This window comes from Cryptomeria japonica, chromosome 8 (genome assembly GCF_030272615.1).
Source record: "Cryptomeria japonica chromosome 8, Sugi_1.0, whole genome shotgun sequence".
Lineage (NCBI taxonomy): Eukaryota > Viridiplantae > Streptophyta > Pinopsida > Cupressales > Cupressaceae > Cryptomeria > Cryptomeria japonica.
This window is the reverse complement of record NC_081412.1, coordinates 348,547,405-348,619,493: the sequence shown is the minus strand read 5'-3', so window position 1 is coordinate 348,619,493 and position 72,089 is coordinate 348,547,405. Positions and strand designations below refer to the sequence as shown.

At 34.3% G+C, this 72,089-nt stretch overlaps 1 long non-coding RNA gene across 2 annotated transcripts; it reads left to right on the top strand.

Moving 5' to 3' along the window:
- The first annotated feature begins 40,034 nt into the window (after nt 1-40,034).
- Nucleotides 40,035-44,038, top strand: LOC131045357 (uncharacterized). Of its 2 annotated transcripts, none has more exons than XR_009105803.2 (2): nt 40,035-40,252; nt 43,768-44,038. It is a non-coding gene; the product is annotated as an uncharacterized LOC131045357 (long non-coding RNA). The 2 variants fall into 2 exon arrangements; XR_009105804.2 differs by having other exon boundaries at nt 40,035-40,257.
- Nucleotides 44,039-72,089: the final 28,051 nt, after the last annotated feature.

Here is a 72,089-nt window from a genome sequence, read left to right as displayed (position 1 = left end):
CTTGATAAAAGAACCAATCAAGGAGGAACCTACTCAAAGAAGGTCATTGTTCAGAATTAAGTGCAAAATCATGGGAAATGTATGCAAGGTGGTCATAGATTCTGGATCCATAGATAACATAATCTCAAAAGAAGCAGTTGGTAAACTCAAACTTGAGAGATTCCCACACACACATCCCTATAGAGTCACATGGTTGAATAGGGAGAAACATGTCCTTGTAAATGAACAAACACGGGTAGAATTCACCATAGGAGGGTATCAAGATAAGATCCTATGTGGCATTCTTCCAATGGATGCTTGCCATCTACTTCTTGGTAGACCTTGGCAATTTGATAGGAAAGCCATCCACAATGGGGAAAAGAACTCCTACTCATTTAAGAAGAATGGAGTTACATACAAAATTCAGTCCATAAATGATGAGAAAGAGGGCAGGAAGTCAACAAAACACAATGTTTTAATTGTGAATGAGAAAGAGTTTATAAGTACGCTTGAAGAAGGTGAAGGAGTGGGATTTGCACTCATAGTGAAACCCAAGGAAGAAAAGATAGCAAAGCAAGTTGAGATACCATATGAGGTGCAACAGATCCTTGATAACTTCAAAGAAATAATCAGTGATGGTACACCTATAGCCTTACCACCTCCTAGAGCCATTAGCCATTAGATTGATTTCATACCTGGAGCCTCTTTACCCAATAAGGCAGCCAATAAGATGACCCCTGAACAAAATGAAGAAGTAGCAAGACAAATACAAGATCTCTTAGACCAAGGGCTAATTAGGAAGAGCATTAGTCCTTGTGCAGTACCTACAATGTTGGCACCTAAGAAGGGTGGAACATGGAGACTTTGCACAGATTCTAGAGCCATAAACAAGATCACCATTAGATACAGATTTCCCATACCCAGGGTAGAGGATTTGATGGATTGCTTGGGGGGTGCACAGTATTTCAGTATTATTGACTTGAAGAGTGGTTACCATCAGATAAGAATCAAGGAGGGTGATTGAGATACCATATGAGGTGCAACAGATCCTTGATAACTTCAAAGAAATAATCAGTGATGGTACACCTATAGCCTTACCACCTTCTAGAGCCATTAGCCATCAGATTGATTTCATACCTGGAGCCACTTTACCCAATAAGGCAGCCAATAAGATGACCCCTGAACAAAATGAAGAAGTAGCAAGACAAATACAAGATCTCTTAGACCAAGGGCTAATTAGGAAGAGCATTAGTCCTTGTGCAGTACCTACAATGTTGGCACCTAAGAAGGGTGGAACATGGAGACTTTGCACAGATTCTAGAGCCATAAACAAGATCACCATTAGATACAGATTTCCCATACCCAGGGTAGAGGATTTGATGGATTGCTTGGGGGGTGCACAGTATTTCAGTATTATTGACTTGAAGAGTGGTTACCATCAGATAAGAATCAAGGAGGGTGATGAATGGAAGACAATTTTCAAAATGAATGAGGGTCTCTATGAGTGGCTTGTTATGCCATTTGGACTCTCTAATGCTCGCAGCACATTCATGAGACTCATGAATGAAGTTTTACATGATTTCATTGGCAAGTTTGTTGTAGTGTATTTAGATGATATTCTTATTTTCAGTAAAACGAAGGAAGAGCATTTGAAGCTTTTAGCTAATGTTTTGAGAAAGTTATCTGATGAACAGCTAACCATTAATCTAGCAAAGTGTGATTTCTTGAAGCAAGAATTGGTCTATCTTGGTTTTGTTGTATCAGGAGGCAATCTGAAAATGGATCAATCTAAAGTTGCAATAATAACCAGTTGGCAAACTCCTAAAACAACCGGTGATGTCAGAAGCTTTCATGGTTTAGCACAATTTTACAGGAAATTCATGAGGGGATTTAGTGAGATTTGTGCCCCTATGTTAGACACAGTCAAAGGGGGTGTAAAGGTAAAGTTTCAGTGGACAGATGTAGCCAATAAGGGGTTTGAATTATTGAAAACTAAAGTAGCTTCTCAACCAGTGCTCATTTTACCTAGTTTTGATAAAAAATTTACTATTGAATGTGATGCTAGCAATATTGTTGTAGGAGCTGTTTTAAGTCAGGACAATAGACCAGTTACATCCTTTAGTGAGAAGTTAAATGATGCCAAGAAAAATTACTCTTCCTATGATTTAGAACTTTATGCATTAGTCCGGGCACTTAGGAAATGGAGACATTATCTTCTTCCTAAAGAGTTTGTTGTATACACAGATAATTAGGCATTAAGTTTCTTGAACTCACAGGATAAACTGAATCATAGGCATGTTAAATGGGTAGAGTACTTGCAAGCTTACACTTTTACTCTTAAGCATAAGAAGGGTCAGTTGAATAAAGTAGAAGATGCTTTGAGTAGGAGGTTGTTAACTGTTCATGAGATTCAAGTACAGAGCATTGGTATTGATATTTTTAAAGATATGTATCCTACTGATGATGATTTTGTTGAAGCTTATAAAGTTTGTCAAGATTTTGAGAATCATTTCCATGGTGCATATGCTGATTTTACTTTGTAGGATGGTTTGTTATTCAGGGGTGGACAGTTATGTGTTCCAAAAGGTTCTATGTGAGAGAACCTCATTCAGGAGACGCACAATGGGTGCTTAAGTGGACATTTTGGTCTCAACAAGACCTTGGAGTTGGTTCAAAGATTATACTATTGGCCCAAGATGCAAAGACATCAGGAGGTATGTTGAGTAGTGTTTGGTATGTCAGAAAGCAAAAGGTAATTCCTCCAATGCTGGTTTATATCAGCCTCTTCCACATAGGCCTTGGGATTGCATTAGTATGGATTTTGTGGTAGGATTACCTAGAACTCAAGCAGGATTTGATAACATCTTTGTAGTAGTTGACAGATTTAGCAAGATGGCTCATTTTATTCCTTGTAAGACAACACATGCTGCAATTCATATTGCTTACTTGTTTTTCAAAGAAGTTGTTAGAATACATGGTTTGCCTACTAGCATTGTTTCAGATAGAGATGTGAAATTTCTTGGTCATTTCTGGAAAACATTGTGGAAGAGACTGGGTACTAATCTCTCTTTTGGTTTAGCTTATCATCCACAAACTGATGGCCAAACTGAGGTTGTGAATAGGTCCCTTGGAAACTTGCTTAGGTGCTTGACAAAGGAATTTGGACAGAGTTGGGATCAACTCATTCATCAAGCAAAATATGCCTACAATGATAGTGTCAACCGGTCTACAGGTAAAAGCCCTTTTGAAGTTGTTTATGGTATGCATCCAAGGGGTATAATGGAGTTGAGAGATATAACTAACCTGCAGCCTAAGAGTGGAACAATAGATGACATGGCTCAATCCATGAAGGAGGTTCATGAGCAAGTGAGAAAGGCTCTTCAGGGTACCTCCCAAAAAGTCAAGGCAAGAGTGGATGCTACAAAGAGAGATGTTCAGTTTTATTTAGGAGATTATGTGATGGTTAATTTGAACAAGGCAAGGCTACAAAAATGAGTTCCAAGCAAACTTTAGATGAGGAGAATAGGCCCTTGCAAAGTCTTGGCTAAGTATGGGTCTAATGCTTACAAAGTTGATTTGCCTACTGATATTTATTTGTCTCCAATTTTTAATGTTGTAGATTTGATTGCTTTCAAGAGGCAGCCACCTAAGGAGATTCAAATATTTTCAAATGTTACACAATCCCTTTCTGATCTTTCTTTACCTCCTCTCTCTATTCCTCAAGCAGAATAGGTTCTAGACTCGAGGGTTCTCAAGAAGACAAGGAATCACACCTATATGGAGCACCTAGTCAAATGGAAGGATAAGCCTATCTTAGAGGCCACATGGATACCTAAATATGACTTTTAGAAAGCTGGAATACCTTCTTCTTTTCTGCCTCAAGGAGTCACATGACTTCTTTGTCTTTGGGGGACTATGGTGCAAAAGCACCTAGTTGAGTAAAAACTCTCCCTTTTGTGTATTTCATGCTTTCATGTTTGTAATGTCTTGTGTTAGGTTTATGATGTTGTTTTAGGTTTCTATGTGGCTTTTCAAGTGGTTTTGATCTCATTTTGTGCTCAAGAGTTCAAGTTTTGCCTTTCAGGATTTGTGTTGACAATTTTGGGTTTCTAGGCCAAAAAGGGCAAAAATGTGTAAAATTGCCTAAAAGGTCTAGAAATGCTTTCCAAAGTATTGAAGCATGTTTTATAAGTGTTTTTAAGCATTTATTAGGTGTTTATATAAGTTGATGAGGTTAGGTTGTCAAAAATGTATTTTGGAGAAAAAAATGTTGTCATTTGGGCTTGTAAAAGTTGTCATTTTTGGACTTTTCTAGTACAATGAAGTCGTGGAAGCCTCATGTCTATAATGGGCTTGATAAATAACTTTAAATACTATAAAAGTTCCTCCCTTTTCCTTGAAAAAGGTTTGTGATTGTATTGACTAAGGTTTTCTAATATAAAAAAGATGAAATTCTGGCTTTTACTATGTTTTCCTCTCTTTTAGAGTAGCAGTCCATACTGTAGCAAATCTGGTCCATACTGCACCTTTTGGGGAGTTCTCATCTTTGTTTCCCAATTATCTTCAAGTGATCATTGTATTGGTTTACCATTTTCAATTTGGTTAAACAAAATTCTTTCATTTTGGTGTGTTCACTGCCCTGTCAAGGGTTTGGGGTTTCAAAATGCAGCAACTTGACTAATCTAGGCCTGGGCTCCCACCAAATGGACTTGGTCAAGTTGGTATGCATGTATATATTGTATATATGTTCATTTTTATTCCAGAGTTGTGTTTGGAAGGGAAATTTGAGCACTTATTAGGCAAGTTGTCTAACCTGGGCTAATATTCTTCCTTAAGGCTCAAAATTTGGGTTCTAAGCATCAAATGTTGAAACAAAACATGGATAGAGGTCTGCACCTGTCCTAGAAGAATTTTGAAATAATTGGAGCTCCAAAATGTACTCTTTTCGCATTGTAAAATGTCACTGTTTTGAATGACAACAAATTCCCTATTTTGGGAAATAAAGTGGTTTTTGGCATCAAAATTGTCTTTGAGACTTTCCAAGCATGGAGACTTAGCCATATTTGTTCAATCCAGAGTTAAATTGTTGTTTGAAGGTTTATTCATGCTATGGTGCAAATTTTTTGGTAGTCCTAACCCTTTGCTATGCAGCAAAGATAGTGGAAAACAGTGAAAACAGTGAAAATGATTGTTTTTGTCACCTTCTACAGCTAGTATGCTAAGTGTTTGGAAAAATGACAATTGGTAATTTTTTGAACAATGTTCTCCAAGGTGTGGCAAGGTCTATCAGTCAGTCTAGAGCCTTTTTTTGTGAAGGAGTTGAGTTTCTAATATTGCAAGCTTGGAAACCCTCTTGAAACCCTACAAAAGTGCCATAAAAGGTGGACAGTCCTCATTTTGCATTGACAATGGACTAAACCATGAAAATAAATTAGTTTGGAGGTTTTTTGAATGTCCCAAGTCAACTTTCATGGTGGGGTAAAGCATTGTTGCCTCCTACAAGCAATTTTCATCCAATTAGCCCTCCACGAGCTAGTAGACCTTTTTAGGCCTCACACACACAAAACAAGGAACCCGATTACCTTGAGCTCTTTGGGTTTGGAGAGATCTTTAAAGGATAGTTCAAAATAGTGAAGAAACCTTAAGTAACCTCTATGACATCCTTGTGAAGCAATTTTGAGTTTAAGACTTAGGAAGTTGGGTTTGAGCAAGTGAATCTAGGAAGCCAAAACAACAAAATGAAGCAAGCTTTTGAACAAAACCTTCACCTAGTTTCCTAAACCATTTGGAGGAGCTTATAATGTCAGAGAACAGTCAGAATAATGCCCAAAGGACAAAGGAATGTGTTGGAAAGAATGTAATTGTTGGACATAATCAATAGTGGATGAGTAAGGGAATGAGCTTACTCAAAAAGGGAGTTTGTTTGGGAAGCTATGCATGTGATGCTTAGCATTAAAACCTCAAATTGAATTACAAACATATGTGTCAGTCACAAACAAGTATTTTGTAAACCAATTGAACCATTAGACCTAATTCACCTTGTGGAGTACTTCTCTAGCAATCTCCCTATTAGGGGGGAACTGAATGGTGGAAACCTAAGGAAGGTTGGATAAAAGTAATTTTTGATGAGGTGTTGTTGTGAAATTCGGGACCTTCTAGTGTTGGACTCATTGCACGAGATTGGTGAGGAGATATTCTGGCTATTGGGGCAAGGAGATTATTGGATAGCATGAATAATTAAGTAGAGGCACAAGTGACATTGCTGGGTGTGATGATGGTGCACGATTGTCGATACCTTATTTGTATTTGGAGGGTGACACACAAATAATAATTAATTATATTCTTAAAAGAGAGGTTGTTTCCTAGAAAATCAACAAGTTTATTAAAATGATTAAATTTGAATTAGAAACCTTCCAGACATTTCAATCCACTCATGTATTGAGGGAAGGAAATGATATAGCCGATGTACTTTCCAAGGCTATTATGTTATTGCAGGAGATGTGCGGTGAAGCAGCGTGGGAAGATTTTCAAGATGTTGAGTTGGATGTCATGTGAGTCGTACACCACCAAAGGAGGAAGTTTTAATGATTCTTAAATGATGATTTTACAAGGGTGTCTTTGTTATTATTAAATCACAAGTGTGTGTGGGGAGCTTTATTCTCTAGGCTGGGTGTAGAGAAAATGACAAAAGGTGGTGTTTGGGGTGAAGGGAAAGAGCTAGAATGGAGGCCAATTTTTCGCTTCATTCGACAAAACAACAACTTGCTTTTTTTGGCAAGGTATTAAAGAAAAGACTTGTGGGGTTGTTTCAATTCGAAGACCCCATCTTTCTTCAAATTTTGGATGTGTTGCTTGGTGAAGATTACATGAAATCACAGTTCTACTATAGAACAAATGTGGACATTGTATACATGTTGGTTGCATGGGGGATGGATCTTGGCACTAAGGAGGAAGTTTTGTGGTTTGTGAGGGCTCGTGTTCTAAAGCAATACATGTTTAGAATGACATCCATTCTCGCAAGAGCTGAAGCGGGCAGAGGGTTGTGGGACTATTTTGGAGAGGGCATGATGCAAGATGGGGAAGACTCATAATTTAGACCTTTCATCCTATGCAATGATGGTGCATACCGAGCCACTTGAACGAAGGAGGTGTGTGTGGATAGGGAGGTGTTGAATTAAATTGTTCAAAAAAAGGAAGTGAAGTAGAGGATGGCAAGGGAGGAGAAGAAAAAAGATGTTGAAAAAAATGAAATTTGAACTTGAAGACTTTTGGGTTAACACACTGGGTAAAAAGAAGTTGTAAATTTGGTTATGTTTGTGTTCATCCTGCTGGTTAAAAGACTTAGGGCCTATTTTTCGGATGGATTTTTGAAGAAGTTGAGAAATACAACTTCAAAGATCCCAAGAACACCTGTAGACAAAATACTTGTCACAAGAGAAGAATGGAGGCAAAAATCAATAATGGCTCTGAAGAATAAGATTATCATTCAAAGAGGGAATCAATCAAAAGGTACAATACAATCCTTATAAAAGGATATTATCAACCCTAAAGGTGTGCAACCCTAAAGAAACCCTAAAGGGATAAAGTGTATAATAATTAGAATAATTATTAAATACCTACAATATTATTTGTATACACCTAAAAATGGTCTGAAGATAATTAATTAAATAAGCAGTTATTTAATTAATCTGCCTTGCCAATTTAATTGAATTCACTAAGCAATTTGATTAAATTCCCCCTTTCAGCTACTTATTAATAAATCTAAGGATTTATTTAATAGGTTCATTTTCATAATCCCCTTTAATTAATTAATTTTCTCCATCAAATTCATCATCAACTTCATTTCTTCTAATTAATTAAAACAAATAAATTTATGAGTTGTTGAGAATAATTAGCCTTTTCCTATTATTTGAATTTTTAAATTCAAATTCTCCTAACTTCTAACCACCTAACCTAACCCCTTCTAAACCTAACTCATTCCATCTAACCCCGGGTTTAACTAACCCCATCCTAACTTGCACATCCTAACCACCATGTCCCCTTTCCTTAGACACTTGCTCTCTCATGAGCAAAGCCTCTTGACACTTGACACCATAGAGATGGCAAATGTTCCCTTTCATCCAACCTCTTCTAGAATCTCCTTGACACTTCTCACCATAGATATGGCAAATGTTCCCTTTCATCCAACCTCTTTTCCAACCTCCTCCTATTTCACCATTGATATCTTTAGACTTAATCTTGACTGTTGATTCCTGCCACCTCACCCCTGGCCTTGGAAATCCTATAAATAGACCCCATTTTGGAGCAATAAGGATTCCATCTCATTTGCATCTTAGGCATTGTTACTATAGGCATATGCAAATTTAGTTTATCATTTGAGCATTGTTATCATAGCTTAATTGCATCATCTAGCTTATATTCTAGCATAATCATGGAATCATGTAGCTTAATCATTATCATTGCTAGCTTAAATGCATCATTTATCATTTAAATCCTCCATTTAAGTGTAGTTAAGTCACTGGAATTTGCATGACCAGATCTGAGAGCAAAATTCATACTCGCATTTACTAGGAGGCGATAGATCGATTAGCTATGGTTTATCTTTCTTTGCTTTATTTGCTAACCATGCTTATAATGATTTATTGGGTGTTTTGTGTTGCAGGAACATGTATACACTTCACAGGTATGACATTATTAAATGCCTAAGTTTAGCTTAAGCGTAGAGGATAATAGACTAATAATTAAATAAATAATTATTATCTAATACATGATAACTCTAACACCCCCCCTTAAGATGAACTTAGGGAGTAGCCAAAAAACTATAAGCATAAAGCAAAAAATGTAAGTATATGATGAAGGCAAATTTGGGTCGCAAAAACTAGGCGATGAGGTACCCAAGTACAAAAGATCTCTGTAAAGTGGAGAAATAGAGAAAACCAAGTGGGAAAAAACTCTACTCCAAAAAGAGATGAAATACAAGTGAAGGAATAAAGAAGCCTCCAAACAAGAATGTTCCAAAATATAGGAACAACAGAAGAGTAGAAGAATCACTGAAGCATGAAGAGCCTATAAACACTGTCAAAGAATAATTGTCGATTTGAAGAACCTCCACTGAAAATAGAAGATGACTAGGTAGAGAAGACTTTGATCTGCATGAGTGCCCTCAAATAACATTACTCAAATCAGATGGCAAACAAAGGCAAACAACTGAACTCGAAGATACAAATGGAAAAAAACACCAAAGTTTGAAGAGATGATCAATTGAAGATGGAAGATTGCCTCCAAAAATAGGAATGAAAGAGTGTCCATATGGTACATGATCCATATCACTGAAATGCATAGGTAACCAGCCACTGCATCCGCCTAGTACAAAGGAACAAATACTGAATACATATCTCACTCCAATGAACCAATGAAACATTAGAACCAACAACCAATAGGAGAAACCCCCCCATAATGCTGACAAGGGAGAGGTAACAGGTACACTGAAACTGAATCCTAAGAAAAACCGCATGATGAAGAACTAGGAACATTGAGAGTGCAGCAGAAAGTACAAACACATATAAAGGCTAGTGTCGTGGAAGGAACACTCACTTAACACACACCATGAGGCCAATGTCATGGAAGGAACACTCACGTGACAAAGGTAGATGGAAAACATCAAACCCTCCCCATGGCACTTTATAATGGAGTGTGAGTACAATAAGGCACAAGACGTGCAAGATCCCAAGTATGCAAGGCATAGCGACACTGTTAGAGTTATCTTGTATTAGCTAATAATTATTTATTTAATTATTAGTCTATTAAACTCTACGCTTAAGCTAAACTTAGGCATTTAATAAATATTGTAGGTATTTAATAATTATTCTAATTATTAAATACACATTATCCCTTTAGGGTTTCTTTAGGGTTGCATATCTTTAGGGTTTCTATTATCCTTTTATAAGGATTGTATTGTACTTGTTCATTAAATTGATTCCCTTTCTGAATGATAATTTTCTTCTTTAGAGCATTTATGATTTTTTGCTTGATGTGCCTCCATTCTTCTCTTGTGATAGGTATTTGCATGCAGGTATTCTTGAGATCTCTGAAGTTGTATTTCCTCAACTTCTTCATGGTATCAGAGCTTGCATCTGATGCTGCTTGTTCCTGATTTTTTAGAAGATTTTTTGGAGGAGGGTTTCAAGTTTTTTCAGAGTTTTTTATTGGATATGGGGTAGCTGTTTTGTTTTTGATCATTTTGGGCTCAAACGGACCTCACCATTGAGCTCAGAATGCCCCAAAACCCCCATTCCATATAAAATTTGTCAAATTTTGACAAATTTGGGTTCTGAATTTTTTTCTTTGGTTTTGCCTTTTTTTGGTAAAAAAATCATTAAAAAAACAAAATTTAGAGCAGTTTGGGCAAAAAAAGACCTCATTGTTGGCTTCCGAAGGGCGTTTCCAGTCATTTTAATATATAATTCAACCTATTTCGGTGACAAGGGCATCTAGGCCATGGATTTTTCATTGGAACGCTTTACAAGGCACAAAAATTTACACGGCTGTACTTGCAAATGCGTCAGAAAATTTTCGTCAAAAAAAAAATAAAATAATTATTATTTTATTTTAATTTTTTTTTTTTTACCCTTTTTATGCTCTAAAAAATGCTTTTTTTCTTTTGGTCGTAACTTGGTCATACGGAGGCGCTTTTTCAAAAACTTTATATCGTCGGAAAGCTCTTTTTGAGATCTCTTCAGATTTGGAGGTTTGAACTTTTGTTTTTTCTTTTTTGATGATATTTTTTGCTGTCAATTTTGTCTCTTCTTATCATTGTAGCATTTCATTTATGCAAACGCATTGAGATAAAGTGCCATCATGCATTGTTTACTTGGGATCTTACACATCTTGTGCCTTATTGTACATGCACTACTTATAAAGTGCCATGGGGGGGTTGATGTTTTCCTTTTGTTTGCCATCTACCTTTGTCCAGTGAGTGTTCCTTCCACGACATTTGCCTCATGATGTGTGAAGTGAGTGTTCCTTCCACGACATTTGCCTCATGATGTGTGAAGTGAGTGTTCCTTCCACGACACTATGTACTTTCTCAACACCTTTGATGTTCCTAGTTATTTATCATGCAGCTCTTGTTGGCCATTCTTTTTAGTGTACCTATCCCTCTCCCTCTTCAGTATTATGGGGAGGTTTGTCCTGTTGGTTCTAATGCTTCCGTGGTTCGATTGATCAGCTCTTTAGGCTTTGGTGTCTCATGCCATCTGTATCTTCGAGTTCAGTTGTTTGCCCTTGTTTGCCATCTGATTCGAGTAGTGTCATTTGAGGGCACTCATGCAGATTATAGTCTTCTCTACCTGGTCATGCTCTATTTCAGTGGAGTTTTTTCAGATCAGCAGCTACTCTTTGACAGTGTTTGCATCTATTTCATGCTTCAGTGGTGTTCTTCTTGCTTTTCCATCTCTTTTTGGAGTAGATTTTTTTTCCCACATGGTTTTCTCTATTTCTCCCTTTCATAGAGATTTGGTTGTGATTGGGTACCTCATCAGGCCTTGTTGCCGGGACCCAAATTTGCCTTCATCATGTACTTGCATTTTTTGCTTCATGCATTTAGTTTTTTAGCTACTCCCTAAGTTCATCTTAAGGGGGGGTGTTAGAGTTATCTTGTATTAGCTAATAATTATTTATTTAATTATTAGTCTATTAAACTCTATGCTTAAGATAAACTTAGGCATTTAATAAATATTGTAAGTTTTTAATAATTATTCTAATTATTAAATACACATTATCCCTTTAGGGTTTCTTTAGTTGCATATCTTTAGGATTTCTATTATCCTTTTATAAGGATTGTATTGTACTTGTTCATTAAATTGATTCCCTTTCTGAATGATAATTTTCTTCTTCAGAGCATTTATGCTTTTTTTCTTTATGTGCCTCCATTCTTCTCTTGTGACAGGTATTTGCGTGTAGGTGTTCTTGGGATCTCTGAAGTTGTATTTCCTCAACTTCTGCACTTTATCTCAGTGTGTTTGCAAAAAAGTAAATGCTTACAAAATCATGAATACAATGCTAAAAAAAGACAAAGGGCTGGACATACATGAAGAACAACCAACAACAAGTCATTCCACCCAAACGATAAGTTTCCAGGAGCTCAAATGTCCAAGTAATTGACTAGAGTGTGGAAACACAAAAAAATGAATAAAATGTACTTGGAGAAAAATCTAGAAAAAGTGCATGGATGGTTGTGAAGAGCTCCGAAACACTATCCCAACACCACTGGAATCACGGAAAATAGAGAAACTGGCGAAAAGATACCATGAAGAAGTTGAGAAATACAATTTCAGAGATCCCAAGAACACCTGCAGACAAAATACCCGTCACAAGAGAAGAATGGAGGCAAAAAGAAATAATGACTCTGAAGAAGAAGATTATCATTCAAAGAGGGAATCAATCAAAAATTACAATACAATCCTTATAAAAAGGATATTAGCAACCCTAAAGAAACCCTAAAGGGATAAAGTGTATTTAATAATTAGAATAATTATTAAATACCTACAATATTATTAAATGTCTAAGTTTAGCTTAAACGTAAAGGATAATAGACTAATAATTAAATAAATAATTATTAGCTAATACATGATAACTCTAACAATTTCGAATAGAGTAGGGGTGGTAGTAAAGACACATTTTGGTGATGTTTATACTATTTAATGGGTGTAGTTAGGATCTTTTAAAAATCAATGTTTATAGATTGTACAGTTTGCACAGTAAAGCGCTCTTTGATATAATGATTATAGTTTGTAGGAGTGGTGGTTTGTGATCAAAGCATGATATGTGGGTTAATCCCTAATTTGGCAACCTTTGATATATATGACTTTTAATATATTAATAAAATATGCTCAAATTATTAATAAAAAAATTAAAAAAATGAAACTATTAAAAATTTAACACCCCTTTAAAATATTTTAAAATGAGAAAAAATGATAAAAAATTAACTTATTGTTTCCATTCACCTATTTTGCCAAGGGTGAATAAAGAACTCACCTCTCTCACCAAAGGGTGAACATAGTGCCGATTGAGGTTAAATTAAAACATGGATAGGGTGCATAAGTAGTTCACCAAGTTGATCTCATACTTGATTAGGGTGAAGTATTAACTATCAAAATTGGAACATGTGCCTCAAGGGGGGAATTCGTTGGCTAGCCCCTTTGACCCCTACATAATCCCTACATAATCCCTATCTCACTAGGATCATTTTAATTATAACAATCTTGAACTACATTAGCTATAACTATCAAATCAAAAGAAAAAAAACTAGGGCATAAATGTATTTCTTTTAGAAATCTGTACTTACAAGTTTGCTCAAGTTGCAAAAATTGTCATCTTTATGATTATCATCCCAAGATCACTCCATAGATCACTCCATAGACTACTAAAGCATTAAAAACCATCATTATTCACCTTAAGCACAAAAATCTCCTAATTTCAAAAGATCTCAAATATAAAGCTTCTAAATTTCAAAATCTCCCAAATTTATGACCAAATCAAATCTTCCAAGCTTTCAACATCATTCTCTTACATGAGCATTGTAAATTGTTTAATATTCCATCCATACAATGATCGATCTCCTTTAACATTGCTTAGACCAACTTGTAGAATTTTCCTACTACCATCATAAGAATCAAATCTAGAAGTTAAAGGAAAGAAACCTTGACCATCAAATTTTCTTTAGGCCTTGGACATTTAATCCCAAGTATGCATGTTTTAATTAGATTTTATTTTGATTAATTGTATATTTATTTTTGAATAAATTTTTTCTTGCTACTTGTGAAAGAGATGTAAAATGTTAAAGTAGGTTTAAATTAGAAACTGAAATTCTATTGAGTTTAGTTGTAAGATATTTAGAATTATTTTATCGCTATAAAATTTATGGAAATGTCTCTACCAAATTTGATTCAAAGAATACTATATTTACTAAAAAGCTTTTTTTATCTTAAAATCATACAAAAAATAGTGAATTAAAGACTTCGATAATTATCACATAACAAAGGATTTTTATATTTATACATCCAAAATTATTAGAATCCGAACATAAATCAAACACAACAAAATTTAATGAAACTTTGTATAATTTCATTGTTAAATTTAAAGGAAGGATGAATTCAACTTTAAATTAATTTAACTCTCTTATATGTTGAAAGGCTAAGAGATTGTTTGTGAAAGAAAAAGATTTGCTAGTGTTTGTTTAATTTATCTTTACAAAAAGGAAAAATTTGTGTTATTGCTCTTATATTTTTGTTTGTGAATAAAATGGAAAAGAGAGCTTCCAACGTTATGGATTCATATTTATTTCCAAAAATAAATATTTTAGTACTACTTTACAATATTAATTCAAAAGGAAAAGTATGAAAAAGGGGTTATATCAATTAAAATCAACATACTTGCATTTAATATCAAAAACTCCAAGAAAAAGGTAAATCTAGATTATTTCAACTTGCATAAAAAAATTGAAGCAAAGATTCAAATGGCTTGGTTGGAGGTTAATTTATGTAAATGTTTGGAGTTTATGAAGCTCCATATGGAGGAAGACTCATTGATTCCCATCAATGTAATAACCCACTTAACTTAACCCAAAAATCTCAACTGATTTTTTTTGGATATATAAATATTGATTTCTTATTCTTACTTATTCTTAATTGTGTTTGATTCAATCACATACTCAGGTTCATCTATCCAAATGGGATAGGAATCCATCCAACTGGGATGGGCATCTAACCATACAAGTTAGACATCTATCCATTTAGAACTAGGCATCTAACCATACAGGTTAGGCACCTATCCATACGGGACTGGATGTTTCATCTATCCAATCTGGGATAGGCATCTACCCAAACGGGGTAGGCATCTATTCAAAAGAATAGGATATGCACTGGCTAGAGACTTTAGACTCATCAAGACCATCTGGGTCCTGAGCCACTCTCTAAAGACTACACTCCCCTACTAGGAGTGCATCGAGGTCACCGTCTTTAGGAGTATAAGAAAATAATTAAACAAGCTTGAGTTCAACCTCAAAATTCGGCCTAAAGCCTCGGGAAGTCAAGCGAATCCATATGAGATTCCTTCAGAGTATGCATTGAAATAATTTTAATCTATCAATTAACATTATCTATACCCTTTGACTTCGAAAACCCATCAACTCACCCATAACCAAATCCTAATCCCCATCCCCGAACGCCTGAGTACAAGGGACAACTCTGTCCCTAGACTGCCTACATACCTGTTTTGGCACGAGATCAAGGCATAAAGTATGTAGTTCTGGTTTCTAACTATGATTTAATGTAAACTGTATGGTGGGTACGCAACCCTTTCTAGGGTCAATGTCCCAGATAGTTTCTCTGCGATTGCTACCCACGATGGTAGCTCTATAGAAAAAAGGCTCAAGGTGGCCTTCCGCTTGTGGCCTAAAATAACTGTCTTATTTCCTATTAAATATGTCGCCCTTAATCCGTTATCATCCTCTGAAAATCATCAAGATAAATAAATTCCAATTTATCACACACCACCAAACCCTAATGGGGTTTTTCTAGGGTTTAACTGAGCAGATGTAAATTCATTTTAAAAAATTATCTTTTTAAATTATCAATCTAAGAGGGCTTACCCGCCCCTTGGATTTTAATTTTCATATGACCCTTATTTCTCCCCAACGATTTATAGGAACGATGCTACATACATCATTGTTGCAACTTTTTTAGACATTAAGTGCAACAGTTCAACATGACAACATTACCCGTAAGTGTGACCTAGAGGCACCATAGATACCAAACACTACTAGTTTTTTGTTTCATCTCCTCTTGTTTAGTTATCTATCTAAGAAACATGAAACTTACTCTATTACATGAAAATAATCTATTCACTTGAATACTTTTAAAATTAAAGTAAATCAATTTTCTTATGAGTACTATTGGCTAAAAAATGAATCTATGATGATTAAAAGCAAAGTATTGAACTTGCATAAAATGAAAACTATAATAATAATTCAATCACTTGAAAAGTAATGTTCGAATGGAAATAAAGATAATTGTAATAAATCAATTTACATTAAAATTAATATTTGTTTGATAATTAAAAACTAGAATATTAATTCAAATTACGTAGTAAACTATCATAATACGCCATCTACTTGAAGATAATAATATTTTTCTTACGCAATAAAACTATCATAATAAATTACTTGAAAGACAATATTTATTTTAAAAGAAAATCTATTTAATAATTAAACTTTAAAACTTGAATAAACAAATTGAAAAAAAAATACAAATTATTTTTTAAGAACAAAATGATGCAAAATAATAAAAAATTGCAAAATGGTTCTAATTGCTTATAAGATACTAATTTCTTAGAAGAAAAACAATGTAATAATGAAAATAATTACTAGCATAGTCTTAACTACTTGCAACAAATTCAAATACTTGAAAATAATGAAACTATGCAATTAATTGTTTGAAAATTAATTATCTACTTGCTAGGTATTATCTAGAATAAAGTGAGAATATGAAACTAATTACTTGTAGAGTACTATTTTCTTAGTAGAAAACTAAGGTATTATTTAGAATAAAGTGAGAATATGAAACTAATTACTTGTAGAGTACTATTTTCTTAGTAGAAAATTATGAAATGATTAACTAAATACTTGAAAGGTATTTTTTTTTTTTTTAAAAGTTATTTTTGTTTTTCAACTAATACTAAAAGATCTTTTTATTTGAAAGATAAAACTCCATGCATCTAAAAACTAATTAAAATGAGCTAATACCTGTATCTATATATACATGATAAACATTTTAAATTACTAAGGACTACAAGTTGCATATAAAACTCATCTAGATTCTAGATTCCTTTCCCTAAATCCTTCATACTCTTGAAACTAAATACTAAAGTACCTCTACCATATATAATTGATAAGACAAAGTAATCTAACTTTATTGCCCATAAAAGATAACCTTATCAAATTCAAATTATTAGAAAAGAATTAATGATTTGCTCCCAAATCGTATAAGGAAACTTTTTTTTTAAAGAAAACTTATTCATGGACATTATTTATCTTTCTAAGGGATCATTGGGGTAGGTTTCTTTGTAAGACTCACTTTGATTAATAATATTCTAGGACAACTAAGTTCCATTAATCTTAAAATTTTTTTTTTAGGAAATTTCCTTAAGTTTACTAATCTTTTACTAATAAACCTTATTGTATATCTCTTTTGTTTGAGTTTTCTTTTTCTATCTTCAAAGTAGTTATTATCAATAAATCATTGATAATATCATCTAAATATTTGATCAAACTAATACAAATTATAATTGTTGTTGCATATAAAATTTAACTAAAACTGATACCTTAGATGTGACATAATATTTAATACTTATTTATTCACACCGAACTAATTCTAAATGAATAAAATGGTTTACTTACATAATAGCTACTTATATCAATTCTAAATTTAAGTATTTATATTTAATTTACTTAGAAATTAAGGTTTATGTAACTGTGAAAGGTGGTTACTAAAAATATCTTCAATTGCTTGTAAGTAAGCTATTTTATGTGTTCAAAGATAATGTAATTACTTTCATGCAAAAATCAATCCATTTAACATATTTAAGGAAAAGGTTTAAAAACCAAAATTTAAAAATTCTAAATAATTCTTACTTTTTTTAAGCCCTATTTCTAATTATATTGCTTTATTATGTCTTTTAAAAGCAAAATTTTAGAGTTGCAGGAAATGAGTAATTAAGAAAAAGGTTTAAAAACCAAAATATAAAGATTCTAAATAGTTCTTACTTTTTTTGAAGTCCTATTTCTAATTATATTGCATTATTATGTCTTTTAAAAGCAAAATTTTAGAGTTGCAGGAATTGAGTAAAGCCACATTTCAAATTGATTTTTATCATATAGCTTTTCTCTTATAATCAGATTTACTTTGTATTTCTAGTCAATAATTTCTTTATCACTAAAGATTTCTTAAATAAAACTCTTCAAACCAATTAATTCATTGACTAAATTTCTTTACTAGAACCACATATATTATTTCCCCCTTTTTCCTGTGTTTGTAAAGGTCAATTTAATTAGTGCTAATTATTTTGCGTGTTCAATTTTAAATAATATGTTTCTTGTAAATAAATTCAATTGGATAATAAATTACTATGCCTTCAAAAAATGAAAATCTAACATTATTTTTATGAGGTAGGGTTTTAAATTATTATAATATTTTTTTCCTAAATTTGATAATTTATTAATTATTTTAATATCCTCAGGTAGGATTAAAATATCTTAACCAAGTCTATTCAACAATCTAAAAAAAACAATCTAATCTTATTACAAGTGAAAAAAAAATTGCTTGATTTTAGTACTTAATATTTAATAATAATTATATATATATATATTAATTATCAGATAACATATTGAAGAGTTATATATATATAATATAATATTATTATTGCCCGTTAATGGGCAGGATCAGGTTAATCCGGTAGATGTTGGGGAGAGAGTGGTTGAGTGGACCCCCCCAGAATATGGATGGACAAAGATCAATTTTGATGGTGCGTCCAAGGGTAACCCAGGACCGTCGAGTGCTGGGTGTGTTGCGAAGAACTTTTTAGGGGTCAAAATTGGTGAAGGTTGGCAAAGGTTGCCAAATGGTCCCAACAACGAAGCTAAGGCCAAAGCGGTCATTCTTGTTGTGCTTCTAGCTTGTAGATTAGGGGTGACCAAGCTACATCTGGAAGGGGACTCCCTTGTGATCGTCAATGCAATCATCTGTGGTAGCTCGCTAAGTTAGAAAATTAGTCGTGATATTGACATGATCACGTCAAGCTTGAAACTTTTTGAAGACTTCAAGATATCCCACATCATCTGAGGTGGCAATGTGGAGGCAAATAGATGTGCAAAAGAGGCTTTGGCTTTGGAGGTGGGTGTGATGAGGATATCAGTGCCTGAGTAGATACGGTATCTTGGGGTTGATTTTTGATAGATACTATCTGTTACCATTGAGGTGACGAGCATTTAATGTTGAGGTTTGAGTGCATTTTGGTGGCGATACGGGTTGATAGTCTATGGTGTTTGCCATTCCTTCATGTTGCGGGTTGGTTTCTCAGACAGGGTGGCGAAGCTCGAGAGATGGCCATATGTGATGAATACTTGAAAGGGGTGCTCACATTAATGTAGTGTAGTCGGGGAATGTTTCAAAGATATCGAAGGATGATTTTCATTTAAGAAGGGAGTTATCATGTTAGGGAAGCAAAACTCAACCTTGGTTATTGAGCATAGAGAAGTGAGTTTTTGGTAAGGTTGTTCAGGAGTGTTGGTAGTGCAGGGTTTGTGTTTTGGTATAGTTATGGAGTCAAACTTTTTCCTTAAGGCAACGCGCCCTATGGTGGCCTTTTGGGGTGCCATTTCTGATGAGTGTTTCTCCAATGTCTTCAGGTTTGAAGACCGATACTTTCTCAACAGAGTGAAGATTGTTCTCGGTGATGAATACATGCAGGGGGAATTCAAATACCGTGCTAACATGGATATTGCATCCATGTTTGTTGTGTGGGATTTTGAGTTGGTAGGGGTGGATCGTGTTCACTGGTTGGTCTCGAATAGTGTGAAGGAAGAATGGAGAGGCGACTTGGTGGGCTTCACTCAGATGGTGAGGGATGAGGAAGGCTTTATTTTCCTGAAAGGCATGTGGTTGCATTTGAGTGAATTTCAACCCCCTTTACACTCGTTTCTTTTATGGAGTGCGAACAGTAGTAAGGAAGTTCATAGGGATTTGACCCAAATTGGTAGTGCAAGGAGTGCAAGAATACATCAGGGCATGGGAAAGTGCTGAAATTTGACTGGAGTTGGAAAAATGGAGCCCCTCTATTGGAAGGAGACTAGGCGGGGGCTCAAGCTCGGGTTCCTCTCTGAAGAAAAAGTACGGAAGGCCTCGAGGCTCCAAGAACACCATGGGTGGTAGGCTGTTGTGGATTGGCTTCCCCCTCAAAGCCCATGATGACCATGTCGATGATGAGGATTTGCGTGAGCATGCTATGGATGCATGCGAGAAAGGCAAGGATATTGTGGTGGTTAATGCGCCACAATAGTTTTTCTATTTTGTTGGTTTTTTGTTTTGATCAATTAGCCAACCTTTGTATGTAATCATCAGATTTCAAGTACTTAGTTTTTTGGTGGTTGGTGATTTGGCATATCTTTTTTTGCTGAAAATCATATGTAATAGACTGTTTTTGACACTTCAATATAAAGTAACATTTACCGATAAAAAAAAAAAAAATTATTATTTTAATTTTACAAATCACCATTTAAAAACCATTAAATAAATAACTTAACTTTATATCTATCAATAAATCTAATTATTAAATCTCTCAAATTTAAAAATATTATTTTGGTAGATATATGATTTCCACACTTCATACTACTAACATTAACATGGACAGCTTCAAAAATCAACTTTGTGATTTTTTAATTTATTTTTTAAAACTTTTTTTATTATTCTTTCTTCTATATCTTTAAAAATTGAAACATAATATTTTATAATATAATATTTATAACATTAAATTATACTCATAATATTAAATTTATTTAATTTTTTTTTTTAAAGAATTTTTTACTATATATAAAATATCAAAATCAAATTATTTATTTAATGCAATGTGCTATTTAAAAATTAGAAACCCTAAAATTTATAAACTTAAATTTTCAAAATAACTATATACACTACTTCTTATGAATACTAAGAAATCAAATTTATATTTTACAAATTAATTAAATGCAAAGAAAGCTATACCAATATTTCATCAAGATAAAAGTTATACCAATATTTCTTCAAGATAAAGTTAAGTCAATATTATGATTCAATTTTTTTTTGTTGCATTGGAACAAATTTACTTATATGGTAAAGCTTTCCTCATTGTTGAAGATCTTCGAACTCCTTTGATTTCTTTATGAATCTCCTCTTTTCCTTGTTGTCGGATCGTCTCTCGTTTCTCTAGCTAACCTTCTTCATTCCTCTTCCTCTAACTTGGTAAAAGAAATCTTCTCCAAAACCTCTAAAATCCTACAATATCACTACAAATATTCTCCTACAAATAACATGATATCAAAAACTAACTTCATAAGAATTCAAAGACTAGTTTATCACAAAACAATGAACTCCCCTTTTTTGAAAATCTAATAGTCAATATAAAAAAAAAGAGAACCATTCCCACTACCAAAATAATTAATTGATTTCCATATTCTTTTCCCAAAATAATTCCATGCAAAAATTATTATTGTCATAGTAGGGGTTATATGCAAAAATTTAAATTTGAGATTCTCTTCTAGAACCTTCTCATTTCCTCCTACACCATGTGATAAATAACATATTGAAAAAATAAGTAATTTCTAAATTAATTTCATGCAAAATGATTGTTGTCATAGTGGGGGTTACACTTGACCATGCATTCAAAACTTGAACTTGAATTTTCCAACATTTTATCAAGAATGAATTTTGTAACTCCTTTGTCATAAAAAAGCCATGAATAGAATTATTCTTGTCATAGAAAATTTTTGTAACTCCCATGTCATATATTTGCTAAATATAATATTTATTCCTTAATATTTTGAATTTAAAAATTTGTTTTCTAGAATCTCCTTATTTCTCCTACACCATGTGCTCAATTAGAATATTGGGGAAATAAATAATTTCCAAGTAAATTATGACCTCATGAGTATGTCACCACTATTTAAATCTTCTTTTTAAACTAATTCCATCCTTATTCAAAGTTCATCAAAAACTAACATTGCTCATAAAATTAATAATAATATCAATAATAGTAGTAATAATAATAATAATAATAATAATAATAATAATAATAATAATAATAATAATAATAATAATAATAATAATAATAATAATAATAATAATAATAATAATAATAATAATAATAATAATAATAATAATAATAATAATAATAATAATAATAATAGCAAGTCATATCAAGGTCCAAAAAGAGAGTTATGACATCCTTCCCCCTTAAATTGTGCATTGTCCTGATGCACTAAATATAACCTTAAAAGAGTTTGTTGAAAACATCTGTTGCATCTCTTTTGTCTTCCCTTGTAGCATTCTTTCATCATATTGATTCCATTGTACTTGCATAAATCAATCTCTTTGTTGCATAATTAGTATTGGCGCTTCTCCAAAAATCCGAATGGCTCTAACATTATTCCCCCTGATTCTTAGGAGGATCATTATTTTCTTCATTGAACCTTGGTGGATAAGTTATCCTATATTTCCACTATAATTGCCCATATTATTAATCCATCCCCTTTGATTTGATTAGGAGGTGGCCTCCCTTCTGATGATTTATTCCTTTGATTCTTGTTGAAGTTTGTGTTTCCCTTGCATTTCTGCCTCCTTTTGAATGAATGATTCTCGTTAAAATTATATCTTGTTGTTGCTAGGGATTGAATTTCCTTCCCAGTTACAAAGATCTCTCAAGTACCTCATTCATGCCTCCGAGTCCATGCACATCAACTTCTGCCTTTAAGTTGGTTTTTAGCCCCCCCCCCAAAAAAAATAAATAAAATGAACTTCTTGATTTGACTCTTCTCATCTTTTGACACATAGGTACGTACTTTAACAATTTGGCGAACTTATTTCAGTATTGTTGAACTATCAAATCCCCTTGTTGAAGATTATGGAATTATGTCACCTTCTCAATGAATAATAATTGTGATAGCCACCTTTTATGAAATGGTGAATAAATTGATCTCATGTGATTATATCCTTATTATACTCTTGTGTTCCTTATTATTAGTCCTCCAACTAGCTGTTTCCCATTAAGTTGATAGGAATCCAAAATGCCATAGTTGTTTCTCCATATACAGTAGTTCAAGGTATTTCCCAATCTTTAGCTCCTTCACCAATTTGCATCCCATCAAACCTATGCGGGTTGGTTTTCCTCAAATCCTTACATAGCTCCTATATATATTCTTCCCTCCTACTATCCATCTTATTTCCTCAATTGTTGTCGAAGTTCTCATTTTAGTCATGCTTCTCTTTTCAATATCATTCTTGATCTTATTCCTTTGCTTCGTTAATGCTTTGATTATAGCTTCAACTCTTGTTATTGATTCACTCCTTGTTCTTGTTGATTTCCATAATTGCTAACTTCTCTTGACTCCTTGTGGTGGTATGCTTTCCTCTACCACTTCTCTTGCCATCTAGGTTTACTTGAAATTTTGAATTTATTATTCAATTCTTAATTTAAGATATAACTATTTATCCCTACTACTTCCAACTACTCCCAAGATGCTTTTCTAGATTGCATAAGTTGAGGTGAGTTCAAGGCCTAGACTTGAACCTTCACTCTGATACCACATGTAATAACCCACTTAACTTAACCCAAAAATCTTAACTGATTTTTTTTTTGGATATATAAATATTGATTTCTTATTCTTACTTATTCTTAATTGTGTTTGATTCAATCACATACTCAGGTACATCTATCCAAATAGGATAAGCATCCATCCAACTGGAATGGGCATCTAACCATACAGGTTAGGCATCTAACCATACGAGTTAGGCATCTATCTATATGGGACAAGAGGTTTCATCTATCCAATCTGCGATAGGCATCTACCCAAACGAGGTAGGCATCTATTCAAAAGAATAGGATATGCTTTGGCCAGAGACTTTAGACTTATCAGGACCATCTAGGTCTTGAGCCACTCTCTAAAGACTACACTCCCCTACTAGGAGTGCACTGAGGTTGCCGCTGATGGACTTGAAAAGTACTGAGAGGAGGGGGGTGGTGAATCAGTGACACCAAAAATAAAACTACTTCAAACACTAACCGGTAGATGAACTTAACAAAGCTTTTAAACATAATGCATGCAATCCAAAATGATATAAAAAAATCCACAAAAAGTAAAGCATCCACCATAACACAAGTGTTTGTATGTGGAAAACGCAAATAGGTAAAAACAATGGTGAGATGAAACTCACAAGTTAACTATCTGCAGTAATAGATAACTGACCGGTTAAGGTCTACAAAGTGCTATGCTAGGAGCGAATCTTGTTAGAGATCCCAAAACTTGATTAGAAGCTTATACCTTGATAAAGGTAGTACCTTATTAGGAGTAACCTCGGTGGAGGATTTCTGAATCTAAACTAATGGATCACCCTGTTAAAGGATTTATACATTGAAGCTTGTTAGAGCTTACCCGGTTAGGGGATTTGATTCTGTTGTAATGTTAGAAAACAACAAGAATGGTTTGATCTGTTCTGAGTAGCACAATACTTGCTTAATCAGATCCTTCTAAACATATTCAACACTGCTCTTCTGCATTCTTTGCAACTTAACTCTTTTTCCTTTTGCACATAACATAACACTTTTCACTATGTAAAATATTTCATTGCAATGTCAATATATAGACCTTATGATTTCATGTCAGCCTTAAGAAATCATAACACAATTTCCTAGGTGTAGTGTATCTGGACAAGTGATCATAACTCATCACAAAAATTGTCGCCAAGTAGTCGGTGCAAGTAACTCATCACGAAATGTGGTAACTCATCACAAAATTACCAAATACCGATTGGAACAATCAAATACCGGTTTGAATAAAACATATGAACTGTTGTCCTTGAATCTCCACTTGATATCCATCTTGATCTTCATCTTGATGCCAAATTAGTATAATCACAGATTATCTCTTATGCACATACCGGTTGACACAAAGTACCGTTTAGAGATAAACCTCTTAGTATAACCTCTAACATACCGGTTGACAGAGCAAACAATTGAAGTTACACTGGTAGTCAATATAATCATATGTGTGTGTGTGAGAGTGTTTCATCAATGACAACAAATATTGAATACATTACCATCACCATCAAGCCAACGACTACCTTTAGGAGTATAAGAAAATAATTAAACAAGCTTGAGTTCCACCTCAAAATTCGGCCTAAAGCCTCGGGAAGTCAAGCGAATCCATACGGAATTCCTTCTGAGTATGCATTGAAATAATTTTAATCTTTCAATTAGCATTACGTGTACCCTTTGACTTTGAAAACCCATCAACTCACCGACAACCAAAATCCTAATCCCCATCTCCGAATGCCTGAGTACATGGGACAACTCCTTCCCTAGATTGCTTACATACCCATTTTGGCACGAGAACAAGGCATAAAGTATGTAGTTCTGGTTTCTAACTATGGTTTACTGTAAACTGTATGGTGGGTATGCATCCCTTTCTAGGGTCAGTGTCCCAGATGGTTTCTTTGCGGTTGCTACCCACGATGGTAGCTCTATAGCAAAAAGGCTCAAGGTGGCCTTCTGCTTGTGGCCTAAAATAACTAAGTCCTATTTCCTATTAAATACTTCACCTTTAATCTGTTATCATCCTCCAAAAATCATCAAGATAAATAATTCCAATTTATCACACACCACCAAACCCTAAATGGGTTTTTCTAAGGTTTAACTGAGTGGATGTAAATTCATTTTAAAAATTATCTTTTTAGATTATCGATCCAAGGGGGATTACCCGCCCCTTGGATTTTAACTTCCATATGACCCTTAATTCTCCTCGACGATTTATAGGGACGATGCCACATATGTCGTTGTTGCATATTTTTTAGGCGTTAAGTGCAGTAGTTCAACACGATGACATTACCCGTAAGTGTGACCCAAAGGCACCATAGATACCGAACACTGCTAGTTTTTGGTTTCATCTCCTCTTGTTTAGTTATCTATCTAAGAAACATGAAACTTTCTATTACATGAAAAGAATCTATTCACTTGAATACTTTTAAACTTAAAGTAAATCAATTTTCTTATGTGCACTATTGGCTAAAAAATGAATCTATGATGATTAAAGGTAAAGTATTGAACTTGCATAAAATGAAAACTATAATAATAATTCAATCACTTGAAAAGTAATGTCTAATTGGAAATAAAGATAATTGTAATAAATCAAATTTACATTAAAAGTAATATTTGTTTGATAATTGAAAACTATAATATTAATTCAAATTACATAGTAAACTATCATAATACACCATCTACTTGAGGATAATAATATTTTTTGTAAGCAATAAAACTATCATAATAAATTACTTGAAAGACAATATTTATTTTAAAAGAAAAATTATTTAATAATTAAACTTTAAAACTTGAATAAAAATAAATAAATAAATAAATACAAATTATTTTTTAAGGACAAAATGATGCAAAATAATAAAAAATTGCAAAATGATTCTAACTGCTTATAAGATACTAATTTATTGGAAGAAAAACAATGTAATAATGAAAATAATTACTAGCATAGTCTTAACTACTTTGCAACAAATTCAAATACTTGAAAATAATGAAATCATGCAATTAATTGTTTGAAAATGAATTATCTACTTGCCAGGTATTATTTAGAATAAAGTTTGAATATTAAACTAATTACTTGTAGAGTACTATTTTCTTAGTAGAAAACTATGAAATGATTAACTAAATACTTGAAAACTTTTGTTTTTCAACTAATACTAAAAGATCTTATTATTTGAAAGATAAAACTCTATGCATCTAAAAACTAATTAAAATGAGCTAATACCTGTATCTATATATAGATGATAAACATTTTAAATTACTAAGGACTACAAATTGCATATAAAACCCATCTAGATTCTAGATTCCTTTCCTTAAATCCTTCATACTCTTGAAACTAAATACTAAAATACCTCTACCAGATATAATTGATAAGACAAAGTAATCTAACTTTATTGCCCATAAAAGATAACCATATCAAATTCAAATAATTAGAAAAGAATTAATGATTTGCTCCTAAAAAGTAAAAGGGAACCTTTTTTTAAAAGAAAACTTATTCATGGACATTATTTATCTTTCTAAGGGATCATTGGGGTAGGTTTCTTTGTAAGACTCACTTTGATTAATAATATATGGACCCAATATTCTAGGACAACTAAGTTCCATTAATCTTAAAAATAAACTAGGAAAATTCCTTAAGTTTACTAATCTTTTACTAATAAACCTTATTGCATATCTCTTTTGTTTGAGTTTTCTTTTTCTATCTTCAAAGTAGTTATTGTCAATAAATCATTGATAATATCATCTAAATATTTGATCAAACTAATACAATTATAATTATTGTTGCATATAAAATTTAACTAAAACTTATATCTTAAATGTGACAAAATATTTAATACTTATTTATTCATATTGAGCTAATTCTACATGAATAAAATGGTTTACTTACATAATAGTTACTTATATCAATTCTAAATTTAAGTATTTATATTTAATTTATTTAGAAATTAAGGTTTATGTAACTGTGAAAGGTGGTTACTAAAAATATCTTCAATTGCTAGCAAGTAAACTATTTTATGTGTTCAAACATAATGTAATTACTTTCATGCAAAAATCAAGCCACTGGACATATTTAAGGAAAAGGTTTAAAAACCAAATATAAAGATTCTAAATAGTTCTTACTTTTTTTGAAGCCTTATTTCTAATTATATTGCTTTATTGTGTCTTTTAAAAGCAAAATTTTAGAGTTGCAGAAAATGAGTAAAGCCACATTTCAAATTGATTTTTATCAGATAGATTTTCTCTTATAATCAGATTTACTTTGTATTTCTAGTCAATAATTTCTTTATCAGTAAAGATTTCTTAAATAAGACTCTTCAAACCAATTAATTCATTAACTAAGTTTCTTTACTAGAACCACATATATTATTTTCCCCTTTTTTCCCGTGTTTGTAAAAAGGTCAATTTAATTAGTGCTAATTTTTTTTTAAAAATAATGCTTGGTAAACTTTTTAACGTGACTGATGATGCTGGCATGACATGCCCTCCAGCGCCACGTGAAATGCTTTTGACCCGGAGCTATGAACCGGTGAGGCCACAATTGAGGGACCTCATCCCCACACTTCACTTGTTCAAACCCATGAGCACAACGACCCAACGAAGACACAAGGCCTGTGAGCACAATGGCCCAGTAGGGGTTTGAACCTTGGTAGCCGCTTCACCAATGAAGTGTTTTAACCGCGACACTACATGTTCGAAGATAATTAGTGCTAATTATTTTGCATGTTCAATTTTAAATAATATCTTTCTTATAAATAAATTCAATTAAATAATAAAATTTACCATGCCTTCAAAAAATGAAAACCTAACATTATTTTATGAGGTAGGGTTTTAAATTATTATAATATATATTTTTTTCCTAAATTTGATAATTTATTTATTATTTTAATATCCTCAGGTAGGATTAAAAAATCCTAACCAAGTCTATTCAATAGACTACAAAAAAAAGTCCAAGGCATTGAGCTTAACTGGTTAAAACACTGGGTTCTCATTGTGGAGACCCAAGTTCAATTCCCAATAGGGACATCTAAAGTGGAATTCTAAGCTGTGATTCTTGGCCTTCCATAGAATGGGGAAGGTCTTAGGTCAAATCTAATCAAACATAATAATAATAATAATAATAATAATAATAATAATAATAATAATTCAAAATATTGCGGCTACGACCTATTACCTATCAAAAAAAAAAATAGTCTACAAAAAAAATCTAATCTTATTACAAGTAAAAAAAAACCATTGTTTGATTTTATTGCTTAATATTTAATAATCTTATGTGATGTTTCTAATTTTAGATTATATATATATATATATAAATTATCAGATAACATATATCTGCGATGTCGCTGCTGGTGGCTACGTGGGTTAGGGTTCCTGCGGGGCGCGGTGGCTTCCCTTCCGAGTGGGGCACTGCCAGTTGGGCGTCCGTGGTGAAGCACAAAGATGGTAGAGAGCGAAACCAAGGTAGATTTGGGTCCCCAAATGAGCGACACGGGTTTAGGGCAGCCGCTTCAAATGCCCATGACAGCCATGTGTCTGGCTTCCGCCCCCATTTTTGACCCCATGCAATGCTTGAACAGAGGGCAGGTTCACTGCCAAATAGGTGGAGCTCGCCCCACGATAGAGATATTTGGGGCCCTTCGATTTTGAATGCAGCTGTCTCGGCCATGCCGACTACTGTATCTTTGTTAGAGGCGGTGGAGAAAGAGGTTGATCATAATGAGCTCGTTTTTTCGATATTAGGGCTTATTGGGCGTTTTAGGGGTTTTTGGCCAAGTCTTGGTGCTCTGCATAAATGGATCTCTGATAATTGGGAGCCCATTATGGATGACAGTGTGCAAATTTACCCTCATGATCGAGGGTTTTTTGTTGTGGTGTTTCAGACTGTGGAGGATAGAAATAAAATCCTTGGTGGTAGCCAATGGTGTTGGGAGGACAATAATCCTTTGATGCTTAAACCATGGCATTCGACTTTCAACCCCGAGTCAGAATCTTTTGATCAGGCTCCTATATGGATTAGACTTCCAAACCTTCCTTTGCAATACTGGTTTGACTCATGTTTTGAAGCTATTGGAAAGTCCCTCGGTAAGTTTTTATTGACCGATGATGCCTCTCTTAATTTACTTCATACAACTTTTGCTCGTGTCTTGGTGGAGATGGATACGTCCATGGATCTCCCTTCGGAGATCTCTATTTCTACTTCAAAGGGAAGTTGGCTTCAGTCGGTGGATTATGAAGGGATTCCTTTTAGGTGTAGGAGATGTTTTAAGAACTGGACATAATGCTGAGTCCTGTGCTAAGCGTAGGGTGAAGAATCTAGCTTCATGGTGGAAGGATGTTACCCCCCAATCTTACACGGTGGAGAAGGTGGTTGGGATTTTGAAATCTCACCAGGATGTCAGGGGTTTGGTCAATGATTCTATTGTGAAGTTTCCAGAACTTTCAAATGATGGGCAAGGTCTGGCTGGTGGTTTGGTTGGCGAGGGAGCTTTTCCTGAGGGTTGCAGCTCCTTTTAGGATGCTATTGGAGGTGTACAGATGATGGAGGATGGTCCTAGATCTCAAAGGGGTTTAAATGCAGGCATGGATGAGGGGAATCAATCTGAGAATCATTGCTGGGATAGTAAGGGGTTGGTTGGAATGGATTTTCAAAATCTGAAATTGTTGGAGGATGCCAAATCATATGGATGGATAGAGGTGAAGCGTAAAAAGGGTAAGCGGGATAAGAATGGGAACAGTTTTAATGAACCCCCTTTTGAAGGGGGAGATGGATCTGAGGAGGTGGCTCCCTAATTGTAGCACCACCTGGTTCGGGCCAGTACAAAATCCCGAGTAATTAATAAAAATCACTATTACCGACCAATTTTTTTTTAATCAGATAATATATTAAAGATTGAAATATATATATATATATATATATATATATATATATATATATATATATATAATATTATTATTTTAATTTTACAAATCACCATTATAAAACCATTAAATAAATAACTTAACTTTATATCTATCAATAAATCTCTCAAATTTAAAACATTATATTGGTAGATATATGATTTCCACACTTCATACTGCTAACATGTAGAGAGCTTCAAAAATCAACTCTGTGATTTTTTATTTTTTATTTTTTAATCTTTTTTTATTATTCATTCTTTAATATCTTTAAAAATTGAAACATAATATTTTATAATATAATATTTATAACATTAAATTATACTCATAATATAAAATTTATTTAATTTTTTTTTTAAAAGAATTTATGAATATATATAAAAGATCAAAATCAAATTATTTATTTAATGCAACGTGTTATTTAAAAATTAGAAACCCTCAAATTTATAAACTTAAATTTTCAAAATAACTATATACACTACTTCTTATGAATACTAATTAATCACATTTATATTTTACAAATTAATTAAATGCAAAGGAAGTTATACCAATATTTCTTCAAGATAAAGTTAAGTCAATATTATGATTCAATTTTTTATATTTTTGCATTGGAGCAGATTTACTTATCTGGTAAAGCTTTCCTCATTGTTGAAGATCTTCTAACTCCTTTGGTTTCTTCATGAATCTCCTCTTTTCCTTGTCGAATCGTTTCCCGTTTCTCCAGCTAACCTTCTTCATTCCTCTTCCTCTAACTTGGTAAAATAAATCTTCTCCAAAACCTCTAAAATCCTACAATATCACTAAAAATTTTCTCCTACAAATAACACGATATCAAAAACTAACATCGTAAGAATTCAAAGACTATTTTATCACAAAACAATGAACTCCCCTTTTTCAAAAATCTAGTAGTCAATATATAGAAAAAGAGAACCATTTCTCACTACCAAAAGAATTAATTGATTTCCATATTCTTTTCCCAAAATAATTCCATGCAAAAATTATTATTGTCATAGTGGGGGTTACATGCAAAAATTTGAATTTGAGATTCTCTTCTAGAACCTTCTCATTTCCTCCTACAACATGTGCTAAATAACATATTGAAAAAATAAGTAATTTCTAAATTAATTTCATGCAAAATGATTGTTGTCATAGTGGGGGTTACACTTGACCATGCATTCAAAATTTGAATTTGAATTTGAATTTTCCTCCATTTTATCAAGAATGAATTTTGTAACTCCTTTGTCATAAAAAACCATGAATAGAATTATTCTTGTCATAGAATAATTTTGTAACTTCCATGTCATATATTTGCTAAATATAATATTTATTCCTTAATATTTTGAATTTTAAAATTTCTTTTCTAGAATCTTCTTATTTATCCTACACCATGTGCCCAATTAGAATATTGGAGAAATAAATAATTTCCAAGTAAATTATGATGTCACGAGTGTGTCACCACTATTTAATTCTTCTTTTTAAACTAATTCCATTGTTATTCAATTTTCATCAAAAACTAACATTGCTATAAAATTAATAATAATATCAATAATAGTAGTAATAATAATAATAATAATAATAATAATAATAATAATAATAATAATAATAATAATAATAATAATAATAATAATAATAATAATAATAATAATAATAATAGCTAGTCATATCAAGGTCCGAAAGAGGGTTATGACAATCAACACCATTTAAACTAAGAGACCCCCAATAGGAAGTTAAAGAAATTAATCCCATGAATATGGGAAAGCATAGAACAATTGGAGGATTTTAAGCTAACCCACATTTACCAAGAGGGTAATACCAAGGTGGACAAGTTCTCTAAAGTGGTGAGTGTAATGATAATCAAGCACAAATGGTTGATTTGGTGGATATAGATAATCCCAAATGCACCTGTGAGGAATGATAGAACAAGGGAAGTGTTGTCATAGGGATTTGCAACCGATTGATGCAATACAGGGTGGGAGTATTGGTTGAATTGTTGTTAAAACCCTAGTTACCCTAACTAACTAGGTCACCGAGTGAAAAACTGCTATAACTTCTTCCTCACAATGAATTAGAAACTCAAATCACTTGCAAATGGAAGGTAGTTCAATAATATATCCATACATATGACTATCCAATCAAATAGAATCTGTACAACACCATACAAGTGCAAAAAACAAAGTAATTGCAGAAAAATGAGCTTCTAATTAGTTGCCAATGATTTCAAATCAAACTTCAAAAATTTAACTTTTCAAAATTCACATAGAATCCTCCTATTTCCAACCATTGCTTATACAATTTATACCAAATTTTGCACTTTTCCACGGTCACACAAGACCTTTGGGTTGCATGACTGTTCGACTCCCAAATTTTGAAAAATCAAAACTAGACACAGACATCGGAATAACAATCCTGAATTGACAAATCAACGCTAGACACCGACATCGAAATAGAAATCCCGAACCGAGGTCTTGATCACCCATCAGAATAACTAATATAGGCAGAGTAACCATTTCATGCAGTTCCGATAGAGTAAACTTACCCCGATGTCCCTATTTCGGCATAACTATACCAAACAAAGCATTTGGATGTCTATTGGCATAGCCATCAACAATCGGCTAAACAATATTTTCCAATCTTGATAGAGCAAACTATCCTGATGACACTTTATCGGGTTAACTATCCCAATGACAACTTTGACAACTTTTGAACAACTTTACAAACTTGCAAATTATGACTCCCAATTTGACATACAAACCTAAAAACATGAAATAACATTTCAAATGGTCTCAATAGACATTGAATCAAAATGACATGACCCTAACTCCTAAGACTCAAACATCTAATTGACATGTTAACTAGACTCTAGGTGCTCCTACACCATACACCTGTAGAGGAAATATTTCATGCTCCTGATGAAATGAGATCTGCAACTGAGACCCCATGCTGTGCTATATTCTCCTCTGACATCCAAGTGGCATCTTCATTTGGTAGTCCTAGCCACTTGACTAAGTTCTCCTTATAATCTTTCCTCCTTGTCCTCTTCACTTCTCTTGAGTCCAAAATGGCTTCAAGTTGCATAGGTTGAGTAGGTGGAAGGTCCTTGACCCATTCCATATCAACATCTTCATCTCCTTCTTCTCCTTGACCTACAAAATCAGATTCCTTATAGGGATACAAATCTGCTACATTGAATATGGGTGAGATAACAACCCTTGATGGGAGTTCAATCTCATAAGCATTGTTGCCATACTTGTGAACCACTTTACATGGCCCTATCTTCTTCATCATCAACATTGTATACTTTCCCTTTGATAATCTCTCCTTCCTCAAATGTGCTAGTACTAGATCACCCACCTTGAATTGTACATCTTTCCTCTTCAAGTCTGCCTTCCTCTTATACTTGTCTACATTCTTCTTAAGTGTCTCCCTGAGCTTCTTATGGATGTCATGCATGGCTGCTACAAAGTCTTCACCTTGGGCACCCTTCCTATCCATTCCACTCAAATCTCTCAATAAGCAGATTTGAATCAGGGAGACTTCAGACATACTCTTCCCTATGCTTCAGTTGATTGAATCATTGTATGCATACTCTGTCTGTGGTAGGATTAGGTCCCATGACTGATTGTGCTCCTTAGTTAGACATCTCAGTAGGCTGCCTAATGACCTATTGACAACCTCAGTCTGCCCATCCGTTTGGGGATGATAGACAGAACTAAAAGTCATATTGGTTCCTAATTTTCTCCACAATGTCCTCCAAAAATGTCCAATGAACTTTGAATCTTTGTCAGACACAATGGATAATGGTAATCCATGGATCCTCACAATCTCCTTAAAGAACAAACTTGCAATGTGAGAGGCATCATTAGTTGTCTTACATCCAATGAAGTGAGCCATATTGCTAAACCTGTCTACAACTACATACACACTGTCATATCCTCTTGTAGTCCTTAGTAGACCCCCAAAAAAGTCCACATTGATGGTTTCCCATGGTCTATTAGGTATGGGCAGAGGTTGATACAACCTTGCATGAGAACTTGACCCCTTTGCTCTCTGACATATACCACAACCTTCCACAAACTTCTTCACATCTAAGTGCTTATTAGGCCAATAGTAAAACCTTTTGACTTGATCCAATGTCTTATCATATCCAAAATGTCCTCCTAAACTACCACTATGCTTTTCTCTGATTAATTTCTCTCTCATGGAACACTTTGGGACATATAATTGAGCCCCCTTGAACAAAAGACCACCTCACAATACATAATCTGCATACTCGCTGTGAAAATACCCTTGTGACTGGTCACAAACAACAAACACTTCATGAAAGTGTATCATTCTGATACATACCTTTTAAGGAATCAATTCCTACACTTTTAAGCTACACCTCTTGTATCATCATTGTCCTCCTGCTCAAAGCATTAACTACCTTGTTAGCCTTCCCTTTCTTGTGCTTTATGGTAAAGGTATAGGACTGCAATTGCTCCACCCACTTCATGTAATGATGACTCAACTTCTCTTGACTGTTTAGGAAACTCAAAGCATGGTTATCTGTATATACCACAAACTCCTTGGGCAGTAGGTAGTGTCTCTATTTTTTCAGTGCTTGCACCATGGCATATAGCTCCAAATCATAGGATGAATACTTCTTTTTGGATTTATTCAATTTCTCACTAAAGAAAGCTATTGGCTTCTCTTCTTGACTCAACACTGCCCCTATGGCATAGCTACTGGCATCACACTATATTGTAAATACCTTATTAAAATTAGGTAAAGCAAGGCTAGGTTGATGTGTTACCCTTGTCTTGAGGTACTCAAAACTCTGATCAACCTCCTTGGTCCATTGGAATTTGCTGCTCTTCTCTCCTTTGATGGTGTCTATCATGGGTGCCACACTATGACTGAAATTCTTAATGAATTTGCACTAGAAGCTTGCTAAACCATGGAAACTTCTAACTTCCCCAACTGATTTAGGTGTTGGCCAGCTGAGTATGGCCTCTACTTTTTGTGGGTCCATTTTCAAGGTTCCTTGTGAAATCACAAACCCCGAATATACCAACTCTTCCTTCATCTATTCACACTTCTTGAGATTGATCATCAATTTCTCTTCATCCAACTTCCCTAACACCTTGTCCAAGTGTATCAAATGGTCTTCCTTTGTCCCACTGAACACCAATATGTCATCTAAATATACCACTACAAACTTGTTTATGAATTCTCTTAGGACCTCATTCATGAGTCTCATGAATGTGTTAGGGGAATTAGATAGCCCAAAAGGCATGACAAACCATTCATAAAGGCCTTCATTAGTCTTGAAAGCTATCTTCCACTCATCCCCCTCTCTGATCCTTATTTGGTGATCACCACTCTTTAAATCAATTTTAAAAAAGTACCTTTCTCCGGCTAGCCTGTCCATAAGATCTTCCATCCAGGATATGGGGAATCTATATCTAATGGCTATCTCTTTGATAACCCTTGAATCTATACAAATCCTCCAATATCCATCTTTTTTGGGTGCCAAAACAGTTGGCACAACACATGAACTCAAACTTTTCCTCACCAAGCCCTTATCAAGCAAATCTTGGACCTGCTTCTTAATCTCCTCATTTTGTTGAGGTGTCATTTTGTATGCTGCCTTGTTGGGAATAATTGCACCAGGGATTAGGTCAATATGATGACTCACATCATCGATGGGAGGCAAGGAATTTGGCAACTCCTTCACCACAATTCCCTCATACTTGTCAAGTAGGGTCTGCACCTCCTTAGGGACTTCCTTGCTGTCATTATCTGTTGCTTTTGAGATTGGTTTCCCGACAATGACATATCCACACTCCTCTTCTTCTAGGTTCTTCATGAGCTCCTTCTCCTTCACCACCATCACACTAGGTCCTGCATGGACTACCATATCATCTTCCTTTAATGGGGTAAGGGTATAAGATACTCCCCATTTCTTGATGACATAGACATTCTTTTGCCCATCATGTTGGGCCTCCATGTCATATTGTTAAGGTCTTCCAAGTAGAAGGTGGAACACATCCATGGGAATGATATCGCACATAATTTTATCCTCATAAGAACCAATTTTGAACTCTACCCAAGACTACTCATTGAAAAGTACTTGTTGACATTTATTTAGACAAGACACCTTATATGGTGTGGTATGAGGGATCCTCTTTAATCCTAGCTTTTCTACCATCTCTATGGAAACAAGATTATCAGTGGAACCGGAATCAATTACCACCTTACATACATGTCCTTGTACCTTACATGTGGTTCTAAACAAAGATCTTCTTTGTGGTGGTTCCTTGATGGTTGGGACTTTAATCAGTGTCCTCCTCATAAGAAAAGCTTCTCCAGTCTCAGGTGCTACATGCAATGAAGGTGAATTCACACTTTCTACCTCTTCCTCATGAAAAATTTGTGTCCTCCTTTCTCCTCCATATGAGCTTGTACTCTCTTTGTCCGGACATCTCCAAGTAGGGTGATCAACTTGGCCAGACTGAAAGTACTTCCCTGAGAATGTGTTTGATCCCCTTCCTTGGTTTCCAAGTCTTCCTCTTGTGTTAGATCTCTTACCCCTGAATCCACCTCTTTGCACATGGTTTGTTCTCGTTGACCACTAGTCTCCCCTTGATACTTTTTGAGTTTTGTTCTACCTCCTCCAAAGTTTCCTCCTCCTCTATTGTTCTTTCCTCTTCCTCTGTCCTATTGCTCTTGCCTCCTCTTGACCTTCTCTTTTTCTCTTGTGGGCAACTGAAAACATTCTTATACACTCCTAGGGGTAGTTAGGCTCAACTCATCTTGTATGGTATGTCTCAACCCATTCATATACCTTTCTATTTTCTCCACTTCATCTTCATGGTGCCCTGCCCTCAGGCTCAATTTATGAAACTCCTTTGTATATGTCATCACATCCATTTATTTTTGCTTTATGTTCTGCAACCTCTTAAAAATTTGGACCTCATAATCACCCGATAGAAATTGGGCCTTCACCTTTGCTACCGTTCTATCCCAAGTGTTAATCTTGGGCTTTCCTCTTCTCAATCTTTCTGGCTGAGTGTAATTCCACCAAGTCAGTGCTGACCCCTTTAACTTAGTCTTGACCAGCTTCACCTTTTGGTCCTTCAGAACCTCCTTGAAGTCAAAATAGTTATCAAGGGCATCTATCCAATCTAGTACCTCCTCATTATCCATCTTTCCACCATACATTGGCAAGTCCAATTTCATGTCAGGATGGTCTCCTTTGACAACCTTGAGCACCATCATTAACTTTTCTCTTTCGGCCTCAACTATTCCTCTTGGGGTACATTTTGGGGAGCTTCATTCCCTTGCTCACCTACTTCTTCTTCCTCCAAGTCACTATCCATATTAGCAACCCTAGTTCTCCTCAAAGCTGCTTCCACTGTTGCTATCTTGACCAACATACCATCTTGGCTCTCCTTGACTGACCTCACCTCTTTTGTGAGGACTACACTTCCCTTGGGAGGCATCTTTCCCTTCTCCTTCTATGCAATCACTATTTCCACTCAGACTTCACACACACAAGACTCCCAATAAGAACCTAAGCTCTGATACCACTTGATGCAAGACAAGGTGAGAGTATTGGTCGAATTGTTGTTAAAACCGTAGTTACCCTAACTAACTAGGTCACCACATGAAAACTGCTATAAATTCTTCCTCCCAATGAATTAGAAAATCAAATCACCTACAAATGGAAGGTAGTTTAATACTCTATCCATACATATGACTGTCTAATCAAATAGAATATGTACAACACCATACAAGTGTAGAAAACAGAGTAATTGCAAAAAAATGAGCTTCCAATTAGTTGCCAATGATTTCAAATCAGACTTTATAAATTCAATTTTTTAAAATTCACATAGCATCCTCCTATTTCAAACCATTGCTTATACAATTCATACCAAATTTTGCACTTTCCCATAGACACACCAGACCTTTGGGCTACATGATTGTTTGACTCCCAAAATTTGAAAAATCAAAATTAGACAGTGACATCAAAATAACAATCCTGAACTGACAAATCAACGTTGGACACTAACATCGGAATAGAAATCCTGAACCGAGGTCTTGATCACCCATTAGAATAACTAATATAGGCAGAGTAACCATTTCATGCAGTTCCAATAGAGTAAAATTACCCCGATGTCCCTATTTCGGCATAGCTATACTGAACAAAGCATTTGGATGTCTATCGGCATAGCCATGAACAGTCGGCTAAGCAGTATTTTCCAATCTTGATAGAGCAAACTATTTTGATGACACTTTATCGGGTTAACTATCCCAATGGCAACTTTGACAACTTTTGAATAACTTTACAAACTTGCAGATTATGACTCCCAATTTGACATACAGACTTGAAAAAATGAAATAACATTACAAATGGTCTCAATAGACCTTATTGAATCAAAATGGCATGACCCCTAACTCCTAAGACTCAAACATCTATTTGACATGTTAACTAGACTCTAGGTTCTCTTGCACCACTGATGCAAATATGAAATTCTGCAATCCCGTGCAACATGGGAATACTCTCAAACTGTGGGTATCCTATAGTGAGAGTAGACCTATGGATTATATGTTGACTTCCATTTTGATCACCTAAAACTTATTGAAACTTTGACTTGGGAAAGGGTAAGAAGGATATGCAAAATCTGAAAAATTAATGCTTAAAAGGTGATACACCAAAGACTAAAAAGACTTTTGTGCAATTGAATTCATTAATTACTCAAATAATGAAGCTATTTTAACTCACAACTCAAATACACATGTTTGCAAAATTGATTCTCATGAATGGTTAGCTTTTTGATGTTCACAAAAAGGAGAACAATGATGTCTCACAATTTTGATGTAGCAGAATAACATACATAATCACAGACCTGCACTATAACATGTACTTCTTGTGCTAAGCATTTGAAGAAACCAAGACAAAATGAAGGATTCCATAAAAGAATCACAAAATTGTAATCAAAATGCTTACAAAATAACACTTAGACAAAAAGTATCGAGAAGGAACTCAACTTCTTTATTGTAAATAAGGAACTCTCTGTATTACAAATCTGAAGAACTCACAAGAAATGAGTTACAAAGTATGAATATTTGCTGGCACAATAGGTACAAACTCAGAACTAGAAAAGAAAGAGACTTATACAATAAGGCTCCAAAAATTCAAAATTTGAATTTTGTCTCCAAAAATGATGTATTGTCAACAACTCCAACCTCTCCCTCAAATCAGGCACTTAACTGAAAGAGAGTCCCTCCAAAAATGCATAAAGAGTTATCAAATTAAAGACAACCTCACGGGGGTCGAATGCAATTGAAAATCCCTCCAAAAAAGTTATGTAACTGAAATAATAAAGGAGTTAGGCTCCTCAAAAACCTCTGTGACTCAAACTTCATCTGCTTAGACTCTTTGACTGAAGGTCAACTGCCAATTAGGTGTCCCAATCACCTATTTTAACTCCATATGTTGGCACTAATTTCTCTAATCAACTCCAAGGCTCAGCCAAAGACAACTAACCCTTCCCATGATTGTCTCTCACTTAAGCTCTTAACTCTATTCTTGCATTTCAAACATCATTTATTTGAAGTGATTTATTTTATCACTTAAATAAATATTTACAAAAGTAAATGCAAAAATATAAACACCCTCTAAAAACCCTAAGGAAGATTATTTGACTAATTCAATATAAGTATTTATTAAACACTCAAAAGAATTACAAAATAAGATTAAAAGCCACAAATAAGTATGAAAAGAAAGCTTTCTTTTTAAAATGTTTTAAAGGCAAAAAACCTTTATCCTATCAATACATATTAGGGTTTTCCAACCTTAACAAAAGTAAAGGCCATTATCTTTTTCATTCTTGTTGCTTCTTTTCTTTATCTCTGTCATCACCATGGAGCTTAGGGTTTTAAACTGAATGCATTCTTGAGCCGCTGCTATGGTGATTTACAAAGAATTTATTCAGGAAAAAACAAGGTAAGGTAAGAACCTCTCTGTTACACATGGTCTCATCTCTTGTTGTGCCCTTGTTACTGCATTTCATACTCTATTGAAGCTCTAGCCATGTATGACTGATTGTATCACTGTATTTTGATATCTGGGTCCATAGATCTGTGTTTTTCTACAGTTATCACTGCTCCTGAAGGGATCTGAGCCACTTTATACTTGATTCTATAGAAAGGCTTTTTACTATTATTTGACAATCATTTTCGTGTATATTCAAGAGCTCATTGTTACATTATTTCAAGAATATTCTGTTATTGTTCCTTTGGGTTCCAATTTGTGTCTATATATGCCTTCTGTTATTTCTCTTTAATCATGATAGGGGTATGTGATTCTTTCTATTTGATGATATTTATCTCCATGAGTTGTTAGAGACTTTCAAGGCCTGAAAATCTGACTTGGCTACTTCATGAAGTTTGTTCTCAGATCTACTCCCTTTGTGTTGCTAGACATGAGCTTTTATAATGGTTGTGGCTTCAATTCACTGCTATGCTATTATGGTATCCTTTCAATTAGTGCACTAGTGTGTATACGTTAAGCTCACTATCTTTGCTTATATATCTTCCTTGAGTACTGCTACAATCTGGAAGTGATGCTTATCTTTGTGGTTAGAAATCTGAAACACCCTTCTCTTATCTTTGTGATCCTCATTCTTATTTCAAATAGTTATGACTTAAAAGAGACAACCATATCCATCTACTAACCATCATTAATGGCTTCTCCTCTGCTAACCCTAAAGGTCTGCAATAACTTGGAACTCTTGTGCTCACAAAGATTGAAAGAATGCTCTTATGATTTGTACTGTTCATTTCAAGATTTACACAAGGTTTCATTGTTATCTTACTTAATGTATTTACCATATATATCTTTATCTTCAGACTTGCAATAGACTTTATAGATACCCTTTCTTAGGTTTTGCTATGATATGTATGCTTCCATCAGTATTCATACATCTTTTACTGTCTATATGTTCCTAGGCCCTGAGATAGTGATGATACATCTTATTGTGATTGTATTTTGTATCATACTTTATCTGTCATAACTGTACTTGGTGACTTAGCTCACTATGGCATAAAAGAACTTTGGAAGTTGATTCTTGACTATAGAATCCTCTATCTTTTGGTTGTAATTTCTTTATAAACAAGGAAAGAAATAACATTCCTATACTCTGATTTGCCTTGCTTGGCTTGTATATGTTCTTGTTCCCTTGTTGACTCTGGTTTTGACCATCCTTGAGTTTGTTTGCATTACAATGGTGGGTATGATACAATCTCACATCTTTATTGACTGTGAATATGCATTTTTAATAAGCAAACCTTTATTGATTAGGGTTGTACCCTATGTGCTGATTGTAGCTCTTAAAGATTGTCCTTAAGCTCTGTAATAGACCTCGAAGACTCCAATATTAACTGTTACCTGTCCTGTCAATGTTTCTTTGTCTATTTGGCATTGCCATATCATTGTTATAATTATCTTTAAAAGAGCAGTAGGTTATCCCTTGTGACAATGCCTCAAAATCACAGTTCTCTGATATATATTATGCTTTGTGGACTATATTCATGCATGCCATTGCTTAATCTTCCTATGAATACTTGCCTTTTCTAAATGGTAATGAACTTTAAGCTATCTGGATATATTTGTACTCACTATCCTTCTACTATCTGGGCTCCTATTGTGATAGATATTGTCATATAGGTTGTCTCAGTTGATTGCCACTATATCAATCATTTTTTGGACTGTGAAATGTGCCTAAAATTGTGGTAACAATGAGTAGACCATTGTCTATATATATCTCTTTAGAATGCAAACTGTCCACCTTTATGATGATTGTTATTCATTGTCTTAATTGCAATCTGAACTTTATAAATATTTTGGCTCTACTTTTCATCACATACCTCTCTTCATGACTTTTGACTATCTATGCATCAATGATTGCCCTCTATACAACATCTATGAGTTTGCTTGGACTATATTTTGGGTTGTCTACATTATGAAAAGACCACTATGATGTTTGGGCTATGAATCACCATGTCTTCTTGGACTATACCCTGATAGATACCACCCTGATCTGAACCTTCTCATTGTATGTTTTAGGTGTTGACTATGATTACTTCAAAGTTCAGTGCTATTATGAAATCATTGGCTCTTTATCACTGTATTTCTGCTCTACAACCCTTTAAGTTTGTTCCCTCTTTATCATTTACTGACTGTTTGTAGAAATACCATAGTGATTTTTACTTTGTCTTTGATTTTTGATAGTATTCACTGTCTTTTGGAGCACTATGACATGTGCTTTGAGGTTGCTTCTGCATCTTGATATTCACTATGACAATTCTTTGTGTAGTTGCATATTGTGTTACTATAACATATCTTGGCCATGATTGTCATCTGCACTTGACTGTCTTATCTGAAAAATTGGAAGCTTTTGGACTGAAAAATGTTACTAATTCAATGATGCACTGTTATCTATGATTGAAAATACTCCATTTGATGCATTCACCTTGAATCCTTAGACAATCTCTTTCAACACTACTCTTGACAACTTATGAGTGTCATTAATCAATGTCATTGCTTTTCTTTTTTGCTGTCACAATTTTGATGCTGATAATTCACTGTTAGCTACCCTTCATGGTACTTTTTGTGATTGGAAAATCACTGCTTTTTTTGATGAATGATCATCTTTTAGCAACAAATCTTCCATGGTCTTAATAATCATCACTTTGTTACTGTGCTATGCATTGTTTTGATACCACCAATGCACTGTCAAGCACATCTATTGTTTCTCTACTTGCAAGCTTTTCTCATTCTTCATCATTATGCATCTATAACTGTCCTAAAAGGCTTCAGAACTCATAGACTGCTATTTATATCTCTTTTAACACTTTTTCCTTGTTGAGATTATAAAAAGTTTTTTGAACAAGCTTATCTTCATGGAATCTTTCAAGATCATAGCTTCATCTACAGAGATAGAAAACTCTCCACCTTGCTTCAACATAAGATCTTTGTTGACATGGACTTGAGAATACCATGCTTTGACAATCTTGTAATCTTACATTGGAATGTGAATAGAAGGTCCCTTTACTGTTCTGACAGCTTCCATTGACTGTATACCTATGTGCACTGCTTCATGGATGTATCTTTGAATGGCTTTGATAGAGTTATAGCATCTGAAAGTATTCATTCAATATCTTTTCATAAGAGCATGTTGGGCTCAACCCTTGTGGGAGCCACATTTTAACCCACACGCTGTAAAATTATGATACAAGATAGCAACATAACTATTCCTGTATCTGGACAGTGAACAAACAAGTTAGATAAAACAACATATGATGATTTCTTCCTGATGATTTGATCTTGAACTTGTTGTTCCGGACCTATATAACATGCTAGCTATTATGATGCATATGAGGAATGGATTATATATTTGAAGATGCATGTGCATATAATTGATGATGACCTTCATTGCTTTAACACATTGTTTCTCCCAGATGCAGGTACTTAGGGGCAGCAAGGAAGCGACAACTGGATGCAAGCTGGGAAAAAGACTCAGGATGACATAAGGCAACTCAACCAGGACAACCCAACCAGGACTAGTCATTCAGGAAATGACGAGTCACCCTTCCTTATGTGCATTTACCTTTACTTTGCATCTACAAATACATAATGTTTTCTTTCTTCTGCAATATAACATTTAGTCTCACGGCTTGTGTGAGACATTATCCATTCATATCATCAATAAAGATTACTTTTTTCAAAAAATTGTGCACTCTCTCTTATGGATCTACATCTAAAAATGTGATAGTAATATTTTGTCTTTCTTTTTCATATAATGTAGCACAACAGAATAAAAATGTACCTTTCTATTTATCAAAACATAAAACCTCTACTTGATTGAGCTTGTTAGCAAAAATAGGTAACAGGAAGATGGTGGCAATTAAGAGGTAGGCTAACAGAATTAAATGGCCAAGGTAGAGAGTGGTAGGAAACATTTATCTTATCATGTCAAGGAATAATTGGTAATACAAAAATGGATTCCACCATTTGGCTTGGCTCTAATGAAAATAAAATGGTGTTTAGAGGCAAGGTGATAGACTACCACCTAAAGAAGATTCTCAACATTGAAGAAGTGGAGATGTTAGAAGCAATCAAGGTGATTCTAGGGGCCAACTACTTGGAATCCTCTTATCTCTTTTGGATCAATTGTGAGATAGACTCAATTTTCATGGCATGGCTTCTTTGGGAACAAGAGGACAAAGTAATAATGAAATGGATGATGTAGAAGATGGTTAAGATGATGAGACAAGTTTATAGTCCTGTTTTCTAAGGATTTATTATGTTGTTCATGATGATACTTTAGACTTTGATACTGTGATGTCATTATTTACTATGCTATTTCCTTAGAAACTATTACCTTTTGGGCTTAAGTTTAACCTTGAAACAATTCATGATACTAATGCATATGCTATGTACTTATCTATTAAATGTGCATGTGTTGAAAAGAATGATATTTCAAGATGATTTGGGAAATGTGGTTGTTTGTATGTGCTAATGTGTTTTGCAGGTTTGTACTAAGAAAGTGGTGTTATGACAAAGCTTGCAACAAGGAGTAGGACTCTTACCAACTGGACAGTTGTTGCAGAAGTCAAGGAGTAACTAACATAGAGGAGCTTTCTCTACTTAATTCTACAACTACCTTTTTAACTAATCATGTACAATCATTTGAGTCTATTTAGGGGCATGCTATGCTATATATTCATTGAGGAATTCGTATCTGACTTGTCTAAGCACATGCATGAGCTTTCCTTTCCTCTTTTCATGCTTTCAATAAATGACACCCTCCTTATGTTGTGGAGTTGGTCACCCAGTTAGTTAGGATTAGCTGATAGTTTTTCTTTCTATAAATAATATTCAGATGATCTCTTATAGAGGTGCGGAGTTATGATGTTGTAAGTTTACTTTTAGCTTTGAAATACAGTTTAAGAGCATGTTGTCATATCTTGTGTACTTTTTTTTTGATGAATAAAATGATATTCTAAGTTTTCAGCACATGTGTTAATCTTGGAAGTCTCACTCAAGGGGGCCCACTTGGTGAGAACTCTGTTCAGTTAGCTTAGTAGTTATTCTTCATTCATTAGTTAGTACTGTTCCAACAATTGACTATTCCTGCAACCACTGAACTCTGTTCTCTGTCTGTTCCTACAACCAAAGCGGGCAGAGTAGTTTTATGTCTGTTTGTTTGGAATTTTATTCCTATTTTTGTGTTAGTTTAAGATTTGCATGTTCAGATTAGCTGTTAATCTAATTTGAGTTTCCTTCATTATTTATTTACAACATTTCAATTCCAGCATTGTTGTTTGCTTAAGCTATGATGGTCATAATAGAGTCTTAGTGCACATACAATGCTAACCCATTTCAAGTTCATGTCCCTGGGTTGATAAGTTAAATGAGCCTTCATAATAACTCTGATAGCTACTTAGTATAGATATGTAATCTCTAAGTTATAGCTTTAAGGGCTTAGTTATTGAACCTGTAGATAGGAAATCTAGAAATCATCAAAGCAAATAACAAATTAGCCTAGCTCAATCACGAAAACTAAAATGCAGTGACAAATCCTAACTACATTCAATAGAGATGCATTAAAAACAAGACATTCAATTCAAATGCAAACCATCGCAAATGTGAATATCTCCTCCAGAAATCTCCATTGTCCTTCTTTCTCCTTCAAATTACTTTGTTTTGTGGATCTCACCTCAAGTGCATAAGTATAATATGAAAGCAAGATTGACAAGACGAGATGACAACATAAGGGTACTAGAAGCGTGATTGATTCGGGGATTCGAAAATGTAATCAATTGGGATCTTTGATTGAAGAAATTCATCCAATTTATAGACAAATTGGAGAGATGACAAGATTAGCATGAAGAGATTTGAAAGGAAATTTCAAATCAAGAATGACAAATATGACAAATCTTGACAAATTGACACTTTCTATGCAAAATTGATTGATTGATAATTATGACAAATTGCTATGTCAAAATTGATTGATTGACAAATTATGACAAAATATGACAAATTTGCTATGTCATTCCCATGAAATTAGGGGAAATATTAGAGAAAATAGGAAATTAGATGAATTAGAAATTAGGAAATTAGAAAAATGATGAAAATAAGAAAATTAGGAATTAGGAGAAATTAGTAAATTGGAAAATTAGGTAAATTAATTAATAAATTTTCATTTATTAATTAATTCACAAAGAGAGGAGAAATTAGTTAGCCAATTAAATAAATATTTAATTGTGACAAGAAGACTTAGGATAAATAAACTATTTAACCTAGAGGGAGAAATGACAAACAAGGTTAAATGAATAAATCATAAAACCTTAGAAGATGAATTAGAAATGCAAGGATGACAATTAGGTCTTGACAAAAGATAATTGATATCGATTCGATTTGATCATGATTCTGACTTACAAAGGACCAATGCTGACAAACGATTTGATTGATAAATGCGCCAATTGACGAGGAACAATGACTAATTGATCCAAATTGACATGATTGAGAAAGACGACGATCGATGACAAATCGATCGCAAAATGACAAGATTGAAAATGAGAACGATCGATGACAAATCGATCGCAAGATGACAAGATTGAAAAGGACAATGATCGACGACAAATCAATCGCAAAATGATAAGATTGATAAGAGGACAAAACCCTAATTCCATCATCGATTAGGATTGACGATGTCAAAATATGCCAAATAAGCACGCACATTGATGCGACAGGATAAGATCGACCAAAATCATGACTGAAGATTGTTATCGACAAGACCAAATTTGAAAGTGAGACAAATGAAGAATGTAGAAGAAGGACTCGATGCTTGCAAATGATAAAGACCAAGTGCGCAACATAGGAGAAATGTTAATGCGACCCAAGAACCCTAAAATAAGGCAATGCGCAAATGTTAAAGTATGACTCTGCAAGCGTTGACCATTTTTAGACGTCTACAAAACCATTAAAGGAGGCCAACATAAGGCACAATAGCAAGAGGAGATGGGAAGATATATGGGCATGATGGTCATCAATTTTGGTATGTGTCAATCAAAAGGAGTATGGTCTTGATTGATGTTGGACTACAATTATCTATGGATACCCTTCCTAATTTGGGGTGTGGATAAGGAAAAGGAGGCTTGCAAAGTGGATGTAACCAAGCACATCACCCTTTTAAAGAAAATCATGGGGGTTGGAAGACCATTAGGACTACCTTCTTTTCTTTCCCTTCGCTTGGTGCAGACTACCCACCAAAAAGGAGCTAATGGACATAGAGGAAGAAAAACATTAGATGGCTCATCATTGACATGAGGTAGAATTTTATAATTTTATAAAATTTTGGTTTTTTAACTTCTCAATTTCAAATGACTGTGTATTTTAAGCTTGGCCCCCTTAGTGCCAAATTATTTGATTAAAAAAATTGCATAAAAAAAGATAAGAATGTTAAAAACATCTAAAATACACACACACACACAAAAACATTTAATTATTAATCCAAATTTCTTTAAGCGATCAATGTTTCAAATATCACATGAAAAATATCAAACACTAAACATTCAAGAAAAAATATTTTAAGTGATCAATATTTTACAACTCGACAAGAAGGAAAATTTCAACGATAAAATTAAAGAAAGTAATCAGCGCTTTAACTCAATCAAAGTAATCTACACAAATAGACAAATCCATTACACACAAAATTGAGAGGGGGGAGGGGTGAATCAATATTTAATACTTTTTGCTCTTAAATATTGGATTCATGACATCATTATCAAGAAAAATGCAAGTGATCAACACATCCACACAAAACAAAAGATTTATGTGGAAACCCATAAGAGAAAAAACACAACAAGAATATCTGCTTGGATGTATTTGTTGAAATGTGGCGACTGATCAGCAAAGTACTGTACACTCTGCACGTATCCTTGCCGGGGTCCGGGGCTGGGCTAGGCCGGGCCCCGGGCAGGGGTTCGGGGGAGGCAACCCCCAAGAAAAGCGGTGGTTTGGGGGTGGCAGCCCCCGAGAAATTTTTTTTTTGCCATTTTTCGTTGATGAAAACTGACATTGTAATAAAACCCTAAAAAGGATGACTTTGTTTGTTGCCCTAAAAATGCATGTTAGAAGCGGCTGGGATGCTTAAGGCATTGTAAGGTTGATGTACTATTTTTGTTGGATAATAAGAAAGATTGGACGGCTGTGTATGGTGGACGTAACCCATTCTGGGTGAACCACGTTAAATCTCTATGTTATCTGTGTCCTGTTTTATATCTTTATCTTTTTGTATTTAAATCTGCATATAATTGTTAGTTCATATTTGCTTCGGATCTGCTTGAAACCCTAACAATTGGTATCAAAGCGAGGTTTTCTGTAAATTGGTAAGACTTTCAGATTTGAGTGGGAGCAATGGAGGATTCCAAATTCAAGGTCGAAAAGTTTAATGGCCAGAATTATCAGTTATGGAAAATGCAGATGGAGGATTACCTGTATCAAAAGGATTTGTGGTGGCCATTGGAAGGAAAGGCAAAGAAACTGACCACAATATCAGATGAAGAGTGGGACATTTTAGATAGAAAGGCACTGGGATCCATTCGATTGTGCCTTGCGTCATCTGTAGCATTCAATATAACAGAAGCAAAAATGACTGTAGATTTGATGGCAACATTGGCTAAGCTGTATGAGAAACCCTCAGCTTCTAATAAGGTATTTCTTATGAAGCGTTTGTTTAATTTGAAAATGAGTGAGGGAGGATCTGTAGCGGAGCACTTAAATGAATTTAATACAATTACCAGTCAATTGTCTTCGGTAAAAAATACCTTTGCAGAAGAGGTTAGGGCTCTCTTGATTTTATGTTCTTTGCCAGAAAGCTGGAATAGCTTGGTTATGGCTGTAAGTAACTCTGTCTCTGGTAAAAATACTTTGGTATTTGATGATATTGTTGGTGTTATCCTAAGTGAGGAAATGCGAAGGAAAAGCACAGGTGAGACTCCAACATCATCGGGTAGTGTTTTGAATGTGGAGAATAGAGGAAGATCAAAGGAAAGAGGAAAAGGCCCTGGGAATGAGAAGTCACGAGGGAAGTCAAAGAAAGGACGCTCTCAATCTAGAGGAAAGAAAGATTGCTGGTACTGCGGAAAGCCTGGTCATCTAAAGAAAGACCGTTGGTCTCAGAAAAACAAAGAAGGAGACAAAAATGAAAATGACAGTAAGGAAGCTAATATTGCAAGTAATACTTTACAAGATGCTTTAATCTTATGTTTGGATAATGTTAATGATTCCTGGGTAATAGATTCTGGGGCTTCATTTCATGCTACACCCCATAGAAAATATTTTCTAGATTATGTTCAAGGTGATTTTGGACAAGTATATTTGGGTGATGATGAGCCCTATCAAATTGTTGGAAAAGGAAAGATAAAGATCAAGTTGTAGAATGGTAATGACTGGTTTTTGTAGGAGGTAAGACATGTTCCTAATTTAAGAAGAAATTTAATTTCTGTAGGGCAATTAGGTAGTGAAGGCTGCATAGTTACCTTCTCAGAAAGTATGTGGAAGGTCACTGAAGGATCATTAGTAGTAGCTAAAGGTGCGAAGGTAGGCACATTATATCTGTGTACTGGTAACACTTACTCTACCTTAGCTGCTACAGATAAAGTTACTGCAGGGACAACAATAATAAATGTTGCAAGAACAGATTCGATAATGTGGCACCATAGGCTTGGGCACATGAGTGAGAAAGGGATGAAAATCCTTCACTCCAAAAATCTATTGCCAGGACTAAAGAAGATTGTTTAGAGTTCTGTGAAAACTGTGTTTATGGTAAACAGAAAAGAGTCAGATTTCTTAAGGTTGGGAAAGAGAAGAAGAGTGAGAAGTTAGAGCTTGTACATTCAGATGTATGGGGACCGGCTCAGGTATCATCTCTTGGTGGCTCTTGTTATTATGTTATTTTTATTGATGACTCAACCAGAAAAACATGGGTATATTTCCTAAAGCAAAAATCAGACGTTTTTGAAACTTTTAAGAAATGGAAAGCTTTGGTTGAGAATGAGACAGGAAAAAAGTTGAAGTGTCTCAGATCGGATAATGGAGGTGAGTATTGCAGCAAAACATTTGAAGATTACTGTTCCTTAAATGGGATTCGAAAGCAGAAGACAGTTCCAGGAACTCCACAGGAAAATGGTGTGTCAGAGAGAATGAATAGGACTATCATGGAACGTGCGAGGAGCATGAGATTGCATGCTAGATTGCCCTTACATTTTTGGGCAGATGTTGTACATACTGCTGTCTATTTGATAAATAGAGGACCTTCAACCCCTTTGGATGGTGGTATTCCAGAGGAGGCATGGACTGGTAAAAAGGTAAATTATTCTTTTCTAAAAACTTTTGGTTGCGAAGCTTTTGTCCATGTTGATAAAGAAAACAGAACCAAGCTTGATGCCAAATCTCAGAAATGTACCTTCATTGGATATGTGATAGATGAATATGGCTATCGGTTATGGGATTTTGAAAATAAGAAAATAATTAGAAGTAGAGATGTTATATTCAATGAGAAGGTTATGTATAAAGAACAGATGCAGGAAAAGAAGCATGAACAGGAAAAACAAGAAAATGTGGTGTTGGATGAGATTCCTGAAAATGAAATGCCACAGGTACCTAATGCTCAGCAACAACAGATTGTCCCACAAACTCCTGCAAGTGTTAGACATTCTACGAGGACAAGTAGACCCCCTGAAAGATTTTCTCCTTCTTTGTATTCTATTTTATTAACGGATTCTGGTGAACCAGAAGAATATGAAGAAGCAATGCAAGTAGATGCCAAACAACAGTGGGAGCTAGGCATGAAAGAGGAGATGGACTCCTTGATGAAAAAATAAGACTTGGGACTTAGTCCCTTTACCTGCAGAAAAAAGAGCCTTGCCTAACAAATGGGTTTATTGGCTGAAGGAGGAGGAAGGAGGTCAGAAAAGATATAAGGCCAGACTTGTGGTAAAAGGTTTTGCATAGAAAAAGGGTATAGATTATGATGAAATATTTTCTCCAGTTGTAAAAATGACTTCAATTAGAACTGTACTTAGTCTTGTGGCTGCAGATGATTTGCATCTTGAACAATTAGATGTCAAAACAACTTTTCTCCATGGAGATTTGGAGGAGGAAATTTACATGTTGCAACCATAGGGATATGAGGTGAAAGGTAAGGAGAACTTGGTGTGCAGGTTGAAGAAAAGTCTATATGGCCTAAAGCAAGCACCTCGACAATGGTATTTAAAATTTGATAGTTTCATGGCTGAACACGGTTATCATAGATGTCATTTTGATCATTGTGTATATTTTAAGAGATTTGATAATGGCAGTTATATTATCCTGTTGCTTTATGTTGATGACATGCTTGTTGCTGGGTCTACCATGCAACATATAAATGATCTTAAATAGAAATTAGCCAGGTCATTTGCTATGAAGGATTTGGGTGCAGCTAAACAAATTCTCAGTATGAGGATTACATGGGATAGGAAAAATAGAACCTTGAATTTGTCCCAAAGTGAGTATATAAATAAGGTGTTGAAAAGATTTAACATGCAGGATGCAAAAGCAGTTAGTACACCTTTGGCTAGTCATTTCAAATTGACTAAGGAGATGTGCCCAAAGGCACAGGAAGAGGTTAATAAAATGTCTAACATACCATATTCATCAGCTGTTGGCAGTCTGATGTATGCAATGGTATGCACAAGGCCAGATATTGCACATGCAGTGGGAGTTGTGAGCAGGTTTATGAGTAATCTGGGTATGGAACATTGGAATGCTGTGAAATGGATTCTTCGGTATTTGAAAGGAACTACTACAAAGACATTATATTTCAAAGGATCTAATGCTGCTCTGAGTGGATTTGTTGACTCTGATCTGGCGGGTGATATTGATTCACAGAGGAGTACTATAGGGTATGTTTTTACTATAGGGGGAATTGTAGTCAGTTGGATTTCTAGGCTGCAAAAGGTTGCTGCACTTTCAACCACTGAAGCTGAGTATGTTGCTGCTACAGAAGCCAGGAAGGAGATGATTTGGTTGCAATGTTTTCTGAAGGAATTGGGTCAGACACAAGAGGATAGCCCATTGTATACTGATAGCCAGAGTGCCATTCATCTTGCAAAGAACTCTGCTTTTCATTCAAGGACAAAGCACATTCAGCTCAGGTACCACTTCATCTAGACTGTTTTGGAGGAGGGTCAGTTACGGCTTGAGAAGATTCACACAAGTGAGAATCCTGCTGATATGTTCACAAAGGCAGTTCCACAGGAGAAGTTGATTTCTTCATCAGTTTCTGTTGGTCTTCTTGATTGATAATTGTGGAATTTATACCAGTTAAGTCCTAGTGTTTTATCCAGCGGATGTTGTATGTACAGTGGTGTCATGTAAGTATCAGTCTCTAAGTGGGAGATTGTTCAGTGTGGAGCCTGATCAGTCTCCAAGTGGGAGATTGTTCGGTGTGGAGCCTGATCAGTCTCCAAGTGGGAGATTGTTGAAATGTGGCGACTGATCAGCAAAGTACTGTACACTCTGCACGTATCCTCGCCGGGGTCCAGGGCTGGGCCAAGCCCCGGGCAGGGGTTCAGGGGCGGCAGCCCCCGAGAAATTTTTTTTTGCCGTTTTTCGTTGATGAAAACTGACATTGTAATAAAACCCTAAAAAGGCCGAATTTTTTTGTTGCCCTAAAAGCGCATGTTATAAGCGGCTGGGATGCTTAAGGCATTGTAAGGTTGATGTACTATTTTTGCTGGATAATAAGAAAGATTGGACGGCTGTGTATGGTGGACGTAACCCATTCTGGGTGTACCATGTTAAATCTCTATGTTATCTGTGTCCTGTTTTATTTCTTTATCTTTTTGTATTTAAATCTGCATATAATTGTTAGTTCATATTTGCTTTGGATCTGCTTGAAACCCTAACAGTATTGCCCATATCCAACCTCACAAAAATAATATAGAACTTAAAATATTTTTATAGGAACCAAATCATGGGAATTAAACCCAAGAAGGAGACACAAATCCCTTCAAAACTGATTTAAAGTCACCAATCCATAAAAGACACCAATCCCCTTTAACTGAGCTACAAACTAGCTACAGAGTACCAACTCAGATCAAGAGGGTCCAACCTCAATTACAAAGAAGATATAGGAATAAAAAATAAACTAACATGTAGTCCTTTCAAAGTCAATTTGTATCATTTGAAAGATCTAATTTTCTTCACAACACATTCATAGTGTGGATAGGATATTGCATCTTCGCTCACACACTTTATCACATATATTCACTCACCACCCGCTTCACCAAACATTAACATAATACTCACCAATTTAAATAACATTATTGGCAATATATACACATTTCATTAACATTATTATCACCTTCATATCAGCCTAGAATCAATTTACAGTATTTGCAACTTACCATATTGTCTAAGGATGAAACTTTGATTCAAAACATCATGTAAACTGTAGTTGGATCGATCATAAATCAAATGCATTAACCCATGAGTAATAAAATGCTATGCATTTGTCATTATGAATTCAACTAGTCCCATTTTACCTTCATACGCTTCCTCCAACTGGTGCACATTTACTTTCTTTGGTGCACCCAACAGAAGCTCTTGCATAGTCACCAATGAACACAATATGCAGTCTAGGACTATTAGTTCTTTGTATCAAAGAGAAAATCATCTATAACTAGAATATGATGTATTTCATGTGTATCATTACTTAATTAATATCCAAAACACAAGCTAAAACAAGCAATAGTGGTAGAAGGTGATACCAAGAACAATGATAGTATAATCTAATACAATTAGTACCTCTAGGCATTGAACCTCATAAAATTGACACAAACAATCCAAAACCTCTATAAATATATTAGAAATTCAATAATAGTTGATTCTAGTATGAACTCCTTATGTTGCTTCTATAATGATAATATTAACATTTTGCAACTAACAATCTAACTTGATATCAGTGACAATATCTGTCCAATAATCTCCACACATCTTATTCATGCTTCCTTAACATCAATCATCCTTACTCATGCTTCCTTGGCATCAATCATCCTTTGATATGTTCCTTGACATCAACAACAAAATTGTGCTCAACAATCTTCTCCTTTGTTTTTTTATTGGGTAAAATAGGTTTTGAAGGGACCCCAAAACCCTTTACCACAAAATGTTGCTAATAGAAAAAAAAATAGACTAAGACCAACAACTAACCATTAGCAACAAAAAAAAATAGAGACAACCATAAACAAGACAAGGACAAAGCCCGAACCAACCCACAACAATTCCTTCAGAATTTTAGTAGCTTCTAGGTCCCTATAGATAATCTAGTCGTACATGACCATAACCTCTTTGATAACCTAAGAGTGGTCATCCATAAATTTCAATTGGCTCCGAGTCTTAATCAAGGGCCCCTGCACCTTTGAAGACACCCGTTTACCTAATAAAAAACACCTATGGCAACCTCCACCTCCTCTCTAGTAGCATCCACACCCTCCACTAAGGTCTTACCTTTCTCTCGCTTCTCACCTTCTGCCAGGATATGAGCTTTTTCATTTAGCATGCGAAGACCCATGAAATTTCTCTAAACAAAATTCTTGTTGGCACTGATCATTGTGCTATGCTTGTTGTGGACTTTGGTAATAGATCTCTCTAGTTTATTGATTCTTTCTTCCTAGTCTATTTTCATGGAATTCACATCCCTTTTCACTACCTGAATAAAATCTAGCATCTTCTTGTACTCATCCTTCTTCTTACCCCCGTTCATTGAACTCTGAAAACGATCCATCCTATTAGAAAGGTAAAACATATTATCTTTGTCATTAATCTTGGAAATGAAAATTGGCTTGTCCTTCAGTAGCTTTCATGAGCAACACTATTATATCATTACAATAATTCATAGGATTATCTTCAAGACCGTCCTCCTCTACACCCCCATTAGAAGCATTACCAGTTTGCAAATCATCATCATGAGGTTCCTCCTCTTTATCCACAACAATCTCCTCATAGCTTGGTTTATCAGAGTCTGGATTTTAAGCAATTGGCATTGAAGGTGAAGAGGAGGTGGGGGTCTAGTGGTGACTCCATGTGCTACCTCTCCATGTTCATAACCATGAACCATTGAAGCCAAAGCCATTCATTGAGGCTGCAAACCACAATCCAAAGAGCATGACTCTGGACAAGCCCACACAACATAATCTCCCCCTTTGTTATTGATAGAAACAACCCCAAAAATGTTGCCCTTGTCAACAATAATATAAAATAACTCTCCCCCTTTGAGAAATAATTTGTCTCGCTTGTGCTATCCCTCCTTGGACCTAAATTTCCTATATAGTCTCTCCCTTGGACATAACTCTCTCCCTTCAACATCAATGAGAAAGGGAGACATAGATTCTTTCTTTAAGACTTTCTCTCCCCTTGTGTGATGCAATCCACTCAATGTATCTTACCAGATATCCTTTTGTTCTTCTTGTGGTAGGAGGTCAACACTCAATAGAGACTTGCCTTGAAACTGTACTTCCTCTTAGTTTAAGATGAGGGATATATCACTTCCAAATTCTATTTGAGATACTCAAATGTTTTCTTTGTAAGTAGTTTAGTAAAGATCCATAATCTACCCTTTTGTCTCAATATACTCCATCTTGACTTCTTCATCTGCTACCTTTTGTTGCAAACTTAAGTTGTTATGTTGTGTTGCCATTGATCTCAAGCTATTTAGTGTTTTCATTGATGCCATTATGCATTGTATGAATGTTGCAAATTGTCTGAAAGTGAATGTTTTGATGTTGTTGTGTGGTCTGGTAGTGATATTGAGAAAGTTTGAGGTGTTTTCAGAAGGTGGGTGTAGTGTAAGTTTCAATATGCAGGAGACAATATTTATGCAAGAAAGAGTTTTAAATGTATCAGTGGAAGAATGCTTTTCATTCCTCCAATATGTTGTAAAGACGTAAATCGTGCTAACTTCCATCATAGCTGAAAAACTCTTTATTCTAAAAATAAACTCATAATTCCTTTAATAAGTCTATTTCATTCCACTTTTCCTTCCATAGCTTCATTTGATCATTTCATTTATATCGTAATAAACATGAAATTTCTCTAAAAGATAAAGATTCTTCATTCAATAAATCGATAAAAGTAGTATCTCAATCATACAATACTTAGGCATTTCAAGTTTTCGTAAGTTCAATAACAACATAATACAAAGTAAAGGGTGAGATACGTCCGTTGATCTGCAACCCAAGTTATCTTCAATGCAATCTTTAGCATGAAGACGAGAACAAGATTTAGGTGCTTTCTCTACCCAACCTTGAAGCTTACACTTCCCCAAAATTCTTAGTCAATCAAGAATACCCGACCCTGCACGAGTTGCTCAACAAAAGAATTCAAAAGACAAGATGGAATCTGGTGTGTGCCTAGATGATACATGCAATTCATTTTTCTAATTCCATTAAGAAACTTGCAAGATCAATCAAGGATGTGGTAGCGTGGATAAATAAAATAATTCCATCTATTTTAATGGTTATTCAATTGATTACTCGACCGAGTATAATGCCATACATAGCAAATAATATAGTTTGGAAAAAGCAAACTCTCTCTCTATAATCCACATTCGGCACCCGTTCTGGAAGGTAACTTTCCACAAACACAAGCCTATCTAGCTTTGTTCACATGAATCTAGAATAAATATATACATAAGATAATATTTCGCCTTTCAATTATAGCTTCCTATTTCTCATAAAAATACAATGTTTATAGAAGACAATCTTTCGCCTTTCAATTCTAGCTTCCCATTTCTCATAAAAATACAATGTTTATAGAAGACAACCTTTAGCTAAGTAGAAATAGAAAGAATCAATCTTTCGTTAAAAACAATTCTATCTGACAGGAAGCAATCTTTCATGGATAAACAAATATACATCTGAAAGAAAACAATCTTTTGCTTCTATCTTTCAAGCAATTTAAAGACAAGAATTAAATATTATGAAGGTGTAACACATGTATGTATCTTTACATAAAAATTGAATAAAATGAGTACACATTCTTTTATTCAATTATCAAAATATTTAAATAGCATAATCATTAACATGCATACCATTTCTTATGGTTTAGAATTCTAAGTTTATATCGTCTAAGCTCTCTATATTTCCATGTGTCTTGGTTCATTTACCCCTTTTCTCGAACAACATATTTAGTTTAATACTAATATGTGACTTTCCATGATTTTAAAACTCTACTAATTAATTTCACTAATTTTTCCATAACAACAATCCAACATGATGAAAATTCATAAAGCGCCTATCTATATGGCTTTTCAAATGAGACTCCTGATAACCATCTTTACTTTTCATTCAAGGATCTAATTTGAAAGTGTAAGTCTTTTCTATTCAAATTCAAAATAAGCTTCAATTTTGATAATAATTCATTATCCTAGTACTTCATCTCTTAAAGAAAGCACACTTAAGAAGAAGGTCAAAATTAAAAACTCACTCTAATAATTCATTATCCTAATGCTTTCTTTTCATGATTTAATTTTACAAGTTTTGTACGCACAATCACTCTATCCTCTTACTCTGTTTCTGGAGGATTTGGTGGTCTAATTTCTTTCACTTATGTTTACCAACAATCTTTTTGAATATATTTCCATAAGACATTTATGTATAGAATATAATTTTCTAAGAACGTATTTTGATGTCATTCGACAGAATTCTCATAATCAAAAATCTAAAAACTATGACTCTAATTCTGTCTAAGTCTAATCAAAATAGAACATTTTCTCTTTATATTTATACAACAAACATGATAGAACAGAGCCTACCTCTGACTGATTCTACTCGGTGTATTATTATGTTCTTTCTATCTCACCAAGTTCCCAAGAAGGTCGTTGTTCCTCTGGTGTGTCTGCCACTCTTCCTTGTTCTGGAATTTGACTCTTTCCTCTGACATTCAACTCTAAATCTAAGATGATCATCATAGATCATTTACGACTTGGTTGTAAACACATCTAAATCTCCACTACTTTTCTCTTCTATTTTCTATTCTACATTCCATCCTCTAATCCTTTGTTGCATCTCTCTTCCTCCTCTCTTCCAACTCAATGGTCTATATATAATGTTGTCGTCTACCTTCTTTCCTACTTTTGGGCTATCTCTCCTAGTGGTGGATTGATTCTAAATGACACCACACATGGTTTAATTGCAACATAACAGTCCTAATCGGATTCAAACACCTATGTGTTCACCATGCAAAGATATTCATTATCTATTTCGTGACACCAAACCACTAAAGTTGTTAAGTTCATAATTATTGATTATCCACGTGGCTTTTGACTCTCATACTAAGTCAACTTTACTAAAAATGACTTCCTTAAAACAAACTAACTTCTTACTATACATGTCGACCAAGGTAGACATCGGTGGGTTTACGTGCGCTGGTAAACCACGCCTCTATTAATTCATGCCACATTAAATGGCAGTACCAACGTGGTTTATGTTAGCATATTTAAAAGGGAGGAGGGGTGGTCGGTGGTAATACCGACCCCTCCCTTTAAATGGGGGGGGGCAGGGTGGTCGATATTACTGTCGGCCACCCTCGTTATTGTTTAATTTCTTTATTAACTTAACCCGCCACTACCAAATCATTTGTTGTTATTAATTTTAATTTTAATTTTTAATATGAATTGTATTTATATATATATATATATATATATATATATATAAATAATGACTTCTTAATTTAAGTCACTTTCCAATTATTTATATAAATATTAAACTTGTTAACATATATTTTTTTACTAAACCGTTTCCCATGATTATATATATATATATATATATATATATATATATATATATATATATAATATTGATTTTCATAAAATAATTTAATTTTGCAAATTTATTTACATATTCGATATTCACATACGTACTTATAAGTCCATGATTGAATCATTATTATAACTCTGATACATAAATAATACATATACATATTTAATCTCAAATGATTATGTATAGATAAAACAAAATTCATGAAGTAATCAAATTTCACGATAATTGTATATTTATATAATAACTATATAGATATATATGTATATGATTGAATCAATTTCTCATATACATACATATATTATACTATTATCCAATTTACAAAAGTAAACTCATAAGTACGATTTTTCATACATTTATACATATCTGAACAAAAAAAACATATAAACATAGGGTCAACATTCGTTTTTAAATCATTTACACATTTCATCTCTTTTAACAATAAAACATAATATTTCACAATCACTCATGCAACTTAGATTTAATTAAATCACCACTCAAATCATGCAATCAATGCACATGCATAAATATTTAAATCAATCTACTACTCATTCCAAATTCATCATTCCAATTCGAACAAACACTCAAATAAGGTCATTTAAATCATCCATCTTTTCAAGATGCAAATTATAAATCCTAATGTGGTGTGTGAGAGATTCCATCTATTCTAACGAAATACAAGAGCTAAGACAACTCTACCTGAACCATGTTCTCGCCTTCGTCTGCGTTCACCAGTTCCTGCATTCATTTGGACTTAGTTGCTCATTAGCAATGACGATCGCAATTTATAATAAAATTATTACTGATCATTCAATTGTATATAAATCATTTCGGTGCATTCGATCTCCTATCTTATTTCATTAACAGTTCCATTTTCATTTCATATCAATTTCATTTGAAAAATAAACATTATTTTCCTAATTAAATAATTATGGAAAAATAGGGTTCGTGACATATGTGAAGATTATGGAGCGAGTTTCTTGACATAATGTTTATGATTTATTTATGTTGTACTATCAAGTTTGTGAGTCCTCTATTGCTTAAATGATAGAGTTAGTTGTTGTTTCTGATAGTGGGGTGTTTGTTAGAACTGGTCTAGAGAATGCTTGGCAATTCTCTAATATGTGGTTTTAGTGTTGCAACTTGGAGGACATGTTCATTTGGTTTGTGTAATGTTTCAGTTTAATTTTCTAGTAATGGTTTGACTAGAAAGAGAAGTTATGGTGTTCTGTGGTTTGTGTCGTTAGTTGGTGATTTTGGCAGTGTATCCTATCTAGATTGTGCCTTTTATGTCTAAATATGCTTTGGTGGTTGAGTTTTTATGTTGATATGGTACTCACTGTGGTGTGTGTAGATCTTTATTGAGTTATATGTATTGGAGTACATTTTTTGGCTAACAAGTCGGTGTGCTTTATTGTTTATCTACATGTTTCATTTGATGTCGACTTTGGAGGATGTGTTAGTGTGTGTAGTTCATTGGAATCATTTGAGAATAAACTATTGTGATGTGTTTGGGTCCACTTTATCTCCTGGAGTAGACCACAATGAATGTTATAGGTTTAGGTGGCCTAATTTATGTAATATTGTTTATTTTATCTATGGTCAACCTAGTTTAGGGCTTTATTGAATAATCTTATATATATATAAGAGTACAAATGTATGAGTTGAATATGGGATGTGAAGTGGATATGAATGATGTGTAAGCAAATTTAGTATAACAAAAATACACAAGACAATTTGTGAAGAGCTTTTAGATAGTGTTTGATGTCATATGTATTTACCATGATATTGGTTGCTTGACACAATGGTTCAAGGATAATTTCCTGATTGGGAGATCTTGGTCATTTTAGTTCATCGATCCTCTGCACCTACTAAAAAAAGGTGTGTTCCTTTTGGCAGTTTGTGTATCCCTTTGTATCTTGCCCTAAGGTTGTGCACCTTAGTCTTGCAAGTTCCTTCAAGGGTAGTGAAATCCTTGGCCTTGATCCTAAACATTGTAATCAATTATTCATATGTGAGTGTTATTCTCACCATGGTTTTTCCCTATTTAGGGTTTTCCATGTAAATATGGTTTTCATGTGATTGTTGTACTTTATGCTTTCATGTTTCATAATCATAGTAATAAGTCAATTGTGGTTTGAGGTTTAATGGATAAGAAGTAAAGTATTTTGAGGTTTGGATTGATTCACCTCCTCTCTTAGTCGTGAGGTGTGTTCAAAAATTGCTATTAGAGCCTGGTTCCTATTGAGAAGCTTAGCCACTTGAGGAAGATCCAAAATAACACAGGAAGTTAATTACAAAGCATCGAAGTTTGATGGCATAAGTTACTATTATTAGAAGGAAAGGATGTAATGTCATTTGGAATCTCTAATGATTAAAATATGGGAAATTATCCAAACTAGATATACTACTATGAAAAAAGGTCCTCAGGCTCTAGATGAGGTTAAGGCACATGAGAAGAATGTGAAGTCTGAAGTTGCAATTATCAATTGTTTAAGTGATTTTGTATTTGTTAAAGTTATGGATTTGAAGTCTACTAAAGAGATCTGGGAGAAGCTAGGTAGTGTATATGAAGGTGATTAAAAGAAAAAGCAAGCCAAGTTGACAAATCTGAAGCATAAATTTGAGAACCTGAAGATGTCTGATGATGAGAATTGAAAGCTTATATCTATATAGAGTAAATGAGATTGTGGGTGCTATTAAGGGTATTGGCGGTAAATTATAAGAAAGTGAAGTTGTGAGAAAAGTGATGTTAACACTGCATAAATGCGACAGAGTTAAGAAGTATGTTAAAGAAAGTCATGCTATGGATAATTACACATTGGGTCAATTATATGGCTCACTATATGTCTTTGAGATTGCTAAGCTAGATGATTTGCGGAAAGAGAATAAAGAAGAAACATTCAAAGCTTACAAGAAAATTGAAGATGAACCTGAAGCAAGTAATGATATGGATGAGATAGAAGCAAAATTTGTGAGAGGATTGAAGAAAGGATCCAAAAAACACAAAGGTAAGTTACCCTTCAAGTATTTCAATTATGGAAGAATTGGTTATTATGCTTCTAGATGTACTTATAGAGAAGAAATTTGTAGAAAAACTGATGTTGATAACAAGAGAAGAGACAATCACATATGGAATAATAAACATAAGAGAATAGATGAAATAGAAAAAAATAAGAAGAATTTCTATTTAATGGATACCTATTCATCTAAAGAAGATGACAATGACTCAAATGAAGAATCATTGTTCTTAGCTATAGAGGAGAAGAGTGATGAAATGTCTAGTGATTCGGAAGATGTGGAGACAAGTGAAAAACAAATGGATGTGAAGACTGCATTGCATGTGAAAGTAGAGCCTAAGACATGGATAATTGACTCTGGATGTTCAAATCATATGGAATTTCATAAAGGAAAGTTCATTGATTTTGAGAAGTGTGATGGTGGATATGTAAAATTTGCAGGTGAGGAAGCTACGCCTATTTGTGGTAAAGATACTATTTCAATTGATAGTAAGCATAAGATTGATGATATTTATTATGTTAATGGTTTGAGACATAATATTTTGAGTGTGAGTCATATGTGTAGCAAGGGTTATAAGCTCATATTTCATGGGTCCAGATGTGAGATCAAAAAAGGAAGTTTTGGGAGACTAGTTGTACAAGGTGTAAGAACTAATGACAATGTCTCCTATGTGAAGGATAATAGTGAAAGCAATTGTATGTTTGCACTGAGTAGCGAAGGTTAGATATGGCACAAAAGGATGGGACATATCAAATTTGGCAATAGGATGAAGATTAGTTCTACTCATGTTGTAAGAGATTTACCAAAAATTATCAAACCCGTTGATACTCTGTGTAGCGAATGTCAGTTAGAAAAACAAGCAAATAGGAGATTCAAGAACAAGGAGTATTCAACTTTAAAACATTTATAGCTGGTTCATACAAATCTATGTGGACCTACAAGGACAAGAAGACTCAATGGTGAAAGGTAGTTTATGTTGCTTATTGATGATTATTCTAGAATGACGTGTTACTTTCTTGAGAGAAAAAATTGAAGCATTAAAAAAGTTTAAAATATTCAAGTCTATGGTTGAGAGTCAAGTTGATGTTTAGATCAAATGTTTAAGATCTGATAGAGGAGGAGAGTTCACATCAAATAAATTTTATAGATTTTGTTTATAGCATGGTATAAGAAGACATTTTTATGCTCCTAGGACCATTCAACAAAATGGATTTGTTGAAAGCAAGAATATGATTCTTGAAATTTCTAGAACTATGATGAAGGTGCTAACCTACCTAATGTGTATTAGAAAGAGATTGTGCATACTATTGTTTACATTCTTAACAAGGTGCAAGTAAGAGTGAATCACACAAAGACACCCTATGTGCTATGGAATGGAAGACCCCCTACTACCAAGTATCTCAAAATATTTGGAAGCAAGTGGTAAATAAGGAGAGATGAGAAAGATCTAGGGAAGTTTTATGCAAGAGCATATGAAGGCATATTATTGGGATATTCTACAAGGTGCAAGGCATACCAATGTTACAACAAGAGGCTAAAAAATATTGTGGAAATTACAAATGTTAAAGTTTGTGAAGAATGGAATCTGACTAAGATTGTACCTAAATTAGATATAGAAATAGAGGTTATCCCGCTTGTTGCAAAAGAGAGGGATTCTCTAGAAGAGAAGGAAGAGATAGGTGTAGAAGAAAAATAACCTAAATAGAATTCTAAGACACCAACAAATCATGTGTGAAAGAATAACTCAAAGGAATATATCATTGGAGACAAAAATAAAGGAATTTAGACAAGAAAAAGACTTGTCAAAACTAGTGAACAAGCAAATTATTGTTTCTTATCTCAAGTAGAACAAAAGACCTATGCGAAAAATAGAAAGGATGAAAGTTGGATTAAGGAAATGGAAGAGGAGCTAAATCAAACAGGGAATAATTAGACATGGGAATTGATACCTAGACTGGTAGATAAGAATGTGATAGGTGTGTGTGTGAAAAGTGGGTAAGTATCTGCAAGATGTAAGACACAACACTTCAATTAAGTCATTGCATGCATGGTTAGCCAAATATAATCATGAATATGAAAACCATAGCAAATCGACCTATTGCCTTCTAAAAGATGCGAGCATAGACTTGCTCTTAGATTTGTCTAAGCAATACCAGTGACTAGACTACACCAAGATGAAGGATTTAATCTATATGAGCACAATAATAAGCTAAATGGATGCAAGATTAAGCTAGACGAACAAATATTAAGCTAAATGAATGAAATTTAAGCTAGATGAATGAATATTAAGCTAGATAAATTCAAGCAATCATGATTAAACTAAATATGCAAAAAAACTAAAATAAGATGCAATAATCTCAAAGCACAATATCTTCAATGACTCCAAAGCAAAAACTGCATAATAACAATAAATCTCCAGGGTGTTTTGAATGAGAGATGAAGGCTGAATTTATAGAGACTCAAAAGAGAGACCAACGGTCAAGATTGATTAGCAATGAGCGGTTGAGATTACTCAAGAAAAAGCACAATCCTGGTTAATTGAAATAATTGAGAGATCAAATTAAGTTAACCTTGAGATAGATTCCAATTATAGCTTGATTGAATGCATTTAGATTATAAGTCTAAGTTTGCATTGGAGATAAAATTTAGTTGATTCCATGCACTTGAGATAAAAATAGTCGATTCCATGCACTTTTCTTTAATTTGCTCAAGATTTTTATTTAGAAAAAGGCTTTTCAATATAACTGAACTTCTTTCCTCAAGAAAAGCTTTAAGTTTTAATTTTAGAGAAGATGATTAATTCAATTTAATTTCTTTTCTGATTTCTCAAGTTATCTCAATTTTAGAAAAAGAAACATCTTAAGTTTGATTTCTTCTCCTAATTTAATTCTTTTTGTATGCGAGAAAAGCGGTTCAATGAAACTCAAAAAGTGGAAATATTTCAAAGGACTTGTCCACACACCCATAGGACTTCTTGGTGCAAGTTATGGAGCCATGAGGAATGGCTCAACTTCCCAAGGTGGGTTCCATGGTTCTCTATCTCAAAAGGTCCCTCAAGCCAATGCCTTTTCTCTCGGATCACTGAGCAAAGTGACTTAGGGATGACGAATGCAAGAACGAGGGATGCTTTAGATTGATTTTAACATGAATGCATCCTATTTATGCACGATTCTACAAATGAGTTAAACTAGATTATAAGATGACAAGATTAGTAACAATACTATCCTAACATGATATACTAGATATGATTTAAGCTAATGATAATAGAAATGCTGTAAAATGCTTATTAGATTAATTCCTATTACAAAGAGAGGCTAGATGTATGCTAAAATTGAGTATAAGTATGATGCTTAAAGCTTGGAGATATCAAAATGGAGAAATGAGGGCTCTATTTATAGGAGAAATAGGGCAATGGATGGTCAAGATTGGAGGAATTTATCAAGGGTCAGGATTGAAAGTTATCAATCCATGTTTACAATTTCCACCAATGAAATGGTGACAATTGTCAACATAAGACTGCTTGAGAGGAGAGGTAAGAAGCATTAAATGCTTGATAAGACCTCATGGTTACCTTAGAAGGTAAGGGTTAAGGTTAGGTTAGGGTTATCCAATGGATAAAGATTTTACCCAATGGGTAAACTCTTGTGCAAAGGTTAAAGGGACAACCATGGTCAAAGCAATGAATGCTTGATGAGACCCCTGGGTTAGATGAAGGTTGAGTTAGGCAAACAGTCTCTAACCATGCCACTAAGGGTTAGTTAACCATTAATGGTTTGAAGACTTTGGGAACAAATTTGTAAGAGTCCTTCCAAATTTGGGGGTATTCAACAAGTTAGCTTGTTGAAGGCATAAAGGCTTTAATGCCTTTGGAAGACTTTACTCCAAATTTGAGAAGTGACCTCCTCAAATTTAGGGAAAGGAGATAATTGATGGGTTTAGGCTAATTGATTAGGATTAAATGGGTTCTAGAAGAATTTAGGAAGAGGGTTAGGATGCAAGTGGGAGATGTAGGAAAATGCAAGTGGATGAGGGATAATAGGATTTAATTAAAATAAATTGCTTTATTTCAATTTGGTTGCAAATTGGGGATTTAAATAAATTAGATTTATTTAATTGGGGTGAACTATTTAATTAAATGTAAATTTAATTAAAAAGTAGAGAGAAGGGATTTAATTAAATAAAATGATTTATTCAATTAAATGATATAAAGGACTTAAGTGAATTTAAATAAATAAATTGAATAATTTATTTAATTAAATAGAAGAATGTGGATGATTTAATTAAATTAGATTTAACTAAATAGAGGAATGAGAATAAAATGAACATTAAATATTCATTTAGGAATATGGTCATTTTTATACGTCTACACTTTTCTTTTGTTTTTAATTTAACTCTTTCTTTTGCAGATTAATTCCTCTTTTTGTGATAAATATCTTTTTATAAATTAATTCCTCTTTTTGTGATTAATCTCTTTTTGTAAATTAATTCCTTTTTTATGATTAAATGACAAATTTATTTATTAATTAAATATGCTAGGATATTTAATTAAATAAATATGATAATTGATCAAAATAATTTACTTGGAATGGTTTAATTAATTAAATAAATATTTAATTAATATAGAGTGATTAACTTGCCATGTAACATTAATGATTGAAGAATTAATTAATTAGGTGCTCAAGGTTGATTTAATTGCCTTTGGTTAGGACCTTGGTGATGTTGTCGAGATTAGGGGCCCATGGTTTAGGTGACCATTTTTAGGGTATTACATTTGCCCCTCTTTGAATTAATGTGCGAGCAACACGTTGGTTCAAAGAATAGTTGATGTCAAACAAAAATCAGTTTTGAACTTGATGGATCACAAACCGATGAAGAGCAATATGTTCAACTTGATTTGAAGTGATGAAACTAAACAAATTTGATTAAAGCGATACCGATCCTAAACTTGATTGAACAAGAATCGACAAAGAGTGAGAAACTGTTCTTGAACTTGATTGATCAAGAAACGAGCATTGATCTAGAACTTGATTGAACTAGATTGAGCGAAGAGATGAAAAACTGATTCCAAACTTGATTGATCAAGAACCGACTGAGCGAGAGATAAAATTGATTCCGAACTTGATTGAACAAGAATCGACTGAGCGAGAGATAAAACCGATTCTGAACTTGATTAAACAAGAATCGACTGAGCAAAGTGAACCGATTCCGAACTTGATTAAACAAGAATCGATTAGCAAGAGAAAATGTCCAGCTTGATTTGATGTGATGAAATTGAACATCGATTTGAAGATTGATTCAGATAAGGACAAAGATTGATATGCTCCTAGAGATTGCTTTATTTGACATCAAAGAATCTTAACATGATATGACATGATTTAGTTAAGATGCCCCTAGTAACAAGGTTTGGTTGATTTTATTTGTTTGAAAACATTTTTGCTCGACTTTAGATGAGGATTTGAAAAATTTCTTGACTTTTGATGATGATGATCACTTAAAAGGTGTAATGAGTATGCCCCCTTGGGAGCGAAATTGAAAGATAATGAGGGTACAATGATTTTAGGCAATTTTTAGCGATGATAATTATTTGAGCAGAAAGATTGATGTAAGAATTAATTTTGAGATCAGAAATGAATTGAGCGCAAAATGATTTGAAAATTGACTTGAGGATGAAAGTGCTAAGTGGTCAACATTGTGAAATTTTGACTAGAAAATTGACGTCAGATTTCAATTTCGATCTCGAAAATGGACTCAGGACAGTTGATTTAGCTTAGGGTACAAGTTTTACGTCCATTGGAGCAATTTTAAAAATTAGGGTTTGGGCTATATAAGGGGTTCAATTTGTCATTGTCAATTCATTTTTACCTCTCAAAGTTTAAAATTTGAAAAATCTCCTATGAAGAAAAATGGCAATTTTGATTCAAGAGCATTGATTCAAGCGCCAGAGATGACATAATCGACTGCAAAACTATGCCCCAACAGTAAGTGATCGATCTTTAGCCTTTGCATTTCTGAAATTTTAAATTTTTTTGTGAATTTTGCATTTTGAAATTCGTTTAAAGTTGGGATGAATCATTTTGTCGTGCGGTTCAATACCATTTCTCATACGAGTTTCTGGAATTTTTTGTTTTATCGTATGCACATGTAGGCTGTATCATCTGATGTATACCCTTGTTTCGTATGAAAATGTTCTTGATAGACCATTTAATCATTCGACGAGTATTAAATTGTCGTTTGGGTCTGTTTAGTCATGCAGGTCGTATTATTTGCTCGTACGAGTTGCTGCTTGTCTGTAGAAACTTGTATAAAAACAAGTAGTTTTTAAGGTTCAAAGAGCATTTTTTGATTTTGAATGTTGTATATTTGGATTCTTTAGCATGTGTATCACATTCTTAGCGCAAATTTGATCACATACTGATGATTTGTATGTTCTATTTTGTAGATTTAGTTTTCTGATATTCAATTTCGGTGTATATTTCTGTCGACGATGAGGCTAGTGCATGATTTATCAAACGCAGAGAGAGGTCATATTAGTTTGTGTGGATTCAGATCCCTATTACAGATGCCTGATATCCATGTGAATCATGGTATGTTGACTGCTTTAGTTGAGTGTTTTCATTCTGAGCATAACACGTTGCATCTACTGGTTGGAGAGATGACCATCACGTCGGAGGATATATACAGTATTTTGAGGATTCTGTTTGCTGGAGATAAGGTTGATTATGATTCTACTCCACGACCGGGTATTTTGGCTTTGAGACGGATATTCCATGATGAAACTATTCTTGATCGCGATATTACGTGGGATGATTTGATGAGCAGATATGGTGCACATTACCCTCTGACTTGCGTTTTGGCTGGTATAATTGCTTGTTTTATGATGCCTAATAGGGGACAACATGGATTTCTATGTGGTTGGGGTAGGATGCTTGAGAGGTTATTGACTCATCCAGTGAGATTAGGGTGGGGATCATGCTTACTCGCTCATATGTATTGTTAGATGCATGAGATTTTGTATCCGGAGGGGAAGAGCATGACAATAGGTGTGTTAGTTTTATAGATATGGGCATGGGAGCACATCCCGATATGCAGACCTATTGTAGATGAATCGCGAGAGGCGCACCAGCCTATTGTATGTTGTTATTCAGGTTATGTTACTCAACCCCACTTGGGAAAGACTGATTATTGGTGGAGGCACTTGGATGATTTGATTGCTGTAGTATGGAGACCGTATAGGGTTCTAGAGTTGTGGGATGATTAGAGAGTACAAAGGAAGGATATGTTTATGACTCAACCTCTCATTGGCAGATTGGTGTCTATTATTGAGCGATTTGTAGTATCTAGGGTGATGAGATAGTATGGGAGACTGCAGAGTATATCCCAAGAGTTCACAACCTATGCTCGATATGGGGAGGAGAGATGAGGATGGGCATCGAGACTTTCATATACACTGAGCATGTAGGAGTTAGTGGGTTTATAGCTGCATAGATGGGATTATCTAGAGGATGTGGCAGACGTGGGGTATTGCCCTAGTATAGAGATTGGTTTCAGAGACATCCTTTTCCTCAATTTACAGATCTGAGAGAGCATGCACCTCTTATAGAGGACGTTGAGGAGGATGCACCAGGACATGCACAAGTACCAGGTCAGGTACATGGACAAGGGAAGGTATAGGGACAAAGAGCAGATGTACCTAGATGAATAGGAGGTGATCCTGGTGCTAGTAGCAGCAGGGCATCATAAGGAGGTCGACAACGATAGAGAGGGGAGGGTGGATCCTTAGGAGCTGTTGGAAGAGAGGAGGTAGTACTAGACATAGTATGGTCTTTGAGGATGAGGTTGATAGGTTTGCAGTCACAGTTGACAGTGGTACAAATGCAGCTGGTAGAGCGAGACCGACAACTCGTTGAGATCAGAGCTGAGCGTGATCAACAACTTGCAGAGGTGAGAGAAGAGCGAGATGCTCTTCAGTGAGAGGTTTTGCATCAGACGAGCCATGCAACTTATTACATTGCAACTTATAGTGTAGCGGTCCTAGTAGCGCAGTAGGTTGTTCCATATTCTTAGTATATGGCTCGATTTGAGGGAGCTTGGGCACCCAGACATGACGACGGTCAGCAGACACCACCTCCTCCACCCGACAATGAGGGAGAGGCAGAGAGATATATTTGTTATATCTCCTAGATTTTGTTATATACCCCATTTTTGTAGCCTATACGATTCTTGCTCCGGTGAGACATTGTATTTGACAGTTGATATCATTTGTACTCTTAGACACTGAGATTATGACAAGATATACGAGCTCTTTATTTGATTTCATCGTACTTGTGTTGATTGATTATGAGATGTCTTTCTATATGCTTTATTCTATATTTATGCATATATTTTCAGTATGGATGTATGTAATGCAGATGAATATGGATGTTTTTTTTTTCATTTCTTTTCCATATGCAAATAAATGATGAAAATGAGTAACTAGTAATACAAATGTTTAGTTTTTTTATGCAGTAATATGAATGCCAATAAATATATAATGAAATGTATGGATCTATATAAGATTCTCATGTATACAGCTAACATCTCAATACACAAGTACTCGATTGGAGAAATGATGATGAGAAAGAGACCACTTAGTTGTGAAATGACGATTGCTTCAGACTCTCATTCAAAAGATAAAGAGATCATTGTTATCACGCTGAAATCAGTTGAAATGCATAAAATTTAGAATGAATGCAACCTAAACTTAGTGACTGGATTTGGTATGCTTAATTTTCATCATCAAGATTTTTACAAACACAATAGGCAAAACAAAGTTCCTTCCTTTTCATATGCAATATTAATTATCTTGTCCGCAATGACCCTTTTATCATTCATATCCTTGGACAGATTACGCATGCATCCAGATTGCACATTAAAGAAATTCCCCCAAAACAAACAAATAAATGACTCCAACCTCCCTGTAGCATACAAATAAGCGGAGTCGAGGTATGTATGGCAATTTCACCTTGATGTGAAGGCACTTATCATAGACACCCAACTTAATAAATGTTTCCAGATCATCAAACTCCTACAAGCAAAAAACAAAGAAAAGTATTATGCCCCCCAATCCTTGCTCCTCTTAGTCAAGATAGACTTGTTTGAGTTACTTAGAGGGAATAATAATCAAAAACCAATTTAAAAGACAACACACAAAGAAAATTTCAGTCATACCTCAAACAATTTAGAGATTGTTTTCAGTAGTCTTGTTTTGCTTGTTTACTAAGTGATAAAACTCTTCAGTAGTTTGGAGACAGGTGACTGACGTGGATTGGATGACCTGGTACTACCGACATAAAGATGACTTGGTTGATACTGCTTAGGACATGTAAATTGATCAGTCGATTACCCTAAGACTAGGACATTGATTGATTTCAAGCCATGAGGGTTCCAAAAGAACTTGGATGTCACAAAAGTGACTAAAAGATATTTACAAGCGAAAGCAAAGATGCAGGAAAATGGGAATGAAAATGGGAAGTGACAAATTTGCGTTGATAGATGGAGTGCTTGAGTACAAGAGACGTCTGTTTACCAAGATTTCACCTGCTTGGCAAATAAATTTTTTCTTATTTTTACCAAGGTGCCTGTTTACCAGGTTTTCACCAAGGCATTTGATTTTTTTATTTTTTCTTTATTTTTCTCTTTATTTATTTATTTTTATTTTTTTTGAACTTTTTTGAACTTTGTTTTTCTTCAGGACTGTTTAGCTGTACAGGTTGCTAGAGTAGAGAATACTATGTGAAGAATGTCTTCAAGTGGATGGTGTTGATCGGTTCACTGAGCTGTTCTCCTTCTGATGTTGAGAGTTGACAGCCACCAGAGCCAAAGACTGCAGTAACAATGTAGGGACCTAGCTATTTGGG